The sequence below is a fragment of the Embiotoca jacksoni genome, unplaced genomic scaffold, assembly GCF_022577435.1.
Source record: "Embiotoca jacksoni isolate LCO1_2020_lvr unplaced genomic scaffold, fEmbJac1.0.p SCAF_53, whole genome shotgun sequence".
NCBI lineage: Eukaryota > Metazoa > Chordata > Actinopteri > Embiotocidae > Embiotoca > Embiotoca jacksoni.
This window is the reverse complement of record NW_027185407.1, coordinates 1,086,890-1,157,684: the sequence shown is the minus strand read 5'-3', so window position 1 is coordinate 1,157,684 and position 70,795 is coordinate 1,086,890. Positions and strand designations below refer to the sequence as shown.

The 70,795-nt window shown below is 43.5% G+C and overlaps 3 protein-coding genes across 4 annotated transcripts; all 3 read left to right on the top strand.

Annotated features, from left to right (window-relative positions):
- Nucleotides 1-34,253: 34,253 nt before the first annotated feature.
- LOC138212158 (GTPase IMAP family member 8-like) lies at nt 34,254-39,922 on the top strand. Its single transcript, XM_069172442.1, has 4 exons — nt 34,254-34,318; nt 36,766-37,724; nt 38,274-38,316; nt 38,736-39,922. Exons 1-4 carry the CDS (start codon nt 34,297-34,299, stop codon nt 39,497-39,499), a joined length of 1,788 nt encoding a protein of 595 aa, XP_069028543.1. The 5' UTR covers nt 34,254-34,296; the 3' UTR covers nt 39,500-39,922.
- A 4,459-nt stretch (nt 39,923-44,381) lies between these two features.
- galcb (galactosylceramidase b) lies at nt 44,382-53,968 on the top strand. Of its 2 annotated transcripts, none has more exons than XM_069172455.1 (17): nt 44,382-44,537; nt 44,620-44,688; nt 44,767-44,830; nt 45,126-45,239; nt 45,803-45,942; nt 47,182-47,220; nt 48,680-48,810; nt 49,592-49,747; nt 49,839-49,963; nt 50,665-50,792; nt 51,073-51,162; nt 51,245-51,334; nt 51,410-51,554; nt 51,656-51,836; nt 52,320-52,483; nt 52,605-52,681; nt 53,504-53,968. In XM_069172455.1, exons 1-17 carry the CDS (start codon nt 44,397-44,399, stop codon nt 53,645-53,647), a joined length of 1,998 nt encoding a protein of 665 aa, XP_069028556.1. In that variant the 5' UTR covers nt 44,382-44,396; the 3' UTR covers nt 53,648-53,968. The 2 variants fall into 2 exon arrangements, with proteins under 2 accessions (XP_069028556.1, XP_069028558.1); XM_069172457.1 differs by lacking the exon at nt 48,680-48,810 and adding an exon at nt 47,415-47,542.
- Nucleotides 53,969-54,274: 306 nt separating this feature from the next.
- ak7b (adenylate kinase 7b) lies at nt 54,275-66,042 on the top strand. The gene is made up of 17 exons (XM_069172453.1): nt 54,275-54,384; nt 54,452-54,589; nt 54,668-54,776; nt 60,491-60,585; nt 60,921-61,031; nt 61,117-61,200; nt 61,447-61,535; nt 61,626-61,716; nt 61,878-61,955; nt 62,450-62,599; nt 62,777-62,903; nt 63,333-63,455; nt 63,524-63,568; nt 63,722-63,919; nt 64,006-64,226; nt 64,453-64,611; nt 64,695-66,042. Exons 1-17 carry the CDS (start codon nt 54,301-54,303, stop codon nt 64,737-64,739), a joined length of 1,947 nt encoding a protein of 648 aa, XP_069028554.1. The 5' UTR covers nt 54,275-54,300; the 3' UTR covers nt 64,740-66,042.
- Nucleotides 66,043-70,795: the final 4,753 nt, after the last annotated feature.

The window sequence follows — 70,795 nt, the reverse complement described above, 5'->3', positions numbered from 1 at the left end:
CTGCCCCTCCATCAGGCGCTATTGATTGTGTTGTGACTGAAGCAGAATCAATGTGCGGAGACCTTCAGCGGGACTCTGTGTTCATAAATGTGGCGGAGCGGTGGGCGACCGAGGTTCAACCGCGTCACGTCGCTCGCGTTCCTTTGTGCTCCTGCTTTTCATTCCACTTAACCTTCTGCTGCCGTCGGTCCGTGTCTGAGAGCGTGTAGGCAGCGCTAGAAAAGAAAGGCCGTGGGTGTTCGCAGTGTCACGGTGTGGGTGGTTTCTTTTTAACCCGCGGTGAAAGAAATACAAAAAGATAAACACAATCAGGAGACCTGCAGGATCAACAGTCTTTGGAGTAACTGGTCTGTCGAAGACACATCCGATGTGTTCTTATAGTTATAGGATTACTTTCCATAATGTTGGATTATTAGCAGGCTGTCAGGTACATTATGAACACATGACTGATAGAAAGTCTTTCTTCATACAGTTTCTGAGTTATTGCTTATTGATTGAAATGAAAGTGTTAGTTTATGTAAGCTGACGCACTCAGACTCAAACTCACTGAATTTATGGTCTCATACGCTTCATAGGAAATCGTTTGCAGTCGTTCTGTCCTACGGGGCGTAGACCTCGGGTTCATTTTAACCAATCAGCATGCGCCGAAACTGGCCGACACTGCAACTCCCGACAGCCTGTATCCACCAGAGTGTTTCTTTCCTGAGTATTTTTTAAATTGTTTTTATTGAACGTCAGCAGCTTGACGAGGTGCTGAGCGTTAATTCTGCTCATTCGGTATTTTTCTGAGCTGAAAATGTTTAAACTTTAGGTAAAAGGTGGCGCTCATTACTGCCACTTAGTTACCCAGCTGTCCAATCACATTGAAGGAGGGGCGGGACCACTGACACTGGCCGCTGATTGGTCAACGAACGCTGATACCAGCAGCAGATCCAGACTGTAATCACAGTGAAGGAAAGTGAAGCTGTGAGTGATAATCTGGTGGATAATCTACGTTCCTGTTCACCTTCAGGGTAAAAAAGCACATCCAGCCAAGTTGGATAAAGTATCGTCGTGTTTGCATGTTTAACACCTTTTTTTTACATTCGTAATTGCAATTCTAAAATCAAATGTCTGTGTCCGTACTTCAACGCTTTTCATTTAATCCACAGGATTTCTTCAATATTCAACATTATTTCGGGTCCCGAATCTAATCAGACCTCGTTTTCATATCATGAAACAGATTTTATAATTTATTACGGAATCAGTTTTAAGGCACAGACATTAAAAGGATTTCTGAATCTCACACAATTTTAAAGTCATAAAAAAACAGTATCACCATCAAGGATTTCTGAAAAACTCATGTGGCGTCGGGAACATTTGAATTCAGCAACACATACAGTGCTTAAAGGGAAAGTAAAACTTTTACCAGCAAAGTTTCAACTTGTTGTTGCCGCAACTCGTCCCCGTATGTCTGTTTCCTGTTTTATTTTGAAGCTCATGTTATAAAGTAAGCACAACAGGAATATATATATATATATTGATATATTTGGACAAGCAAACATTTGATCCCCTTTGAAACAGTTCCCACAGACAAATGTGATTCACTTGAACACAACCACAACAAAAATATCAATAGATCAAATATTGTAATGGAGAAAGATATGAATCCACCCTTGGCATCAGAGGATAATATTGATCTTCTTGTAAATGTTTTGCATAATTGTCTGTGACGTCAGCTCGCTGACAATTTTCATCACTTTCCCATGAAAGTTGCAATAAGTTTGAGTATGAAACCTTTATTATAGGCCTTGCATCAAAGAGGATCAAATGTTGGCTTTTCCAAATATGTCCATAAATCCAACAATCTCTGTGGGATTTACAGACTTTTCATATCACTGTATTTTATATTTTCTCAGATGAAAATCCATAAAAAGTCTCCATATGTGCTTTTGTTTCTCCAGTCAAAAAATAAAAAATCCCTCGACAAAAAGAAAATGAGTTTAAAAAAACCCGATTCTGATGCCATGATCAACTCGACTCTCCTCAGATCTTCCTCTCCATTGTTTCTTGTTCCAATTTATTTCACAGCATCCGCTTGAGAGCATGAGAGGAAAACAAAGAGCAGTTAAAGCCAAACTTAAATCTCTCATTTGTCTTTATTGAAGAAGACCGACCTCACCAGGAACTGCAGGGAATCAGGAGGTCAGAGGAAAGTATCTTTTAACAGCTGTGTGTGTTCGGGAGCAGACGTGGACTCTGATCGTATGAATCTTCCTGGAGTCTCACTTTGATTCAGTGAAACAGAACTGATGCGTTCGTTCATGTACTGTAAGAAAACAACGTCTAACTTCCCTGAAAAGATTTCAGCAGACAGACATCTTTGCGACGCGCTGTGTCTGTCAGGGCATTATCCCGAAGAGCTGACGCAACAGTATTGTTCCCTGATGGTGTCTTGAGACTGAGTTTTTGCATGTTTTAACATTAATGAGATCAGTGGAAGGGTACAGATCCTCAAAAGTGTCACTTCAGGCCAAAAAAAGCGGATTTGCTCCCGTTGGCTCATAATGCTTCCTTTTTTCTTTTTTTTTTCATGGAAGAAGTTCACCTTCAAATCTGATCTGCTGCTGCAGCACATTCGACAAATGAGAGAATGGGATCTGGAGTACAAAAGGCAGCATCAGACAAAGGCGGGTGATTAAAGAACATATTTCCCCCCATTGCTGTGAAATGAAGAACGCAGGCAGGTATTCTCAGCCAAACACAAAAGGGTTTTAGCTGCTGTCAGATTTCTGTAATGCTTTCAGCCATTCAGGCCTTCTTCTCGCAGGGACTTTGTTCCAATCAGCCTGCATTTACATTCATGAACGTGTCCACATCATCCGAGCACCATGAACACTTTATGACCCTAATAAAACATGTATTTACTGTAGCAGAGGTGGAGGGACCGCGGCCCCGCTACAATCCTGGGTGCTCAGTCTTGTGTGCCCTCTAATTTGGGCCTCATTAAACACAGAGCTCGGTGTCATGGCTGCGAGCCACGATATTCCCGGGGACCGACGCTGACATTTGATTTTACACCGGGAGTCGAGGTTCAGTCTGAGATGCACAGAGAAGAAGGATTCTGTGGGCCTTTTCAGAATTAAATTAGTCAAGAAGGGAGCGACTAAACATGCAAATGACTGTGTTCATTTTCCTGTGAAAGAATTGTGCAGTAAGTGAGGCATAAACTAGTTTTCTTGACCACTGAGTCTGAATCTTTTCAGGGGAAGGTTCCACAAAGAGATGTGGCAGATCGGAATCAGCAAAAGCTTTGATTCACTCAAACAGATTCAAAGTCCCTGGAAAGATTCTGGAAAATGTTCAATGCAAACCTCAATCAGAAATGGACAAAAAGTGGACGTGGCTTCTGGGTATGAAAAATAATCCTGTTGTTAATTAGAAAATAATCTATTTGATTGACAGGCCTGTGGTACAATGAAGTCATGGCTATCGGTGGTTGGGACATAGTATCATCAGGTTTACAATCAGATCGACCCATTAACTGGATATAAAAGAGTTCGTAGCTTCAGGTCTGTAAAATGGTTCTGATCCAGAAGTGTCTTCAGCTGCAATACCAGCGAGTGCCACTAGAGGTCGGCTCCAAAAAGCCTCCGGCTCCATAGACTCCCATTCAACTTCTCTCATCAAATCCAAAGTGAATAAAATGTGTCCATCAGTTATCTCGGTGTTGTTAGCTAAAGTCACTCCTTCTTATTAGTTTTCTGGAGGTCCATCTGAAAATAATCCCTCATTCATTAGAAAAGAAGATTCAAGAAGACCTGTTTTGGGGGGCGTGTCTGTTTGATTGACAGGCCTGCGGTGCAGTCAGGTTACAGCTATCGGTGGGCGGGACGTAGTATCGTCAGGTTTCCGATCAGATCAGTCAGATCCACCGCTGGCTCCTCCCCCAGCTCGTCCAAATATGGTCACTTCCTGCTCCAAACCGCTCCGAACTAGCAAAGATGGTGACGGACAGAATCTGAACTGGAGGATTCATAACGTTCACAAACCAACGATGACATCACTGATTGTTGATGACATCACTGATGTTTGATGACATCACTGATGGTTTGCTGCTGACGTGTCACACATGACACACATGCACTGCAACTGCTGTGCATTTTAGCCACCCGTGTTATGGTTGTTTTGCCCTGCGATGCAATGGAGTTTCACTGCAAAGAAATCCATGGTGTTGCAAACATAAACAGTGATGAAAGAAGTTCTGTTTAGAAAGAAAACAGGAGCTTGAACAAACTGAGAGAAGCTAAAATCCTGCACATTTCCTGCCTGCTTGAAGTCAGTGTGCTCGTCAGATTGTCGGTTTAGGAAAGTTCCTAAAATTCTCAGGAGCACCTCGTCGGATAACAACATCTTAACTGTGTGGCGGCAGAAGGAGTTCAGACCTGTTTAATAATCCAATAAGCACTTTGAGGGAAACTGATGCGTTGAGCTGTGTCTCCACAAAAAGTCGCGTTTTTCAGGTGTCCTCTCACGTGCGTCTGACAGAACAGATACAGTCCTGGTTTCATCAATCCAGCTTTCCACACGTTTACTCTTCAAATCTCTTTTTCTGAATGTACACACAAACATAGAGCGAGTATGTTTTGGGGTTTGGCTGCTTCCTAAATGCAGGTAACGTACAGCTGAGTACAACATGTGGAGAGTTGCACACCTCCAGTGTTATCTTCTTTGTTTTGCTCTCTCTCTCTCTCTCTCTCAGGTGCTCTCCCACCTTTTTACCTGTTCAGGCAGAACAACGGAAATCAGTCGTCCCTGAGCTGCAGGAGGACTGAAAGAGAGGAGCAGAGGCACACACCCACATATGACTACTGCGCAACAGCAAACATATTGAAGGAAATGTAATGTTTTGATCACACAGTGATTTTCTGTCCGTCCTGAAGTTCCTGGTGGATCCATCTTCCCCGTACCGGACTGACAGAACTTTCATCTGTCTTATTAAAACACACCTGCTGTCAGCATCAGTAACCACATGACACCAAAGTGTAATCATAATAAGGAATAATAATAAAAAAAATACCTTTAGGAGTGCACACAGGGGAAACGTGCATATTCATGTCAACATGCTGTCCAGATGTCCAAGTCAGAGACATCCGTGCTTTTCTTTGGTCCTGAACTTCCTGAGATATCAGAGAAACTGTATTCAGTTCAATATGACAATAAAATACAATCTGGAAAGGGAAGAAATATTGGTTTTGTCACATTATTTTGATTTTTGCAGCCACAAACTGTCTGAAACTCTTGTTAGTTTTATGAGAAACCTTATCAAATACTATTTCTTCTCTCTTGTATCTCATTCACGTTGTTCTTTTTACCACATGCATCAAAGTGAACTGTCTTCATGGAAGATATTTTTCTTATAGGATTGTTTAACTCATAATGTTACATCGTGTACCCAACTCCCGCTCTGCAGACGTATTACTGCTCCCACTGAAATTAAATGGATTATATTCACATATTGTGTTGCTATAAAAACAAAGCCATCAAAAGCATTGGTGCAGAAATTAAGCAGAGGATTAAACACAAGAGGCTTCTTTTAATGACACTGAATGAAAAAAAAGGAACTAAATTCAGCCAGGAAGGTTTGAGACGTCTGGGATGTGAGATGCACTCGAACTCTGTTCCTTCATGCCTTGGTGAGGAACACCTCTCACGCAGAGAAGGAAATGGCAGACAACATGAGATAATAAAGAAGCTTGAGGCCTCCAGGTTTGGGGACAAAGAAAGTTTGGTGAAAGTTGTTCATAATGGAACAAAATAAAAAGCCAGAGAACTACATGTCTCTTTAGTTACATGTCTTCTCAGCGTTAGTCGCATATTTCCATGGAAACAATAAACACAACCTAATACAAAAACAGTTTTATTTATGTTTGTATTATCAGCACGTGTCTCATTAATCAGTGTGCTATAATTACAGTTGTGTGTTGTGTGTATGTTAAATGTAAACCGTGTTTGACTGGCAGGCATTATTACAGCTTCTGATGACTATTAACTAACAAGCTCTCAGGTGGTAAATATGTCCTCGGAGGTTTTGAACTTAAAACATATTCTATTAATATGCGTGTAGTTCTGCCAGAGTGCAAATATGCATTATTGACAACTGTATGTAAACTTGCCACAATACAAACAGTTGGTACAACTGAGCCGTGAACAGGGGAGCTCCAGCACTTCAACAAACAGCACTACACCTCTGTCCAATCAGGTTGACGGTCCAGACTCTACCAGTCAGAGTATCACACAGCTCAAGTGTGTTTGGTATTGGAAAAGGCATCTGACTGATCTGAGCATTTACAGAAAAAAAAAACCTGCTTCAAATATTAATGTATGATAGAAAGGACACTGAGCTGGATGAAAAAAAAAAAAAAAAACAGGGGCTAAGGATTCAGTTTGAGCTCTGAGGGACGTCATGTTAAAATACCTGTGAAGTCATTTCACACTTTGTTCTGTAAAAAACAGCTCTCAAGTACAACAAATTAAAAATAATACGTTCTATTCAGTATACGTTGCAGTTGTCCAAAACAATTAAAAACACATCTGTGAGCCGACCCGTTGCCCCGGGAGACGTGTTCCTTCATTACTACAAACACACCCACAATAATAGTTCAATAAGACACGAAAAGTTACCCCAACAGATGCATTATTTCCTCCAGTTTGGTAAAAACTACCCTGGCCAGATGTGTTTGTAAATTACTGAGATGTAATTATATATTAGTGAGCTGTTTTTAAAGAGTTACTGTCAGGAGTCCGGTTTTTCCCTCTGTTTTGCCCCTGATCACCTCTCCTCCTGTGTCCCCTGTCTGCTTGTCTGTGGCCACGCCCCTCACCTCCCGTGGCCACGCCCCTCACCGGTCCCAGCAGATGCAGCCACTCACCCCTGATCACCACCTGCAGGTGTGCTGCATCTCCCTGATCACCTCCCCAGACTATATGTACCCTGCCCCTGCACTACTCTGGTTGTCAGTTCATTTTTGTGAGTCACCCCTCCGTCCGCTGTCCATCAGCTCTCCGTCCTGTTCCCGTTCCTCCGGCTCCTGTTCCTCCTGCGGAGCTCCCTGTCAAAGTCACCAGTCGGTGGAGTTGCCCTCCCGACTCGGAGGATTGTTGACGCCGTCCCTTCCGCTGGTCTGCCGGCTGTCCTGCCAGCCGTGTCCCCCTGGATCTGTTGGTCGAGTTGACCTCCCGACTGGAAACAAGTGGACACGATAGGTGCCACCTTTTGGTTTGTTTGTTTTTTGTTTATTACAATAAAGACCGTACTTTGGAACTTATACCTCGAGTCTGTGAGCTTGCATTTGGGTCCTTGTAAACACCCCCACATAACAGTTATATCATCAGTAGGAACCAGTGGGTTCAAGACTGAAGGCCACAGAAGTCAAAGTCTTGAGAGAAGGACAAACACATTGTTTTTGTTTACATTTTCATGGGCTTTATTGACAGTTCGAAAGATTGTATAATTCCATCTTCAAGCTACAAGTCATTGATCTTCTCTGGTTTAAAAATTGCATGAAAAATGCTTAATTTTGAAAAACACATTGCAGATTTCCTCTCAGTTTTCCGGGTGGACGTCCAACGAGAATTTAACATTTCTTCACAGTGAAGTACGAGCGACTTACTCACATTACAAACTGTCTTTGCATGTGTAGAAAATGTAATTCTGCCCGTTCTGTCTGAGAATAATATTTGCATTTTAAGATGTTGCTCTGATTTCATGAAATTTCATGAGACAGCTGATTGCTTTCAACTTCATGGTAATTTGCTTTTTGGGAGTCGTTTTACTTCCCAGGACATCAGAAGTTGAACGCTCTCTGTGCTCAGATACAAACACTTTGTACACAGTTTTTTTATCAATTCAACATCTACTGTCAGATTACATTTTAATTATTCAGCAGCTGGAGTGATTCAAACAGCATGCTATAAAAATCAGCTTCTACTGTATACTCCCATGTTGTTTCCTTTCATGTGCTCGGGCTCATTTGCACTTACGATATATTGCGTTCATCGGAGCAGTCGGGGGCCGCACCAGAGAGATTAATAGGATGCTTTATTTTAAATGAAAATGCTTATTAGTGCTGATACTTCCCAGGGTGCCACGCGGGAGCAATTCTTCAGCAGACGAACCCCCGCTAAACTCCCTGCTGCTGGAAACTCGCCGTCTTAAAGTGCAAGCCACCGCAGCCGTTTGTAAAATCAGACTTTACAATGAAACCATAAACTGAAGCTCAGTCAATGTCTTTCATTCATTGTGAGCTGATGTACCACTCAGCCCGGAAGGAGGTATCATCACAGTATGAGATTGGATGTGTTGACCTTTTATACACTTCGTGGCATTTTGAATGTGGTTCATTTTTTTTTTAACTGTCTTAGGTCGATGCTTCACGGGGTTGTGACAGTTCTTCACCTTTTACTACAGAGGAATTGATTCTGGGGAAGTGACCTGACACCCATTACTGCAGCAGAATGTAATGGCTGTCAAAACATACTCGTAGCTCACATCATAGCTCATATTGGAGAGACAAGCACTATGTTTTAAACTCAGCAATAAGAGAAGGGATTCTGAGAGGAAGACGAGGATGTTAAAACAGAAAAACAAAGATGATTCAGCTTTTCGAAAAGTTTTTTTCAGATTTTAAGAAATTGAATTCATTCTGCTTTGTTTTGTAAACTGTTTAAGCAACGTTCATACTTTTCTTGATTTGCTCAGTCTAAGAGCTGAGCTAACTACACTGATCAGTTTCTCTGCTTTAAATTGTGCTCTGTTTTTAACTGCTATACTGGCCATTAAAAGATGAAATGTCCTTTCAAAACCAGCCTTTCAAGTGTTAAACTCCTTCCTTTTGTTCTTTTTGTGTCTTAATACTGCAGCTCAACAGGGAAACACAAAACGTGAGTCTTACAAAGAGGAGAAGAACAGCTCACGTATGTTTTAATAGCTACTAACCTTGTTTCCCAGTGTGTTCTTTTCCCTGCAGTCTTTTTCTCTTTACTTTCAGTATGCACTGAAGCTGTCCTTACAAAGGATATACAGCAGTGGTTGGAGGTGTAGCAAGAGCCAAAGCAATGATAAAAGGTGCAATGATATGTCCTCAAAACCAAACAACAACAAAAAGACACCTCACAGACTTTACTATCTTGCACTGAAAAACAGACAATAGGTGACTGTGGTTTGGTGCAAAGATTAACTCTTCAAATTGATGTTTCACTCAGTATGAAGGACACAGCTTGAAATCAGCCTCAACAGATGCTGCTGCTCACAAAAAGGCACAAAACTACAAAATAAACATTTACCAGAAAAATGTCAGTCAAATGTTTTTGGTCAAATGAAACCAAATCCAATTTATAAGTTAGTTATGATTGTAGTCGTGAAATGGGGCTGCATGAGTGTAAAAGGTGTCGGGGGGTGACATGTAAAGATGCTCTGCGAACGCACCCGAACACTGAAAAGTTGACTGTCAGTCAGAACAGATGTGAACTGAGCCAATAACGTGATGTCAGCAATTTCAGCTGTCAAAGTAAATCTCCAACCTCAGGAGAAAAGTGTTCTATTAAATTCATGAAAAAAATAAGAATAAACAACAACAAAAAGATGTAAGAGTTTTGTTGTTATTTAATCCTGAATCTGCTCTGTACATTTCAATTATACCCCAAAATACACAACAAAAACAATGATGAACAACGAAACAGCCCAAAATGAAGTAAATACCTATAATCACATTACAGGAAGCGTGTGTGAATAATGAGGCGACAGGGAGAAAAAAGGTAAGTGCCTTTTTTTTTTCCCTGCTCATTGAGCAGGTAATCATTCAGATGCATGCTGGGAGCTGAATACACAACATGTAGCGGTGTTGCGCTGCTATACAGGATGACCAATGGAGCGTGTTCACTGCTTTGTGAGTCTGCATGTATGCCTGGCTGCGTGTCTACGACAGTGTGGGTCGAACACACATAATTACAGAGGTGCGATTATGTTCCGGTCTGGTTGGAAGATGTCTCTGCTTGTTTGATCAAGAAAGACTCTGTTTGCTCAGTATCTGGAGAATATAATCTAATCTCTTAATCCCTATACTGTGGTCAGTGTGAATGCTTTACATTTCTAGCGGCTGAAAATGTATTTCTTTGAGTGCATGTTTTAAATCTGCATTATGTAATTACAAAGTGGGCCTGCAACAGAGAGGAGAGCCCCGTGGGCAAATTAAAAGGAACATGAGCAATTTATTTTGACTCCTTTAAAAAAATTATACAAGATCTCAAATTACCTTCAGTCATACAATCAGCAACCAGCAGTGGCGTCGCCTGTTGGTTTGTGAACGTTGTGAATCCTCCAGTTCAGATTCTGTCCGTCACCATCTTTACTGGTTTGGAGCAGTTTGGAGCAGGAAGTGACCATATTTGGACGAGCTGGGGGAGGAGCCAGCGGTGGATCTGACGAGCTGATTGGAAACCTGACGATACTACTTCCCGCCCACCGGCGGCTGTAACCTGACTGCACCACAGGCATGTCAATCAAACAGACACGCCCCCAAAAGTGGAGCCGGAGGCTTTTTGGAGCCGACCTCTAGTGGCACTCGGTGGTATTGCAGCTTAAGGATCTTCTGCATCGGAACCATTTTTCAGACTCAGAAGCTATGTCCATTTTGACATGCTGTCTGTGGTCCTGTAACATGATGTTCATCACCAGAGAGAGTTTGTTCCATTTAAAAGAACTGAACTTAAGGTCATGAGATGAACCTTCTTAACTAACTTCATGAAAACTGAGCAGAAATGAAATTTACAAAATTAGCTTTCACACTCAAATTCCACATTATGTTGTGAGTGATGCACCTCAGCTGGTGTTTGCTCATCATCGGTGTTCACTGCACTTTGCATTGCCTCTTGGAGACGATAAGGAATTGCTTTGACTGTTCCCTGGAGCCCTGATGCATGTGTGATGTCCATGATGAGACGTATTGGTGGCATATCTTGATGCATCAACCTATATACTGTCTACAAAAGGGAACAATGTCTCCTGGGAGACATTGATAGTGAAAGAAAGTATAGAGACAGATCCCCCCCATAGCCAATGTTTTTCCATCTTTAATTGACAGCTGCAGTACAGACAGATTAGACTACAGATAGAGGGTGACATAAAATGTATAGGAAACGTTGAACACTTGCAAAATAACCATCATTTTTTATTTAGAGTCTAAAATATTTGATACCAGAACAATATTCAAAGCCAGACTGTCAAATTTAATGAAGACAAAAACCCCATTATTGATTTTGAACACGTACCAAAGGAAGAAACCATCGAGATCTGTTTGAGAAACAGAAACATGTGGAACAGAAAACAGGAGGAGAGACTTCAGCTGTCTTCGGCTTTCCTCGTCAGCTCCGTCTCAAACAGTCTAAAATGTCGAGAAAGACTTCAGTCAATTAAACAAAGGCCTCTTCTTCTGTGGTTTCTACCGTCGTGCCCCCGGACTGGTCTCCAAGTCGAAGTCAGTGAAATGAACTCCGTCGTTCAAGGCCCGTCTTTGTTGTTGAAGGTGAGCCGTCGGAGCCAGGACCAGCTGTCGGAAGCTGAGCCCGGTTGGTTCTGGTCTGATGTGTCTTTACTTTGATTTCCTGACTCACTGCCAGCACACGACAGCCTGAGAGGAGTTTATGGGACCAGATGGTTGATGAGAATCAGCTCTTTGTCTTTCAGAAATACAGACTTCCTCCCTGAATAGTTGGATATTTGAATTGTTCTGACACGGCGGCATTCTGAAGTTTAACTCTTGATGCAGAGGATTTAGAGAGTACTGAGTTAAATTAAAGAGTAAATACATTAATCATCAGACTGTCTGATCATTAAATGTTTAACATGAGTGGGTAAACAAAACTCCACTAATTGTACAGTAAAGGTCACTCAGCTTGTGACAACAGTGTCGTCGAGTTTCCTGCGACTCTGGAGGAAACCTTTCTGCAGTCTGACAAGTAAACAGAGTTCACAACACAATGTGGGCACATGGAGATATGTTGGCATTTAGATAACGGCGTAAACATGCCTGTGTTCTAGATGTTGCATTTTTTAAGATTGAAAGGATTATTATTAGGACTACAGTATCTGAGCCTGTGCAGCACAGATGTTATTTTTTATCTTTTCAGCATTAAATAATATTAACACTAAATCACTGATATACTCAGAATATTTACTGATGGAAAAGAATGAACTTAAAGTGGAAGACGTACTGAGTTTAACAGAAACTGATGCAGTCAAACACAAGTCTTCTGTAAAGCCTCCCATTAGGAAACTTATAATATTCATAATGTTTGCTGAAACAGGCAGTGATTGAACTGTATGATTATTTTACTGTTTAATTGTGTTGTGCTTATACTAACAGGTGTTTCTATTATTTTATGCTCTTTCACTGTTTGGATCTATTGCAATAGATACACTTTGCAATAGATCCTTTGTCTGAGAATACATTAGATTTATTTGAGTAAATTTTGTTTTTATCAGAACTTTGAACATTTTGACATCATGATGCGAAACACTTTGAAAGAAAACCCGGCCGGTTGCACTCCTGACCCGGCGGACTCAGAACACGTCAACCCGCTCGTTTCTTAATTGCCATCGGCTTTATGAAACATTTCAACAGTCTCTGCTGCAGAATTTCACTCAAAATATGAAGCACACTCTCTGCTCAAGTTTTAGGTTATGGTATAAATGCAAATGCACCGGTGGTGATTAATCAACATGTAATACCTACTGCTAAAAGATGTTGCTTCCCCCTGCTGCATGGCGTTACCGCGCTGCATGGCATTACGGTGATGCATGGTGTTACTGCGCTGCATGGCGTTATGGTGCTGCATGGTGTTACTGCACTGCATGGTGTTATGGTGCTGCATGGCGTTTCCTGACACTACAGGAAGAGTCTCTAAACGTTTGGTTTAAGTCTCAGAGAACAGGTGGAAATGCATATACATCATTTTAGACACTTTAATTTACTTTTGAAACTGGAAAATATGATCATAATGTTAATTATTCTGACATTATTTTCAGGACTTGATGAAGATGGTGAATGAATAATCTATTCTTTCATCCAGGACTGATAGGTCTATGAAAGAATAAATGCTCTATGCCTCTTTTTGAGTGTATTTTAAACTTTTTGATCATTTTGAATGTCACACCTTCAAACTAATCCCAGATAGAGGATTATACGTGACAACAGACTGAAACACAGACAGGAAACCATTTTTTTCAAAAGACAGAGACATAACTAAACAACAAAGATAAACTGGGACAAGAGGCTCATCATTCCTCAGTCCGCTCTAATAACCCCTAAAAAGAAACTTAAATTTTATCTTTGTTAAAATACAAATTCCCTCCTCGAAGGAGAACTTGTTTCCACACAGCTGCCTCCCATTGATTCCCGGCCCGATGCGGCTCACAGGTACCAAACAAAGAATCCATCGGTGACCCCGTTGGTTGTTCAGCTGTGTCCTGTGGGCGCACAGACTCACACTCTACCACAGCCAATAATGAACAGCAGCTCGTCACCACAGTCTGCTCTAAGCCTCTTAGACAACTCGATTGAGAAGATGGCAGCTGCGATCCAGAGTGTCACCAGATTGTGTCTGAGCTTTCGCTCGTCTTCACGGTGGAAAAAAAAAAAACAGAAAAACTTTGAGGTGTTTCCTGTCTGCGATCAATAACAGTGAGAGGATGCTTCAAGCTCTCATCGATCCGAAGACCAATTTATGGCAAAGAAGCTGTTATGGTTTGACTCTGTCAGAGTCACTTTTATTCCTGTCTGTTAGACAGAACAAATGAAGGACTCTTCTGTGTATGTGCAGGCTTTTTTTAGTTTTTGAGGACACAATCAGCTCTTTCCTCAATCAATAATACAACACTCAAACCAGTTAAGGCCAGAAAAAAAATATTTTATTTGTTGATAATCTGTCATTTTCTCCAGCTTCCTTCCTCTCTCCCGCCATCCAACAGCAAGAAACAGAACCCCTCCAGTTTAGTAGAAAAGCACAAAGCGCTGTAACTGTGCAGCCCTGGAGTAACAGAGCGGTGTGCTGTCGAGTTGGAGGACTGTGGGTGGTACAATTCGAACTGTGGGCAGCGAGTTTTATCTCCTGAACCCAATCGTGTGCTGCCTGCGTTCGTATTCCAGCAGCAGAGGAGGCTAAAGATAGTTTCCAGCCCGAGGCGGCCTGCTGTGCAGCGCTCGTCTCCCTCCAGCGGATCAGACAGCAGCCCGACTGCTTTCTGTGACTGCAGGGGACAGACGCTTCCAGTCCTCCCACACATCCAGCACCGTCCATCCTGAGCCTGTCAGAGACGGAGAATCACAGTTATCACCTCGGCTTTGGTTTGGACTGTCGTTCTGTCTGTCAGTGCAACAAATACTGGAAAGATTTCCATCAGATGTGCTGTGAGTTTCTTTGGTCACCACAGGATCGACCCTGAAGGTTCGGATCACCTCCTGAGTCTCTGACAAACTAATGGTGGAATTAAATAAGGTTTGTAAATGTATATGTCTCAGCCCTCATGTGAAGGTTAGCATTTCCTCCATACAGACATCTCTGCTCTCCATTCACCCCAACTGAGCAAAGCAAGTTTATCTGTATAGCACAATAATTCAAAGTGCTTCACATAAAACCATTAAAACCATCAAAACACAAGACAAAAGAAAAGGACATTTAAAAAGAATTAAGAACAGTGATTAAAACATTAAGAACAGTGATTAAAACATTAAGAACAGTGATTAAAAAATTAAGAACAGTGATTAAAACATTAAAAACAGTGATTAAAACATTAAAAACAGTGATTAAAACATTAAAAACAGTCATTACAAAATTAAACAAGATAAAAACAGGATAAAAGTTACAGCGCAGTTTAAGAAATAAAATACAGTATTAAAATTCAGAAATCCAAGAACTTAATCAACATCTTTACATCTGGTTCAATGAAAGGCAGCAAAAATAAAAGTCTTCAATCTTGATTTAAAGGATCTGAGTGTCTCAGCAGACCTAAAGCTTTCTGGGAGTTTGTTCCAGATATAAAAACTGAACGCTGCTTCTCCATGTTTAGTTCTGACTCTGGAAACAGAAAGGAGAGCAGCAGATGACCTGAGGGATCGGGATGGTTCGTAAAGGAGGAGCAGATCAGAAATAAACCGTTCAGAGCTTTATAGACCATTCAGCAGGATTTTGAAGTCAATTCTTCGTTGGACAGGAAGCCGGTGTAAAGACCTCAGAACTGGAGGGATGTGATCCACTTTCTTGGTCTTAGTGAGGACTCGAGCTGCAGCTGTCTGATGTCTGAGCAAGGCAGATGGCCGCCCAGTTTTTCCATCCCTGTGTTGGAGGTTTTTCTCCCTTAAAGAGGAGTTTTTTCCTCCGAGCTTATGTAGGAATTGTTGTGTTCCTCTGTATAATGGTATAAAGTTCTGTTATGAGGACTTTACTGTGTTAAGTGCCTTGAAATAACCTGTTTTGTGATTTGGCGCAAAATAAATTGAATTGAAATGAATTGAATTGAATTGAATTGAATTGAATTGAATTGAATTGAATTGAATTGAATTGAATTGAATTGAATTGAATTGAATTGAATTGAATTGAATGAGCATGATGTCAATCTTCTCATCCCTCTCTTCCAACTCTCAGCAAAAATGCAAATATGCACATTTAAACCTTTAAATCCATCCTGAAAGCCGTCATGTTCACTGCAGATTTGTCTTTATTTTACATTTTTAATATGCATGTCTTCTGATTTCTGTCAGTAAATCCTGCTGCAGGTCTCCTTCTGTCCTGCAGGAGTGATTTTTTTTCTCCGTGCCTGATGGATCTGAACTAAACTGTTCCTCATCCAGCTGTATGTACACAATCAGACCTTCACCAGTAAATTTAAGTGCAGCTTTCACAAAGCTGCTGCATCTCCTTCCCATCTATCATCTGAGCCGGCTGGTACGACATGCAATCATCTGAGCATCCTTTATGTTTTTATGTGGCTGGTCTCCTTCAGCCTTGTTCTCCCGTAGAGGCTGGGATGTTACGGCCACAGCGCAGCGGTCATATTGTCATATTTATTCCCATGGCGGGCAGCCGAGCGAGGCGGGGAGTGTAATGAGAGCGATCACTGGGTATGATGTACGTCGGCCTTTTCCTCAGGCGCTGGAGACTCCAGCTTTTGACCTCCACAGCAATTGATATCTCTGGAGTCTCTCAGTTTGGACTTTCAGCAGCAGACTCATCCGTCCTTCCTGTTTCTCTGCTGCACATCATGCTGGTTTTCTCATGAACTCGTCTAATTCTTGAAGTTACTTTTTTAATGAAGATCATAATAAGTGTTGAAGCTGTGTTAGAAACACTGCTGACTGAATGAACCATTTAATTTGTGTTCTGTAAATGTTGGAAGGATGAAAACACAAAATATGTATTTTAATTGATACGCATAGCTTTGTCCAAGTTTCCAACTGATTACAATCATATATTTGAAATACTAAATACAATCTTTTCTATAAGACGCCCCCCAAACGCCCTGCAACCCGCTTTCAGGTCGCAAATGGCATTTTTCTGGGTCTGTTGAGGTAACTGGAGGCTTTTGGTTCAGCTTCAGGAAAGATAGTCTTGATTATACTCAGACAGTTATTGCAGAGTACAAATATGTGACAACATGTGAGAAATTATCTCTCAAAACCTTTATTAAAGTGTTGAAGTAGCCCAACCAGATTCTGTTTTCCTCGTCCATGTGGACACAGCTACCCGTTGGCCTTTTTATTGAAGCCACTTTGACATTTGGTGGCAGAAAAAGCACATTTTTAAAGAACGATAGTAATTAACAAGGGCTGAATTTGATTTACCGTTGCCACTTCACCCACTGGGTCCTGGTATTGTGCGTAAAACCTCACCGACACACTGTCTTCAACATCACAGTGGGTTGACACTGGAGTCACTTTTTATATGCTGACTATGGTTTTACTGAGAGACAAGTCGTCTGTAATATTAATAACGAGAAGTAAGACCTGTCTTACACGTCCAAATATCTGCTTTGAACTGTGATTCTCTTTGGAGAAAACCAAACATGCATTTCCAAACCATTATTTACTGGTGCACTCCTGCAGTATTCTAAGACAATTAGAGAGGATCGTCTGTTTCTTCTCCCAGGCCTGTGCATTACCCACAATCCACCTGGATCAACAACAAATGTGTGGTCAGAGTGTGTTACGCCATCAGCAGCTAATGCAGCCTGCAGCAGAGATGAGCAGCTACAGAGGTCTGGTGAACTCACTTCTCTCTTTCTTGATTTTTTTTTTTTTTTTAACTTGTGGTCTTCAGCACTAACTGACACTGACAAGCAACATCACTCGAGGACATTTGTCACATTTCACACAGCTCGTTGTCTCATTGCATTGCAGCGTCATCCAGGAAAGGTGCTGTGGTGACCACTTAGATACTGACAGAACAAACATAGACTACATTATAAAACTGTATTTTTACTGTTTACCTAACGATCATCACAACGAGGTTTAGTTTTTAAGGACATTAACCAATATTATTAATTTTAAGATTATATAATAGTAAGAGTACGACAACGCCACTTTAGGAATTTCACCTAAAGAATAAGTTTTGCTCCACACAGTGTCAAGAACTCAGGAGGCGCTCAGGTTTGTTATGCTGATGAGCAGAAGATGCGGTTCCATTACAAACAAATATTCTTTATTATCACAAAATTAATATTCAACACAGTGGTTTGATAACAAATTATTTTAAGCACCAACTACTAATAGAAGAGCCTTGACCTGTACAATTATTTAAAGAGATGTTCAGGGCTGCGGCTTACCGGTGGAGAGATGGACCATTAAAGGTGAGGATCCCAAAAAGAGGTCACCCCGATCACACGTGAGGGTTCAGAACCAGGGGTGCACCAAACCACACAGCACACGAAGGGAAGCACCAACATTGGGAGGCACCAACCCATCACCTGAGGCCCTGCAGCTCCTACAGAGACAGGAAACAGAGTTAACAAGGCTCCACTTCACAGAGACAAATAAGAAAAGGAAAAGAGAAACTAAGCAGACCATCCAGCACACGGCCGGCTGTTAAAGGGTGAACAAAATGAACTACACAAAGCAATATTAAATCAATTAAACAAAATATTCTTTGAAAGGAAATTGTTAAATTAATCAGCCAAATAAACTTCCGAACAGAACAAAGATCAAACTGGAAGGAAATAAGCTTGTGGCTATAAAACAGAAACAAAAGAGAAAACAAAGCAATCTAAATAATTCACATTCGCTGATCATCCAGGTGAGGCGATCAGATACCCAATTTATTTTAACAAAATGACCACGGTGGGCCTAAACCTCTCTTCCCGAATACACGCACAGTTAAAATGGCTCAAGCTAAAAGGAGTTTTCTCCATTAAGTCAACAGCGTGACGCAGATATGAAACAACACGAAGCAGCAGTGCTGTGGAGAGCAAGCAAAGCCCGGCAGACGAGCAGCGTCAGGCACTGGAGGCAAAGCAGCGCAGGGTAAAGCAAAGCAGTGTGAGCCAACACACAATGAGAGTGAGCAGATTAGCTGGAGACACTTTCTGGCAAAAGTTCCTGCCAAAAGTCCCCTGTGATACAGGATGAACAGTAAGTTACCAGAATAATAAGAATTACCACCAACGTATATAAAACTAACATATTAAAATCACATACCGATCATGAAACGTAACACGATGATTTAATAAAACCAGGAGTAACAGAGAGCTGCGACAGATCCGCAGGGAGTCCAAGAGATCGTCTACAAAATCGCAGAAAGCCAAAATAGCAAAAGCAAAGCACGACTGATAGAAACGATCCGGCAGCATCGTGCGTTCCTGCAACACGTCAGGCAGACCGGAAACAGGACATGCGTCTGACGTCAGGGGAGATCGAAGGATATCCCACCGGTTTTGATATGATGCCCCCCACAGGGATTAACTCCTGATAGCCTTGTGATTAAGGGATGAAACAAAGTTCCAGAGAGGGACAGAAGCTCCATTATGCTGCACACTGTTTATGGTCCAGTTTTGTCTCATAGTTTGTGTTTTTCCTGGAGTTTTTTTTAATTTTTTAATTTTACCTTATTTTATATTTATATGTATATGGACGAAGTAATCCACAATTTATTTTTATTTTTTTGTTTTTTTACACCTGACATTCCTACATTTGAAATTTTTCATTTTATTGCTGTTTTCCTGCTCTCGGCTGTATCCTCTTATTACTAAATTGTTACGTAAATTTTATCTAAGAAGGCAAGAAAAGACAGGAAGGAAACAAAGAAAGAAGGATGAAATGCCCAGAGGAGGAGAAGTTAAAAAAAAAAAAAAGAATAGCAGCAGAAAAACAAGAGATGAAACTTGAACCAGTCATTTCTAACTAATGCATGAAATAAGTTCAGAAGCCTCCACGCTGATGTCGGGTGGCACTACGATTGAACTGATATGTTTTCATCCCAAATAAAGGAACTAACTCTCGTCTTCTGTTTGTCATGAAGCACTGAAAGCTTCGAGCATGTCGACTGCCAAGAATTCAAATGAGCTTTTTTTTATTGTAGAAGTTCATCGAGCTGAAATAGAAAACTTTCCCTGCTCTTCATAAAACCTCCGACTCCTTGAAGTTGAATGGAAGAAGCATGTCCACATGTTTCCAGCTTTAAGAGAACTGAAGATGGAAATACAACAGTGATTGTTGAGTGAATCAATTATAAAATGTTGAAAATCTGTTATAATAAAGGTCATGTAATACTCGTCCTCGTTATGTTTTTGTTATTTTCTCATTCATGTTCATTTCCTGTTTTATTTTGTTTCAGGCATCTTCTCATGTCTTCTCATCTTTGTCGTTGTGCTCCTTCCTTCCTGTGCCAGTTCCTTGTTGCTCACGTGATCTATGTGCTCTTCGTGCTCTTTGAACTCTTCATGCTCTTCATGTTTTTTGTGATTTCCGTGCTCTTCGAGCTCTTCGTGCTCTTCTTTATCTTCGAGTTCTTCCGTGATCTTCGTGCTCTTCATGCTCTTCGAGCTCTTCGAGCTCTTCGAGCTCTTCGTGCTCTACGAGCTCTTCGTGCTCTTCTTTATCTTCGAGTTCTTCCGTGATCTTCGTGCTCTTCATGCTCTTCGAGCTCTTCGAGCTCTTCGTGCTCTTCGTGCTCTACGAGCTCTTCGTGCTCTTTATGCTCTTCGAGCTCTTCGTGCTCTTCGTGCTCTACGAGCTCTTCGTGCTCTTTATGCTCTTCGTGCTCTTCGAGCTCTTTGAGCTCTTCGTGCTCTTCGTGATCTTCATGTTTTTCGAGCTCTTCGAGCTCTTCGTGATCTTTGTGCTCTTTGAGCTCTTTGTTCTGTTTGAGCTCTTCGGTGTGATCTGTGAGTTTTCTTCTCTACTGAACTGTGATTGTTTTCTGGAGTTATTGGACACGTCCTCCTCATCTGTCTCCTCGTCTCTGCCTGCCTGGTTTTTTTCTGGACTTTTTTGTTTCTCGATCATCATCTAGTGTTTTTGTACAATTTAAGATTGCCAACTTTTACTGCTTATTGCTTCCATCGTGATGTTTTTTACATATCATGTTTTTATTTTTAATTACAACATTTGTGAAATTATAGTTATACGACAGCAGTCCTGGTGTTGAAAAAAAGTCACGCTTCACTTGGCTCTTGTTTGGCACTCAGATTACTTAAATGTATTATTAAATGTTACAGCCACAAGGAAATAAAGTCTTTCTTTAATCGCGGAGGTTCAGGCAAATTTCATGAGTTGTGCTTTTGACATATTAAATAATGAACATTAAGGATGTCATACAGCCAATTTCATGCTACATCAAAAAGAAGCCCTCGGTTAATTAGTGAAGTGAAACAAACCGCTACCTTCCTCTAATAAAAACCTAATGGTCTATCACGCTGTTATTCAGGACTACAAAACAACCCTCCTTCATTTACACTGATCAGGGACTGACTGCATACAGTGAGAGGGAATAGTTTATATAACTGCTCTGGAAAACTTGAACTAACTGATTCTAGCTCTGCTCAGCGGCCGTGAAAATATGTGTTGCAGCTCGGACAGACCAACATCGATCAACAATCACATGCAGTTTGTGGCAGGAAAGATTTCTGCTTGGAGCATTTGCTTTTTTGTTCCTGTTTGTGTTACATGGTGTCAGATATTTTCAGATCTCACAGAAGTAACAAATGGATGAATGCATGAGAAGAGGTTTCACTGAGTCTCAGAAAAGCTGACCTCAGGTCTGATTCCTTGTGTCCAGACTACATCCAGATGAAGATCCGTTTGAACTTCTGGCTGAGATGTTTACTCCCGTTATAATCTTCTTGTTTGTTAACCAATCAACCAGCTTCTGACTTCCTCCCACTCAGCTCGTCATCCAGTGAACGACTGTGCATTTAGTTGTCTTCAAGAGTCGCTCATTGTTCTGCAGACATTCATGGTGCCTCTGATTCCTTCACTCTTTGCTGATCTGGTGTTTCATCTCGCCCCACCAGCAGCTGAATGTTTTCCCGTCTTCGGCCCACGGTTACGTGCAGACATTCAGGTGCCCACATGATCAATTCAGAGTTTTCCTCGGAGGTCAACATACATAAACACTCACAGTCGTTCAGCAGTCTGCGTCTCTGTAGGTCACGTGCTGTAAATGTCAAATAACTGCAAAAAAAAACTCAATATGCTGACACACTTCCTACAAGACACCCAGACTCTTCAGTGTTTTCACTAGTTTTACCTCATTGACCCGTCATTTAATCCAAAATGTTCATTCATCTGACAGTTCAGTGTGTTGTACTTCAACTAAAACAGACTGCTGAGTTACACAATCTTAAAAATATCCAAGCACTAAAAAAATATGATCTGAACAAGCCACAACTGACCTTCTTCCTAAATTTACATCTGCTTAAAATAATTCCCATGAAATCTAATCCTGTTTTAAGCATTTTAAGTATTTAAATCCAGTAAATACTATTTCTTACCAATATTCTGTCATAGTGTTTAATGAAAGTAAGAATAGTCTAAATCGCAGCATAATTTCATCATATTGTTCTCGGCATCACTGTTTATTGTTCACTTCCTGCTCTGATGTGTTTCAACAAGGTATCTGCTCAAAGAGTGTTTGATAGATTTCCACTAAACCGTCACTGTGACCACAGAAATCATGGATGTCATCAGCACTGAAATCTTAACGCAACTCTCATCCTCGTGCTCAGAGATACTATTCAAAGTTACAGTAGATTTATCTCATTCACTGCAGTGACAGATTCACTTTACTTCAACTAAATTTCCCCTCGGGGATTAATAAAGTGTATAAAATAAATAAATAAATAAAAAATGTCAGTCACATACTTAACTTTTATTTTTATTGTGAAAATGTGAAAACTTCTGAAGTTGTTCATAAGTGCAAGAAAAAAACAAATATTTAACCATGGATTAAGTTCACAGTTATGAAATAAACAAACCACAAAAAAAAAGCACATGACACATGTCTCACATTTTGCATACATTTCACCAACAGACATGTTATCACATATTTAACAGTAAATGCTCAACAAGTGTAGAAACATGAATTCCACTTGTAAAATGTGATGTGCAACAGTGGGAACATGAATTTCTCCCGGTGTTTACGGCCCTGAAGGAGGAACAGAACGATCGCACAGCATGATGATCTGCAGTCGCCTGCAATAACTTAGAGATCCTCTAAAGTCAATGAGAGATCATCTTTATTGTAGCAGTGCTCTTAAGTTCCTCACCAGAAAATATTGTCTTTAAAAAAAACTCCGTTTTCCAATCTGCTGTGTGTAGAGTAACATCAGCTCTTTTAAAAGCTGCCGTGTCTTCTCGGTCTGCGGTGGACAGTGGCGAACATGCACCGACACTGACTCCAGACATTATGAGTGATGTTGAGTAACTTTCCCTTCACCTTGAAGCGACACAGCACTTAACACATGCAATCAATAAAGCTGAAAGCCTTGGAAATACTTGCCAATTACTGCAGATGCAGGCGTGAGGCAAAGTCTAACTGCTCCACAGCATTACACCACTGTGTTATTTGTTGTGAAAACTGCCCGGGCTGCAAAATGTGTTGCTCTCAGTCTGAAAGCTCCTGGCTGAGATGTCAGACTCTGAAACTCTGAACGAATCTCAGAAGTCACGTGTTTATCTTCTTCATCTGCAGGAGCTGCTTCCTGTCTGACTCACACAACAAAGCAACTAATTAGTTTGCATTTCAAATAAAGTCGAGTGTAAGAAACATAAAGCCTGTGACGAAGGTCATCAAAGTCTTCCTCTCCTAGTTGAGTCTTACAATACCTGTCGAGTTCTTTCCATCAGATCAATATCATTCATTTTCTACAGGTTAAAGTCATTTTATAATTTATTTATTTATTGTTAATAAAATTGAAAAACCTTTTTGTTTTTGGCTTTTGCAGTTTGAACTTGGAGAGTTTCTTGCAGATGGCTATAATACAGACATAATATTACATTTCAGAATATATATGAAGTGGTAAAGTCGGGCTCCGTGCTTGTGCCTTTGAAGCACTTATTCACCTGAATGGAGCACCTTTTTAAGGGGAAGCCAGTAAATGTCACTTTTGAAATATGTCATTTCCCGGGGCGAGTCAGTATCACTGCATATTCACCACCACACTTTGGTCACATTGATGTAAAGCTGCACAGAAAACCGGACGGAAATAATGAAACATCCAATTCTCTGTGATAAAGAATCATTTTCTGTTAGAAAATAAGAGATATAATAACAAGCTCATTTGAATGTATTGTGTTTCCTGAGTTCTGCCATTCATTGTGAGTAAAGAACGGTCTGTTCCTCTGCTTTGGGTTGTAGAACTAATAATTTAGGAAGTTAAATTACCTTTAAATGGAAATACTGCTAACCCTTAAACTAATATATTCAACACACCTGTTGTAATGAGATAGCATGAGGTATGATCTATCACAATGGTTTTGAAAGCTCCTTTTGAGAATGTAAATGTGTTTTTTGGCTCGTTCACAACAATTTTCTGAAATCGAAGAGTGGATGAAGAATGACGGACGCCCTGATGTTTGGTTTGGACCAATAACCTTGTTAACCTCCTGTCAGTCTTCCTCCTCCTTCTCCACTTGTGTTTTTCAGGTTGAGTCGAGCTTCAAGACTCTTTTTCGTGTCATCTGGGGAGGAGATCATGCTTCTTTCTCTCTAACGGTGTTGAACATCTCCTCTTCTCTCTGTCAGAAATCTGCTTCAGAAGGTTTCAGTCTTCGGTCAAATTAAATAAAAGATTCAAGACCAAAACTGCCGGGACATCAATAAATGATCACGTCAAACTTTTATCAAACTCTCCAGAAATCTTGACACCCGTCGCCCAAAGTGATTCAGAGAGTATTACCGTTACAGATGAGCTAATAATGTCTAAACAGTATGTTTCATGTGCGGTGTGTCCATGTGAAAGCTATAATTTAGTCAACATAAATTCAGCAATTCATGAGCCAGTTGTTTCTAAGTTTTGTTTTTGATAAACACTGATGTACAACTCATCATATGAATATTCTGTGATATTATTAGGGAGTTATCAAACCCAAAACTACATCTACATGATCCAGAACAGAGAAAAGTGCTTTTCACCACCTCCTCATCCACATGCACATCATCCATTTTCAACCTCTGTTCGCTCTCTTGGAGTTTGACACTCAATAACTTCAGCTGGATTTGTTGCAGCATTCATAGAATAAAATAAAGCTGGATCACATTAACATTCATGGCGGAGGCAGTAAAGAAACAGGAGAGCCAAACAAGAATTAGAGCCCCTCTGAGGATTTAAAGAGAGGGAAGATAGCTCCGAGCTGCAGCTCAACAAATGGATTCACTTCAAGCCGGTTCATTCACACAGACCTGCAGCCACGACTCCATCATCCATCTACCTGCTGCTGCATTTACATGCATGTGCTTCATTTTTAGGAGTGAAAATGTACTCTGCTCTCTTTCTGCTTGACTCATTTGTGTCTCTTAGTCACGTACACGTCTGAAATCACTTTATATTAAAGTACAGATCTGCTGCTGCACCGATGTACGACACATCACTAAGAGAACAAAAGCATTTAATATTTCTGTGATGCAAGTTTATTCCCTGCTGATGTAAATATCTGTTTTCTGACATATTCCACAAAATATCATTACATCTGAAAAGACAGAAAGTCCGAGCTCTTTGGATATACTGTAGTAGTGGTGAGAATATTCCAACAAAACCTGTGACTATTAACTTCTCACCTGTGTTTGAGATGTAACGCCTGCTGTAGGCTTTGTATACACGAAAGAGGAAGGAGGATGAGACACATGCATGTTTAAATGTGGTGATATTTCCAAACAGACAGTTATTGAAATGTTGATTTTAAACTGTATCCTAACTCATCTTCCCAGTTTGAATTAACAACAAAAGTCTATATTGTACAATTCCACACTAAACAAATCCATCTATACTGCAGAACAAGTACCAACACAGCAGTGAAGTACTTCAGTGTCAGGAGTCAGTCCTGCAACATAAACCCTACTGAGATAAAAGTATAACCGCTCCAGAAATTATTCAGAACTCTGCTTTTTGTGTTGTTTTTTTCCACCAATCGCAAAACACGTGAGAAGTTTGTAGTAGAAGAGTCTCTTTGGTGAAACTGCAAACTTCTCATCCATAACAAACTGGAGGCTGTTATATTGTGAGGACTCTCAACTATAAAAGGCTGAGAGCCATGAGTGTGATCTTTAGACCTGCTGGGTATTTCAAAAGATTATTACATCATTTTCTTTTGTGAAATCTTTAAAGCAACTATCTGTCAGACAAATAGATGACATAAGAAATATGTGGTCTCTGAAGTTTATTGAAGTGGAAGTATAAAGCAAAATAAAAGTAGTTCAAGTAGCTCAGAGTTACATTTTATGATTCATAGATAATAGATAGATAGATAGATAGATAGATAGATAGATAGATAGACAGACAGACAGACAGACAGACAGACAGACAGACAGACAGACAGACAGACAGACTTTATTTACCGTGAGGGGAAATTGTTTCACTACAGCAGGTTAGAAAGATATAGTAAGAGTAAATGCATAAAACTAACATTAAAAATAGAGTTAGTAAAATATAAAATGTAAAATATATATTTTTTTAAAAGAATTAATTAAGTTAAAATTGAATTCAATGATAACAAATGTATTCAAAATAAAAATGTATTAATTAAGAAAATTTTAATTTATAAAAATAAAAAGAATTACAACTGCTTTTTATTTACACACCCGCTGTGTTACCCCAACATTTGTTTGGGGGGTAAATACAATCATTCCTGAAAGAAATCCTTCCAGTTGTCCTGCACAGATATTATAGAACGTAAAGGTTTTGCAGAACAGTTTCATATTGACATTCTTATCAAGCAATAACGTTGCATCAACATAATGTAATCAGTATTGTGTCTATACACACATAAAGTTAGGGTCAAGATGTTGCTGTAATCCATCTATAGTCTGAATAAACTGTGATGGAGGTGAGCTGTGATACAGGAAGAGTGGAAATCCAAAGGGTTTAATAATGCACCTGATCAAAAGAGCATTCAGAGACTTACGTTTTTTTGGAGGATAGATTTAATTGCATGATTTCCAGATACTTCCCGTGAGCATGTTAGTTGGATACAGATGGGAATTATATTTAAAATTCAAAAATGGTAATGATTTAACATCTAAAAAGGTCTTCATGGCTGCTCTGTCTGTCCATCTGTCTTCTCATTAAGTGTTACCGATCTTGTTCACCTGAAGCCTTCAGGGTCCCATCAGGCCCTTCAGAGGCTCTTTTCACCCGGCGGCACAGGAGGCCTTCAGTGTATCTCATCATGTGTTCAACACAATGCTGCACAGAGGGACGTTCACTTTCCTTTACATCCTCCCAGAGCGAGCAGCAGATCAGTCTCCAGAGGACCTGCTCCTCCCCGGTGGACCTGCTCCTCCCGGGTGGACCTGCTCCTCCCCGGGGGGCCACGGCCCTCCTCGACCCCCACAGCAACGCAGAGCCGCTCATCTGTCATTCCTCTCTGCAGGCCTCCCGGCTTATTATAGGTTAGACTATTTCAAGAGTATAGTCATCACACACTGGGCTCACCTCGCAGGTGAAGTGACACATTCCCAGACAACAGTGTCAGTCACACACTGGGTCCCCATTTATCACTTAGATGAGGACGGTAGCGGACACACTCCTGTCAGACAGTAATAATCATCCAGAACTCAACAGCCCAACGGAGCTCATGATCTCGGTCAATTAAAAATATCCCCGGTGTTATCAGCTGGTTAATGAAGAGTTCAAACTTTCAATGACCTCATGCTTTGCTTTAATAAAACAGCCAAGGTTCATTATTCTATAGTATTTAAACACAAAACACTAAATTTAAGTCAATTATGTCCGACACCCAAAAGGGAAACATCTCACTGTTCAAAGTTTACAACAAGCTCTGAAAAATAGAAAGTGATTTGTTATTGATTTTATTTTCATTCATTTCAATACACCCATTTTTATATCCATATAATATAAACATGTCATATTCAAACAGTTTGGCACTGAAAACAAATGCTGTGATTTTATTATATCTTGAATTGTACTTTTGTGTGTGAATGACAGTTTTATCCATCTGATGAGGACTTTAGAGAGCTGTGCTGAACAAACTGAGAGGTCATAGTTTGAATCATATCACACTGATAATACATAACGGGGACATTCACGGGCCGTAACACCATGGCACACAACAGTTCATGACTCATAAACAATTTGTAACACTAATATTTGCACTTTGCAAAATGAAACCATTGAATGTCATGCTGGGAATCATCACAGTCTGTTTACAGTCTGTTTCTGAAGAACAGAGACGAGCAGGGAAACGAAGGACGAGAGACCGGAGAGGCATCAGATTGTTTCGAAGACGGTTGTAAAATAAATCTGTGACGTGCATCTTTGCCGTCACTGTGGGTTTTATTGGCACGAACGAACCACGACCGGTCAAAGTTCAGTTTCGAACACGTTTATTGACGAGCAAAATAGCTCAGATGATTGTGTGCTCTCCTGCCCAGCCAATGTCCAATGTCCTTTCTGCAGCCAACCTGCGGCCCGGTGTCCTCCAGGAGTCCTCCCTCCTCTGGTGTCCTCCAGGAGTCCTCTCCCCCCCTGGTGTCCTCCAGGAGTCCTCTCCCCCCCTGGTGTCCTCCAGGAGTCCTCCCTCCTCTGGTGTCCTCCAGGAGTCCTCCCTCCTCTGGTGTCCTCCCAGGTGTTTTTATGTGGAGAGCGATGATCAGTGATTCCCTGCAGCTGTTCTAATTAAGCCTCTCCCAGGCACCGTTCCCTGAGACACTCCCCCAATCAGTCCCACCTGCAGCTGAGCCCAAACCACGCCCCGCCACCACAACGTCTAAGACCAAAAGACTACAAATCGTAAACTTTGTCTCTAACAAAAACTAAACAGGTAGAAGTCTTCTGCAGAGATTGAAGAATCTGTTGGAAGAACAACTCAACAATCGGGCAGTTATCGGGTCGTGAAGCTGAACAGAAATCAATCTAATAAGTAAGTAAATCAAAAAGATTCTCCAATCTGATGAGTCAAGATCTGAAGTCAAACACTGTGTGTGTTAAACACGGATCAGTACACATCATCTGGCTGATCATCCCTGTAGTGAAGCACGGCGGAGGGAGCATCATGCTTTGATTGGAGGCAAAATGAATGGAGCCAAAAAGACAATGATAGATGTTTCTGGAAAATTCCTGACACTGATTACAAAAGGAATGATCTAAAATCACCATGTTTATATAGATATTCTATACATTTTCATGATCTTATAACTTGTGAATTGGATTCTTTGCTCCATTGTTACGATGCATGTATTACGTCAGTATTTCCAGCACCTTTCTTATGTGTTAATTCCCATCACTGGCTGTCATACCAAGGTAAGCTCGCTGTGGAAACTGACAGAAACAACAAAAGGAATAATGAAAATCCATGCTGCTCGCCTCCCGTCGGCTCTGTGAATAAAACTTCTGCCACTTACCTCATCAAACCTCTCACAGACTGTAAGTCAGAAATGAAATGTGTGAGATTTGACAACATCATAACCTGCTGAAAGAAGCATCTGTTAAAGTGAACAGGAATTAAAAAAAAAAACGATTTAAAAAAGGAGACAAAGGCACAACCTCGCTGGATATCTAAAAACACAACAAAAGGGAAAGAGAATCACAGAGAAGAGGCGACTTCAGCGAGCTCGTCTTCAGTCTGCTGACAGGCTGCAGCCCCGACACCATGCCAGCTCGGAAATGTCACAGTATGCAAATGTTTCATAATGTTAACTGACTGCTCTTACACCTTTCACCCGCTTTAAATATTCAACTAGGTCTTACAAAGGGGAGGGGGGAGGGAAGGGGAGGGGAGGGAGGGAGGGAGGGTCTTCTGTATGTTGTTGGGCCTTTAAAATGTATATCCTCAGCTTTTTACGATAATGGACCCAAGCGCTGCTCGTGAAAATTCTTTCAAGAGGCTGCCATTCTTTGAGTGTGCACAGACACAGAGTAAATAATTCAGCAATCAGTGACTCTAGAAATTAATTTGGGATCCAGCGGGCACGACTTGTTGAAACAGAGACCGTCTGGAGAGCCAATCAGTCTCACAGAAAGACAATTACAAAATGTAAATAGTGGACACTTGAAACTCGATTGGGCACTGTGTGTGTGTGTGTGTGTGTGTGTGTGTGTGTGTGTGTGTGTGTGTGTGTGTGTGTGTGTGTGTGTATGTGTGTGTGTGTGTGTGTGTGTGTGTGTATGTGTGTGTGTGTGTTTCTGTATTACTCATTTTGTGGACTCATACATGTGTTTACATTGTCACATTGTGGGTACACGCCTTCTTTAGCAAATCCTCATAACCTCAATCATGTTAGTTTAGAGACTTGGTTTGAGGTTACGGTGAGTTGAGCGTGAGGTAGTTGTGGTTCAGGTGAAGATCAGTCTCTGGGAAATGAATTCTACGTAAAGTCCCCTGAAGTGATGAAAGCATGACAGTGTGTGTGAGTGTTCAGATGAAAAGGTCATTTCAGTTATAATCCTTGAACAATACTGACACCATGTGACAGCTTGGAGGAACTGCACGAGCTGAACTTCTGCATGTCGTCATAAAAATGGCTCATTAGGAGCCACTGTGGGCTTTTTATAGCCCTCATTATCTTCAGCATGTTTCAGGAAGTAGTTGTGTTTGATGTCAGCTCCCTGAAGAGGTTTGCTAAGAGAAAAGTTGTTTTTGACTCCAGTTCATATCTGTCATCTGCAGTTTAATTAAGTGCTGACAGTGGAAACATATAAGTTATCCACATGTTGGCATTGGTATCGACCAGTATCAACAAATCATTAAGTATTACATCCTGGATGTCCACATTCACAGGAAATATTGCTCCTGTTCACAACACATATTACTTTCTCAGGGGAACATTTAGATTTTTAGAGTAACAAGACTTTCTCAAAACCGAAGATATGGCCGGACTGTGTGAAACGCTGGAGGGCTTTTAATTTAAGATGAAAACAGGAAGACGTAGTGATGACTTCAGTCGTTTTCTTACATGAAGATAAAAGGCTCTTTAGAAAGAGAGAGATTTGGTGGCTGCAGATTACAACCGACTCAACACGTTTCCACTTTCACATCTGTATATTGCATTTCTGCCAATATATCCCACAAAATCCTCCACAAAGAACCTTTAACATCACGTATGCTGGACTTCAAACAATGCATGCTTGTTAGAAATTTCGTGTGACTTTATCCGGTGCTGCAAAGTGTCCCTATTACACGTGACATGAACACCTTGCAGGAGGAAGGCGGCTGTGAACTGAGAACCACCTCTGTGATGAGAAAACTGTGCTCTGATTGGCTTAAAGATTCACACACGTGATGTTTGGTTCATTTTAATCCTAAGAATTTGATCTCCTGTGGTCATCGCTCTTGATTTATACGCTGACCTCCTTCTGGCAGCTCATTTTTTAACAAATGTAAAGAGTAGCCCGACCTCCTCAAAACCGAGAAGGATCCTCCGAGCAGCCGAACTCACCGCTGACCCCGGAGACTCCGGTTCCTCCATCTGAACCCTCTGCAGACCAGGCTGAAGGAGGTTGAAGTAGAGGACCTGGAGACTGAAGAGGCCCACGCTGAGAGGAGGACGGCCGGCTGCACCGACTCCCTGGTGAGGTCGGCTCCATCGAGGTGGAGGAGGCTGAAGGAGAAAAACAACTATTAACCGCCCTCGGGCAAATAACCGAGCGTGTTAACCACATTGCCAAAGGGCACAAAAATTAAATCAACTGCTTGAGAAAAATATTCAGCACAAATAAACCATTCAGAAAACTTGCGTGTGCCATCAGTTTTTCTTTCTCCTGGGATATTCTGCATTTTAACGTTAATCTTTGCAGAAACAGTGGTTTGTTAGTCACAGTCTGAACCGATATGTCGACACCTCTGCGACTCCTCTGAGACCTCCTGCTGATGTGGCCTGGTTTTTACCTCACAGTCTATCGGCTGCCATGTGGAGGAGCAACGGGAGTCGTGAGGAGAGGACCTGGCATTGAAAGAGGTCGTAAACCTCTGAACTAGTACAAAGTGATATTTTGCATGTTATGAAAAATGCCATCGTATCACTTTGTGGTTTGACTTCTGCCAGCTCATAAAAAAACTGTTGTTGATGTGTGCTCGTTATGAGGTTGTGTGTGTGTGTGTGTGTGTGTGTGTGTGTGTGTGTGTGTGTGTGTGTGTGTGTGTGTGTGTGTGTGTGTGTGTTAAATAGGGACACAAAACCAACGTAAAAGCTCAATTTATGTGGATTACTTTACATGCAATCAGACTGCAACACCTCTAAAAAGGTTGAACACAGACAGGTCAGGACACTAGATTTTAATAAAGCAGAACGAGAGGGACATCCAGGGTTGTAAAAACCGAGAGAAAAGGTTGTGAATAAATGTCCAGTAAACTCCTCATGCACTTCATCACCTCTTCTGTTAGAAAGTCTGAAATGAGTGTTTAACTCTGACGGATGACATCGTCCATGAATCAAAGGAGGAACAATCAGGAAAGCCGACCAGCCCCATAGTGGAAAACACTGCTCTGAGCAAACTCTCAGTTCTTTCATCAGTATGTCTGGTGTTTCACATGATGAAATATTTGTATGAATTTAACCTCAATACTGATTTAAAACTCCTTCAGTGGAGCTGCGAGACGTTTCTGTCTATTAAATTTACACTGAAATGAATGCAGCCAATATAATAAACTCTCCCTGTTCCTTTTCAGGATGAAGGATAAAGGCTGCTTGAATATGATTTACACCTGACACAGGTTGCAGGTTCAGTTAGCGCTGTAACCATGGCAACCTGCTTTCCTTCTTCAAATGTGTAAACCAACCTCTGATTCTCACATTTGTAAAGTAAAGAATTATGGAACATTTTGATTGATTATTTTATTGAGACCAGCACTGTAAGTCATTATGAAGTGAAACACTATAAAGAACATGATATTACCTATTTCTGCATTAAGAGTTCAACAACAGGCTGTTCACATTCAAGTCAGTCAAAGTCAACATCTAATGCAGTGAACGTCCAGAGAAACATGAAAAAAGTCCATTTTTTTGATCAATTTGATAATTGCATAAATTCATCAGGTACTGGACATTTTAGAAAGTCACCAAAAACACCGTTATTCATAACTAGTAAGATGCTCATACTTACTTGCAGGGATTGGCACTAACATTAGCTTGTTGCTCTCGTCCAGCATTGTATTGTTCTGGGAGGAATTTGAGTCTTGAAAATCTCTGCGTCATCGCGTGACTCTGTTCGTCTGGCGCTGGGCCAACATTACTGTTTATGTAACGTTAACCCAACGAGCCAGAAAGAACCAGAAACGGTGAGAAAAATCCCCACGTTCAACGTATTTACCATTCTCCATGTTGGAAAATGGACTTGACTCTGTGTATTGACAACAGTCTCTCCTTTCCCAGGTGAATGTGTCTCACTCCCATCCGAGTCTGTCTCTTTCCCACTTGGACATGTCCCTTCCTCATCCGAAGGAGACAGTCCACCCATCTGGAGGTGTTTTCGTCTGGTCGTGTCTCGTTCACGTGAAGATAAGCAGGAGTGAAGTTCTCGTGCGAGGAACCGAGGTATTAAAAGGGCGAGGAGAGGAGAGGTTGTTGTTCACTACTCAGCAGAGCTTTTGGAAGTGATGCTTGTGAACCTAAATGCATTTGTTCAAATAAACTGTTCCTTTTATTGGACCTGAGACCCCGGCTCTTGTGTCACAATAATGTACCTGACGGTGAGCATCATAAAGTGGCCCACAGTTCTGTTGTAGGACCTGTGATGGCCGTGTCCTTTTCATTTAATCTGTGCCATCTTAACAGAGCTCCGCTTGACTCACGTTAAACTGCTCCAAATCATAACGCTGCAGTCCACGATTCAGTTGTTTCGTTTATTCTCACATTAATCAAAAAAGTTTACAAAACATTCTTGTTGTAACGTGAGGTCAAAGACTACCGATGCCCCTTCCTCACGTTTCCTCCATGCTTGGTGAGGAAGAACCCAAAAACACTCAGTCCCCCTTCTCCCCTATCACAGCTGATAATCAGCTGGCAACCAGCTGCTAATCAGCTGACAGTCATCTTGTCAGTCACGACTAATACGTGCTAATTATTCAGCATATGCATTTCATCTTATTTCATACGTCAAAAGAAAGATTTACATTACCTCAGTAAATAAGCAAATTCTATTATAATTTGTTATCAGCACAAAATATGTCTCTAACAGGACCAGATGACATGTTCTGGAGAATAACTCCACGTGAGAAGTGCCAGCGGTCCCGTGTACCTCTGAGTCCAAACTTCATTCACCACCTCTGAAAGCTGCCAAACATTCAGCACAAACAAAACACTTCAGGGAACGCATCAGTTTGTGTGATGTGGATGTTGACATGGTGTTCGAGGCTCCACTCTGATGCACTTCAGCTCCAGCAGCCCGACAGACACAGAGACAGACAAGTTAAACAAGACTGTCTGCATAGTTTCCTCACATGTTCAGGACTTCCTTGTTTCTGTCTTTTCAAACTTCCTTGTTCTGCAAATCCTTGAAGAGAGCGAGAGAGGGAACGCCCATGTGGAGATAAAAAGGTGCAGCAAGTTCCCAGAAGAGAAAATCATACCGACACATGAGCAGGATCCTGTCAGCTTTTCATCATGAGCAGGGTGAAGAATCACGGTAAGAAACCAACCTGTCGGTGTGATCATTCCTTTTCAGTTTGTTAGAAAAAGATCTTCTCCATACTTTTAGATTCATTCATCTTTCAAGTGAACTTCTGTGATAAATCAATAAGTGCGTTCATGCTCAACCTGAAATTTTAGGTTCAGAAGGGTTCAAATGTTTCAAGAAATCCATTTCATTTTCTTTAACAGTGTTCAGCGCTTGCTTAGTAACACGGTGTGAAGGTTTGCAATTTGAAATTCAGACATTGCTTATCCCAGTAATAGGCCACGTCTGGATCTGACCATTTCAGCTGACAGGAAGCTCAATGGAAGTTTGATGGGTTTGGTTGTTTCTGTGTTAAAGGTGCAGCCCGGTCCAGGAGGGTGTTAGTTAGTTTAAACCTGTGCCTACAGATGCAGGTGATTCATCTGAACACAATCTGAGGAAAATGAGCTTTTTCTATCATTTACTCAAAAAGGAATTGAATGAAATCTTTGACCTCTTCAATGCAAAATCCCTTCAGTAAGACGTTTGAGAGTTTGCTCATGTCTCAGATTTACTCTGAAACATTCAAACACTGTTTCGTTCACCGGACCGTTTCATAACCCCCGGTTCTTCTTTTGGAGCCATTCGGTGGTGAAATATTATTTTCAAAGGTCCACTTCTAGTTCAACGTCAGCATTTGGTCAGACGGCCTAAAATTATCGTCAAAGATCCTCTGATATGATGCAGAATTCATAGTTGAATCAATAACTGCAAGCTGCTCGGTCCCTGAAGCAGTGAAGGAACCCAAAACCAAAACACGTCCACCTTCACAGTCGCATGAGCTTCTGCTCTTCTCTTGAAAAGTTGACTTCTGCTCCAAACATGTCGACTGTTACTGAGGCCAAACAACTCCATCTTTGATTTTAAATCCAGAGAACATTTCACTCTGATGGTCTTTTTGCACATTAAAAGTTTTGTTTTGTTTTGTTTTGTTTTGTTTTGTTTTGTTTTGTTTTGTTTTGTTTTGTTTTGTTTTGTTTTGTTTTGTTTTGTTTTGTTTTGTTTTGTTTTGTTTTGTTTTGTTTTGTTTTGTTTTGTTTCATGTTTCCTCCCATGCAGCTCTAATTTATGCAATTTCTTTCTTAATGTGGTTGCCCGCAGATCCTGTCGTGAAAGTTTGGGGTTATTGGCGAATTATGTTCTTAAAATATAATTCAAATCATTACATGATGCACTGTGACTGATGGAACATACATTAAATAAATCATGTTTGTGTGTGAGGATCTGTCACAGTCTTTGAACTGAGCTGATGTATGTCAGAAAGAAGAAAATGTGTTTTTCTTTGACTTTTTGCATCAACCAGTCTGTTGGAGGCTGAATTTGCTGAAACAGGTGATCATACGGTGGAATTATTTATTATTCAAATAGTTCTAATGTCATTGTAAAGTGTGATATATGCAGTGTTATGGACCATTTTTAAGAGGGCAATTTAGTGTTAAACTATTTCAATCATATGTTTTTATTCGTATTGTGAGCTAGTTTAAAAATCCTAAACAGTAACATCACATTAACTGTACATAGTAAAGCTACATTTTGTGCTGTGAAAACAATTTCAGTGAGTGGCTCACTAGTAAAATGAGTCCTTCAGGGGTTCATGTTTGCTGTTTGGTACCTAATGTAGAAGTTGTGATTCTTTTATGGATGTTTTTTTTCCCATGTAACAATAATAACAATAACAACAGCAAACAAACAAAACAGCGAGCACAAAGTCACAGTCATACAGAACAAACACTGTCTCTAAGTTTCTTTGTTTTTTCATATCACAAGCAGCAAATTGGCAGCACGTCATAAAAAACAGGAAGGAGGAGATCAAACACAACAACAACACGTTGATAACAGACGGAAATAACTCATAACTTTCACCAGCCTCAAAACAAACGAGTGTCACAACCCAAAACTGAAGCTACTAAATGACACGTTTCTCTGGAGGTTTTGCTTATTGTTTTTTTTTCTACGGGTCATAAATGGATTTCTTTCGTTCAGTTGGTGATAAATGGTTGAGGTGTTGGAGCATCAGGACGAGACCAGGGCTCACTTACATTTAATCATATCAACCTAATAGAAATATACGTGCAATTTCTTACCAAAACATCAAACAAATAACATACTGAAGTCAGTTTGACACTAAAATGCAACTTTTCCTAAAAGAGAGATTTCATTGATTTTTAGTTTCAGCTGAGAAACATGATGTTTGTCTTTCTAAACTTGTTGGATAGTTTTAAAAATGCACATTCATCATGCCAAATCAAAGGCTGTTTTATTTATCTCTTTATTTATTTCACCACTTTACCGTTAGTACAAAGAATTAATGAACAGATTAGTGAATCTGTGTCCTCATAAGAGACTCTGCTCTTTGATTTCCACCAGTGGCGGACGACGCAGCACTGTATGATGAAGAGTGTATTTGTGTCCGACAGGGTTCGGAGGAGCCGCAGATCCAAGCGAACGGAGGCTTGTTCTGGTTGGGAAGACGGGAGTGGGTAAGAGCGCAGCAGGAAACACCATCCTGGGGAGGGAGGCCTTCGAGTCGGAGCTGTCTCCCTCCTCCATGACGTCCGAATGCCAGAAAGCAAAGGGGGATGTGGACGGTCGGAAAGTCGCCGTCATCGACACTCCCGGGCTGTTTGACACCAACTTCACTCAGGAAGAAGTGTTGAACCGGATCAAGATGTGCGTCTCTCTGTCGGCTCCCGGTCCTCACGCCTTCCTGGTGGTCCTCCAGCTGGGCCGGTTCACCCAGGAGGAGAAGGAAACCGTCAGGATGATTCAGACCACGTTTGGCGAAGATGCAGCTAAATACACGATGGTGTTGTTCACACACGGCGACCAGCTGAAGAAGCAGACCATTGAGGGCTTCATCTCAGAGAGCCCGGACCTGAAGGCCATCATTCGAACGTGCTACGACAGATACCACGTCTTCAACAACGAAATCAAAGACCCCGAACAAAACAGCCAGCTCCTGGATAAAATAGACAAGATGACGATGGCCAACGGCAGAAGCTACTACACCAACGCCATGTTTCTGAGAGCAGAGGAGGCCATCGAGAAGGAGAAGGAGCGACTCCTGAAGGAGATGAAGGCTGAGAGGCAGCGAGAGCTGCAGCAGCTGAGAACCAAGTACGTAGGAACGGCCTGCCGCCGGGAGGAGAACCATCTGCACATCAGATACCAGAACGAAGCCAGAGCTCGAGCCGAGAGATCAAATGACTTCACCACCGCGCCGGCGGTCGCGATCGGAGCCGCCTGCGGCGCCGCCATCGGGGGGGTGTTCGGCATTATAGGAGGTCCAATTGGTTTGGTGGTCGGAGTTGCAGCCGGTGCAGCTGTTGGAGCGACGGTCGGGGCGATAGCAGTTCGAGTTTCAAATGGCTGCCATGTGCAATAAGGATGATATGGATATGGAGTTAGATCATCACCTGTCGTTATCCAGAACAGAACAACCTGCACCTGAAGCCTTCAAATCATTCACATTCTGTCAGAACCAAAACTTTTATCATCACTTTTCATCGCTAAGTGAAATTATTTGTACCTGCATTAGAGAGAGATAATCAACCTGCTGAATCTATATATTATTATTATTATTTGTATTATTATTATTGATGATAATAATAATAATACTAATAATTAAAATCATGTAGGATAGAAGAAACAAATGAACTTGCATTCCTTTTTATTCATTGTTTATCACAGTGTTGCACAAATACACACTCAGCCTATAAGACATCACCATATCCAGTTTTTACATTTATTCTACGCTGTATCTACTGTCTCCTTGTCCCGTACTGAATGAGTGATGGTGTTGCTCTGCACACAATAAGTAGGACTGAAAACACTGTTAAACAGACAAACTGGTCCACAGAAGTGATTCCACAGCGCTCCAGTTGAAAAAAGGTTTTGAGCCGTTATGAAATGTTTCTTCTGCCAGCCTCAAGCATCGGACCATAAAAACAGCTTGTTGTTGGTCAAAGGTGGAAATTCATGTCACCAAAAGTTCCCCAAAGCTGAAAACCTTTGTACAGATTTCCTTTGATCTTCTGAGCTGTAACGATTTATCACATTTTAAACAGCCTCAAATCAATTTTTACAAAAACGAATGTAATACTTTGCTTTTATTGTGAACCTTGTCAACATAAATGCATGTTCTACTTTATATATATTCAAATAAAGATGATTTGTTATGTTCTTATGAAGATCTCAGTCTAATAATTCTGCTTTAATGTTTGCTGCTTGACGTTCTGGAGAGACAGAAACCATCTTTCGCTGCGATGTTGATCAATAAACACAAATGCTTTCAAACCTGCATCGACGTTCAATATTTCATATTCTGCCAGCAGAAAAAGAACATAAAGCTGAAACCAAAGACGTTGCTTTGTTTTGATCTCTGCAGGATCTCGGAGGCAGAAGCCGAGCGATGAACTTCGGATTATTGTGGTGGGGAAGACGGGAGGAGGGAAGAGCGCGGCGGGAAACACCATCCTGGGACGGAGAGCGTTTGAGTCGGAGCTGTCTCCGTCCTCCTGGACGGCTCAGTGCCAGAGAGCCGAGGGAGAGGTCGGAGGTCGAAAGGTCACCGTCGTCGACACCCCGGGGCTGTTTGACACTAATGCCAATGAAGAAGAGGTGATGAAGAAGATTAAAGCGTGTATTTCTCTGTCTGCCCCCGGGCCACATGTGTTCCTGGTGGTCCTGAAGCTGGGCCGGTTCACGCCGGAGGAGGAGGAGACCCTCAGGATGATTGGCAGGACTTTTGGAGAGGAGGCAGCGAGATACTCGCTGGTGCTGTTCACACACGGAGACAGACTGAAGAAGCAAACCATCGAAAGCTTTATTTCAAAGAATGAAAGACTGAAAGAGATGATTCAGGTGTTCCACAACAGATATCACGTCTTCAACAACGAGGCGGACGACCGGGAACAGACGGTGCAGCTGCTGGAGAAAATGGACAGACTGACTGTGGACAACGGCGGAGGACACTACACGGCGAGGATGTACAGAAACGCCCAACGGGCCTCAAAGAAAGAGAAACGACGACTTTTAAAGGAGCTGAAGGCGGCAGAGCAGCAGATGAGGAGCGTCCTGGAGGCCGAAGTCCAGAGAGACATGAAGACAACAGGACGGACAGTTAAAAAGGACAGATGTCTCCTGCAGTAGGAAACAGAGGCAGTCTGACTCTTGAGAAGCAGGTGAACAGGTGGAGACTCCTGAATGCATCATCTACAGCCGGGATGCGTTTAGCTGGGCGGGGGGGCTGCAGGGGGCTTTAAAGGTTCTTTTGTTTGTTTTGCATTAAGTTCACAGCATCTACTTTATATTTAATCCCGTTCAGGTGACTTCTTGTAACCAGAATTTACTTATTTGCTTTAATATTTCAGCATCTTTAGTGTTTTTGCATCGTTTCGATCTTTAAACTGCGGATCACATCCTCAGCCAGTCGGCATTAATACCAACGCCTGGTTCAACACAACTGTTTTGGTCTCTGTGTTGTTTTGTAATACATCCAGCAGTTTAACATGGTCGTTAAAAGTGCACTTTGGATGTTTGTTTTTTTTAATAAATAAACAAAGTTCCTCTTTACATTTAGTGTTTCTCACAAAGCTGCCTTGTGTGTTATGGTGTCCTTCAGTTTGGTGAATAATACAGCTCTCTTAGATTTTTTTATTTCGGTGTCATTTGTACCTGCATTCGATCCTCTTTCCAAAAAAGTCGGGACATTGTGTAAAATGTAAATAAACACATAATATGAAGATTAGCATTATGTAAACATATTTAATAGACAATAGAACAAAGACAACATATCAAATGTTTAAACTGGGAATCTATGATTTTCATCCCAGCAACAGGTTTCAGAAATGACGGCAGCACTGGAACGCATCACGTTGGCTGGTGATGCGTTCATGCATGTTTTCCTTGGCTGCTCTTTTCTCGCGTGCCAAATTCAGCAGATTGAATTTTGGGTTGAGGGGAGGAAGTGCTTAGATTTTCACAATAAATGTTTTTAAAGTTTTCAATGCACTACTTTGGTACTCAGTGCACCGCATGGCCCCAAACCTGTCAGCGGGAACGTACTTATTTAAGCAACAGTACGTGTTAGTATGTAAGTAAGATCTGAGAAACAGACACGTCTTCAACGGAAATTTATTATTTTTTTAAAAAGGCTTTTAATTTGAAATGTATACCGGAAGTTTTAGCATCTGGCGTAACTTGGTGTACCTTTACTTGCTGCTCGCGTAAATGAGCAGCGACTCTCTGATTGGCTGACTTGATTAATTCTTACACAGGTGTGGCTGATTGAGCGCGCGCAGGGACGTTGATAAACTGGACAGAAACTTCACGCAGATGAAGACGTCCACGAGGCTCAGCGGCTGTCCTCCAGTTCTGTTGACGAGTTCAGCAGGAGACACGCGTCTCTTCCTGTCTGCAGGTGAGACACCTGTATTCACGCCAAGCCGTCCAGAGAGGCTGTTTCTGCACGGCGTCTCGCGCTCAGCCCGCCGGGCTGCACCTCCTCAGCAGGTGAGTCAACTGTCCACGTGTCTCGTAGTTTGATACAGGCGTATGTCGAGCAGGTCTGTTGGCGGGTTTGATGACGTGGCTGCGGCGCACAGGTGAGGACGACACGACGTTTCAATGAAGGTGATGTGTGTGAAATCTGTTTTATTCTGGTTGTTATGAAATCACCTTTTTATATTTAGCTGATCTGATGAAGGTTGTTTAAAGTCCAAACAGTCTCCAACATGAAACCTTCTGTTGGAGCGAAGCTTTGTTTTTATCACCGGTTACCACGTTGTTTCTGTCTCTACAGGTGTGAGGAGGAGGAGGAGGAGGAAGAGGAGGAGGAGGAAGAAGAAGAGGAGGAGGAGGAAGAGGAGGAGGAGGAGGAAGAGGAAGAGGAGGAGGAAGAAGAGGAGGAGGAGGAGGAGGATTCTTGGTAGGGAGATCGGGAGTTAAACCTGGCAGAGAGATGACTGATCGTTTAAATGATGCTGAAGAAGTGATTCAACACCAACTTTGGGTAAATTCACTGAATTGTCTTTTGGGTGATGATGAAAACTTCAACAGTTTCAGGTTGAAGAAGTTAACTACTCGCTGCTCACTTATTCTTTAATTTAAATGCTACAATTAGGACAAAATATGCTGCTTTCCCATTTTGAGTATTTGACATGCTTAAACTTTAAGAACTTAATTTTGGACCTTAAACATTTTGATTCGGACCACGATATTTAAGATTCTGTTGCTTTAACATTTTCTCTGTTTCTCTAAAGAACTGAGCTCCCTTGTTGTTGTTGTTGTTGTCCTAAATGTACTTAGTTTCTACTTTGTTTATGTATTCTTTCAGATGTAATTTTAGTTTCTTTAAATCATGTTTTTAATGTTTGATTGTCTAATGTTTCTTCATGCTGTTCCGTCTGCTAGTCAGATTTTATTTGAGTTTCTCTGCTTCTGTAAAGAACTTAAACTCATTTATTTATTTAAGATTACAGAAACTTGTAGATCGGTTTCTGCCTTGTTCATATATCCTAAGATGTAATTTTAGTCTCTGACCCGTCCTGTTTATTATACTAAGCGTAGTATTTAATATGCGTTAAGTGCAAGTTTTCTAAGTAAGAGCTGGTATCCAGGATACCGGCCATCATACTGATGTTCGATCGGAGTATTGATGAGCTGTACTTTAAACTACCCACCTCTGAGTGTAGTTTTGCTGTTGTCAAGTACATCACCCAAATTCAATTAATTAAACAAATGTGTTTATTGAACCTCATTTATTCCAGATTGATGTAAATGCTCTGCCAGGTTTATTCTGGTAGGAGCGACGTGTTCAGATTCAGCGTTTCATGTTGGGAGGCCTCCCAGCAGGAGATGGAATCTCATCCCTGCAGAGCGTTGCGACATCAGGATGTAGTAGTGTTAACAAAATCAACTTTACAGGAGATGGTTTGTCCGTTTTCTCACCTGAAGGGATGGTTTGGGGAGACGGGGGTGGGATGGGGTGGGGGTGGGGTGGGATGGGATGGGGTGGGGTGGGATGGTGGTTCTTGGGGAGTAAACCTGGCAGACGACTCGGACAGCTCAAATTACGCTGGAGAAGCGATTTGATACCAACTTTGGGTAAATTGATGTGATTTTCCTTTCTGTGGTGATGACGATGAAAACAGAATTAATAAGTATAAAGTTGACATCATTCAACACTTTGCTACTCGCTTACATGATTTTAATATCGCCATGAATCACCGGACATGTTACAGGTTGAAACTGTTTAACAACTTGCTGCTCATTTATCTGCTGTTTGAAATACTACAATTAGTAAAATATGCTGCTCTGGTGATTTAAGTATTTAACACAAAGTCCTGATGTGAATGCTGAAAGTCTAAAATATTGGTGTTTTTTTGGCTTGTAAAACTAAATTTATTGCTGAATTTATTGATTTGAATGCTGACAGCTGATGTTTTCTAAGGATTAAGAGTAAAACTGAATGTGATTGAATGTCTGATTTTAATATTCTGATAAATTCATATTTTAATGCTTTTCTGTGCTTCTGTAAACAACTTTTAGCTAACTTGTTTGTCATAAATATAGTTCCAGCTTCTGTTTTTAATGTTGTATTGTTTCTCTATTCTGTTCCCGCTCCACTGAACCAGTTCGTGTTATTTATATTTAAAAAAAAACATTTTCTCACCTTTCCTGTCAATCATGCACTAATTGTTGTTCCTCTGTTATGTAGTGAAACACCGTTGTGAAGATCTCGCTATGACCAGGGACCTGAGATGTGTTTTGATTTGTTGCCATTTAAACAATTGATTTGAAACAGAATAAATTAATTATTGTCTTAAAAAGAAAAAAGTTGCCTTTTAATGTCTGCCGTCATCAATACTTTACACAAATACAATGATCATTGTTTATATATCAATCCTTGTCGACTCATATTTTTTTTCAGTCTTTGTTTGTATTTTGATGACTTGAAAGAATAGGTTGCCACAAAATCTATCGTTTAGTTCCTCATCTGTTCCTGCCTGTTTTTAGTTTAAAGGCCGTTTCTAAAACTGGTGTTTTTTCTCAAATCACATTTAAATCTGTGAACTGGTCTGTGCCTCGATTCCATATTAATTAATGGGACGATAAAATACCAGTCTGGATTAAAACACTGGCTTTTTTTTTCTCTTTTTTTTAAAAGATTTTATTGCAGCTGGGGTGACATACCTGCACCATCACAACAGTCATCATTGTGCTGCTGCCACTGCGTACATTTAAGAAAAGCTGACCCTTTACCGCCCTCTAGTGGAGGCTGCTGAGATGAGCACGCTTTAAACAAACGCTTTATTTTCTACAATAGAAACTGATTTGAAAGATACTTTGATCACATGAGATTGTTAAGAGCGCCTTTTAATTGAAGAAAAAAACATTTGTCTAACAGCATGTTGCAAACTAGCTCAGTTTAAAACGCTGCAGTCAATCGTGGTCTTGTGTACAAACAACTGGGCCTCAAACATCCTTCTCAGCCCGTTTCTTTGATTTCTGGAGCTCATGGGTGGTTTTCCACGTCGTTTAATTCCTTATTATTTTGATGCTCCTCATTAGTATGCAACAGTTAAATGTACCACTATCCACAAAGTCCTCCTTTCTATAGCAAAACGGTGACAGATAGTTGAAACTGAAAAATGTAAGATTGACATTTAAACCTGTGAAACTGATGAAATACTGAGGAGGAAAAAAAAAACCTCAGTGAAATACAAAGTTGAAGAAAAAATCTGAATGTTGACATTAAAAAGCACTTTGTAATGAAAAAACCATCAAAATAACTGACGTTGTACGATTATACGTTTTTAATGATATTTTAGAGTTCAAGGATTTTTTATTTTTTATTTTTTAAATATCAATTCTTTTTTCAGTCACAATAAACGTGTTTAAATTGCGATGATTCCTTTTTCAGTTTCAGGTTCATGTTTTAAACTTTCAACTTTCAACTTGAATGTCTCGGTTGGAGTTGACAGCACGTGACCGCAAAGCAGCGCGTGTCACGTGACACGCCGCGTCCTGTCCTCGCGCTCCCAGGATGGACAGCAGCGTGGCGGCGCTGCTCTTCTCACTCGTCGTTTTGTTTTCGGACTCCGGCTCCTCTCAGACTTACGTCCTGAGCGATGAAGGAGGACTGGGCCGAGTTTTGGACGGAATTGGAGGTCTGAGCGGCGGAGGGGTGAGTTCAGGCGGTTCGGCTCCACTTCCTGGTACGAGGACGCTTGTTGTGAAGTTCAGTTTCCATCTGCTGCTTTCTGCAGGCCACGTCTCGGCTGCTGGTGAACTACGCCGAGCCCTTCCGCAGCCAGATACTAGACTACCTGTTCAAGGTACGAGTCGGTGCAGCTCGGTGCAGCTTCGGGCTGAACTCGGTGGGAACTCACCGGTGTGTTTTATTCTGCTTCCAGCCGAACTTCGGAGCCTCTTTGCACATCCTGAAGGTGGAGATCGGAGGAGACGCTCAGACTACAGGCGAGTTGGACTTCTTCCCTGAAAACAGGAATCAGAAAATGCTCCATCCACGGAGACTCCTTCTGATAACAGCTTCATGCACACTAAAACGAGACGAAAGATAAGATATTAATCACAGAAATAAGAGATGTTTATCATTTCTTGCAGCTCTTAAACTCAGACTGAATGAATCACTGCTCAGCAGGTGTTTGTGGTATTTGTTTTGCATCAGGGCTGAATGGACACCTGGTGACTTAATGAAAGAACAACATCTCTGGTTTGTTTTTAATGCACACTGACCTGTTGACTGGATCAGATGGAACCGAGCCGTCCCACATGCACTACGAGAACGACCAGAATTACTTCAGAGGCTACGAGTGGTGGCTGATGAAGGAGGCCAAGAAGAGGAACCCGAACATCACGCTCATCGGTGAGGAAGCTGCGGGAGGTCCGGCCGTCAACACAGTCACGAAACTCTGATCAGTTGTTGGCGATTACAAAAAAAAAAACATTTTTCTGGCAAAAACAACAACAGAATTAAGGATCCTAAAGTTCAACAGAAGTCCGCTGCAAGTTTTCCATAATTGCACCACAAGATGAAGTTTAGTTTTAGAGCACATTTCAACAACAAGGTGATTTAAAAAGTGATTCACATAAAACCATTAACGGCATTAAAACATCAGGTAAAAGAATAAAAACTCAACGCTGCTTAATTTGAATCATTTTCACCTCATTTGCGTGTGAACATACGACCTCGCTGCAGATGTTAACCACATCTGTTTGGCAGAAATGTAATAATTCTGTAAGAGGACTTCACTTCTTCTCTCATTGGAAGTCAAAACTCCTGATTAGTGTTTCAACCGTTTCAACTTCTGACAAACAAACTAATCTGATTTTATTTTGACCGAACATGCAACACGTCCTCATACGTGTGTGTGTGTGTGTGTGTGTGTGTGTGTGTGTGTGTGTGTGTGTGTGTGTGTGTGTGTGTAGGTCTGCCGTGGGCGTTTCCTGGCTGGGTGGGTCACGGGAAGAACTGGCCCTACGACTTCCCCGACATCACGGCGACCTACGTGGTGAACTGGATCCTGGGAGCCAAACAGTACCACGACCTGGACATCCAGTACGTCGGGGTGCGTACGTCCTCTCAGGAGATACAACTCATCTGCTTAAACCTCCAGTAGTGGAGAGATTATATAATATAATATATATATATATATATATATATCTATATATATATATATATACAACAAATATATGCAAACAAAACAAAAAGGTTGCACAATTACAGCTGGCCGAGTTCAACACATGTTTATGTTTTCAGGTGTTATAGAAGTCTAGATTGGAGTTTGCTTTCAAATGAATGGTTAACTAACAGAAACACACAGATGTTGATGATGTCATCAACTCCTGACATCGATCAATCAAACTGAACAGGACTGATTAGAAATGTAGCTTCTTGTTTGGAACAGAAAAGTCAAACTCTGCAAAACTGTCGGTTGGAAACTTCACGTCCAACAGAGCAGCTTCCTGGTTCAACTCGACAGTTTAAAAACAATATAACGTGTGCGGTTACTTTTGGTTTAACTACAAAAAACTGGCAAAACTCGTTGCCTTGTTTTCAAGCTGTCTGACTGCTGCTGTTTCTTCACCTGAGGACGACCTCATAATGACCAACAACAACAACAGGAGACAAATCTGTAAATACAGCAGAAGTATACAAAATCAATGTGTGTCTTTATTTAGTGACAGGATTTGAGTTATTTTGGGCCTCATCGTTCACCGGGTACAAAGGTGTCGTTGCTGTCAGACGTGGTTGACCCACGTTGTTTAAAGAGGAAACACACTCGGTCCCATCTGAGCTTCTTAAACTGAAGAGCGTTGAGGAATGCTGTCGGTGCTTCGTGACCTTCAGGCTGAACTACAAACACCTGATCTGACGTCAGCGCTGCAGTATTTTACTGTCATTACACAATACTTGTTACTCACACACACGCAGCAGCACAAACATGCAAAAGATTACAAATAGGAAGATCACACTGTTAAAGGTGATTATTGTTGATTATTATTGATCCGTTTCCTCTGCAGAGAAAAGTTCTTTCTCTCTTTCTGCTGCTGTTATAATAGAAAAGTACCGAGGTTGCAGGTTCACCGGGCTTTAAAAGGGAACGAGACACTCTGGTTTAGTTTATTTAAAGTTTCTCCCAGAAGTACAAACTGCTCTAAACCGTGCTCTTCACGTTGAACCCTGAATGCACCTCCACCACGGTGCTTCAGACCTGAAAGATACAAACCTGTAAGTTACCATGAAATTAAAAATGAACCTGAACAAGTTTATTATGGGACTAAAATTCCTCTTTTAATCTGTTTAGATTTGGAACGAGCGAAGCTACGACGTCAAGTACATCAAGGTAAACCCCGAACTTACTCTCGCTGCACCTTTCCGTTGATTTGACTGTTGCATTGTGGGTAGGCTACACTGTGAACTGCAGGAGAAAAACAGCCACTAACATTGAGCCGAGTCCCACGGGGAGATGCAGCGGGACTCCCAGCATGAGGTGATATCTGAAGGTGGTTCCTCTGAGAGCATGTCTTTGTTGCCAAGGTGCTCCGGGACATGCTGGATAAAGTTGGTCTGAGAGGTGTCGGCGTCATCGCGGCAGACGGCGATTGGAGCGTCGCTAAGTCTCTGATCGTTGACCCGAACCTCAACGACTGTGTTGAGGTGATTGGGTAAGTACGGGCCGCTCAAAGTGCCACGAAATCACACTTAAAAAGTCTCCGTGCGTCGTCGCTCCTTTGACCAGACGACACTGAAGGTGTTGAGAGTTCACTGAAGGACAGTTGGATCGCCGACGACTGATCGATCGATCGATTGATTGACTGATCATGTGACGCGTGTCTGCGTAAAGAAATCGCATGACTTTAGTGACGTCTCCTCTGGAAATCCGCTGCTGAGCTGAATGTTTGTGGCTGTTGTTCTGCTGCATAGCGACGGTTCAATCAGAAACTTGATGAGCTGTGTGTGAGCGTGCTTTAGTGCAGCAGCAGTAGTGTTGAGCACGACAACCACTAAACTGAGCTCGCTCAGTTTAATGAAATAAACGGTTCATTGCTGCCATCATGTAAAAAAAAAAACACATTTCAGAACGTCTATATAATCTGAGGTGGTTTAAAAGCTGCAGGAATCAACATCTTTATATTAATATTCAATCAAACATGCAGACAGTCATCACCTCGGCTGGAGAAGATATTTATCAGATCAAATCTACACATTCATTTTTTTGCATTTCCGTTTTCTCAGTGAAATGATGTGTGTACGTGTTAAAAGGCTGAAGTGACTTGTTATCAATAGTGTAAAACTGAAAATCCAATTATTGTGATATCATCACGTTTTAAAACGTGAGATAAACCGTCGGAGTTCATAAACACAGCGTCTGTTTCAGCTCTTCGTTCATCATTCAGCAGCGCTGCTGTTTATGCGTTCAGACACCGAGATCAGTTCTGAGTCGTGCTTCCTGCGAGGCTGGTTTTCATCTACGGTCGATTATTAATCAAACCTTGTGAATTAATATCGAGTCAAATCAAAAGATGCATCAGAATCCGGCCTCGGTAATCACCCGCATTTTAAGTTCCCCAAAACTCACAAAGTGTTTCCGACTCTTTAAAATCTCAGTTGTGGTTTGGCTGTGATAAACTCTCCGCATGCTGCCGACACATTTCAAACCCGGCGGGCCTTCAGCAGCTGAACAACCACATCCGTGTTGTTCAGCTGGTTTCATTCCAAACTGAAGTTTTGTTTACACGATGGCAGCAGTTAGCAGCCGGACCAGGCCTGATGCGCTGTGAACCGTCTCCTCTCTGCACCAGCTGCTGCGCTACACGCTGGATAAGAGCGGTCTGGAGGCGGTCGGGATCGTAGCCAGCGACAACCTGTGGGAGCCCATCGCCCTGTCGGTGCTGCTCGACGCCGAGCTGGGCGGGGCCGTGGACGTGATAGGGTAGGAGCCGCCTGCAGCTGCAGCCGGCTGCGTGACGGTCTGTCTGCAACTTACAGTACTGAATCTCTAATGACCTCTAATGGCTTCATGACGTCATGTTCACGTTACTAACCGTCGTTACAACGGCTCGTCTACGTTCGAAGGAGGATTTTCTTCTTTCGTGTGCTTCTCGGCTTTGAGGAAGCAGCAGACGTGTTTTTATTTTGTTCTGTGTTTTCAGTTGCTCTGCTGTGTGCATGAAGACTTTTGAACACAATACTGGAAAAGGTTTACTGTAAAGTCAAAGTATATTTATTTGTGTTTCTTGTACAATGTGAAGAAATGTTGAAAGACACCAATTAGCTGAATAAAAGGGACCTGCTAGTTATTTAAAATATGTAAATACTCGTGCAACATAATTCACATCATTACAACTAAACAACGCTTTAAAATGACCTTAATATCAGATGATATATTGAAGTTCTGTGAACTATGAACCGTGATCACAAAGCTTATTATTTTGAGCCCATCTTTTAGCCAAAGCTGAGACATGTTATTGTAGATGAAGAGCTGTTAGTGTCTGTTTTTAGGACTCATGTCGGTTCTGTGGTTTGGATTTCATTTGGAAACTAATCGACCTAAAAAGGTATAAAATCAGACATTACAACTTTTCCTTCACCGAACAGCTCAACTAACTGCTTTTGTCGCTGCTGGTCACCTCCTGTAGAAATGAAAACCTACGTAATGATGTCATCGTCTTATCGTACTAACGCCGACCTTGTGTTGCGTGTGCGGCGGACAGCGCTCACTACCCGGGAACCACCACGGTGACGGACGCCCTGAAGACGCACAAGAAGCTGTGGTCCTCGGAGGACTACAGCACCTTCAACGACGAGGTGGGCGGAGGCTGCTGGGCGCGCATCCTCAACCAGAACTACGTCAACGGACACATGACGGCGTGAGCGACACACGTGAAGTCTTTCATTATACATCCATTCGGCGCTTCAAGGCACATTTCTAAAACGCTCCATCGCTGATTCCTCCTCCAGCACCATCTCCTGGAACCTGGTGGCCAGTTACTACGAGGACCTGCCGTTCAGCAGAGACGGGCTGATGACGGCCAACGAGCCCTGGAGCGGCAACTACGTGGTGGAGTCTCCCATCTGGGTCACAGGTCAGATCACCTGTCAGCAGGAGACACATTCATTTAACAAGTTACAACCAGACACATCTTCAAAGAAACAAAGAGGACCGCTATGAAAGAGGCTGAAGAGAACTACGGCGCTCGAGAAGTGTGATGACGTTAAATTAAAGTGTTTCTAAATGTAGAAAAGGACCTAGAGTCAGAGCAGAGCCTCAAATTTAAACAAACAAAGTTCTCCGCTCTTCTACTTGATTCCTACTTACATCAATACCAGGTCTCCACGGCGATACATGTGGTTAGTCATACATGTGGTTAGTCATACATGTGGTTAGTCATACATGAGCTATGGAACATGTCATCATGTCAACATACAGCGAACACCAACCGAAGTGTCTCAGAGCTGCAGAGTGAAAGTACACAACTCTGAACTCTTAATGAAACCGAATGAAACAACCAACGATGAGGAGACACCTGCTGGTGTCTTTGGGTATTACAGGAGAGCAACACAAACCAACACTGTTGCAACATGTATGTTGAGAAAATGTCCTGCAGAGACGTGAAGCTTTTAATTGTTTTAGGATTGATTCAGAGTCTCTGAAATATGTCATAAATTACTTTGCAGCTTTGAGAAGAATATCTGTGAACCAAGAGCCGTTTGTGTTTCGGAAAATGTTTTAATAAATAATTACTTCTTACCGTTATAATCCCGCGCTGTGTTGTTTCCCCTGCAGCTCACACCTCACAGTTCACTCAGCCAGGCTGGACGTACCTGCAGACCGTTGGACATCTGGTGCAAGGTGGGAGTTATGTCGCCCTGACTGACGGCAAAGGAAACCTCACGGTTGTCATAGAAACCATGGCAAGTTCAGCTTTACTTTATTTTTTTTTTTTTCATATTTTTACTTGTTGCCACAAATGTTTGTGACTTCCAGGCTGCAGCTGGCCGTCACCTCACTGTTGCACAAACATCCTTATCTGCTCTTCAGATACACGAGTTCAACTTCCACTTTTTATTGTTGTTTCTACACGTATGACATTAAAAAAACAACAAAGTAAATGTTCCTCAGGGCAGATTTATTACAGAATAAATGTAGACTGAAAATACACCCAGTTAACTGATGGTTTTGTTTCCTTTATAGACTCACGATCATTCAGTCTGCATCAGACCTCCGCTCCCTGCCTTCAATGTCACTTCCCAGAATGCAACGTTCCAGCTGCAGGGATCCTTTGTAAGTTAAGAGGTCTTCATGACTCTGGTAGAAGTTAATGAGCGGCGCTGTCATCTCACACCTATTTTCTTTTCTCTCTCAGGCCTCCATCAAAGAGCTCCAAGTTTGGCGCTCACAGTTTAACTTCAAGACCAACAAGCCGTCCTTCTTTGAGAAGTTAACTCCGCTGAAGGTAAAGAGACCGTTTAAAGAAACGTCCTCTACGATGTTCTTAACGTTAACAGTGTTTGAATGTTTGGACTTTTAGCTGTTAGATGGATCGTTCACCTTGAATCTGGCTGCCGACGAGGTTTACACATTCACCACGGTGACCTCAGGGAGGAAGGGCAGCTTCCCCGACCCGCCTCCCTCCGCTCGCTTCCCCAAAGTCTACAAGGACGACTTCGATGTTCGTAAGTAGAACACACGGAACCGTTTTACTCGATTTCACCTTCCAGATATATTTAAATACGTCTTCGTGTGTTTCCTCCACCTGTGCATCGCCCTCCTGCAGGAAACCCCGAGTTCTCCGAGGCGCCGGACTTCGCCGACCAGACGGGCGTGTTCGAGTACTACGTCAACCTCACGGACGCCGGACCGCACGTCTTCACCTTTCGACAGGTTCTGACCCAGAGACCCGTCACGTGGGCGACGGACGCCGACCAGACCGTCAGCGTCATCGGGGACTATCAGTGGTGGGAGGATGTTTTTAGTCCTGGTTGCCTAGTGACCAACTTAACGGTCCTCTGCGCGGCTTCATCTCCTACCGGGAACGTTTTCTCTTCCCGTTTATTTTACTTCCCGGTTCGGTCGTGTTTCCTTCATTTCTCTTCGTCTGTTTTGGCGAAACGTGAAACGGCTTCTTCTTTTGTCCGTCGTGCTCGTTGTTGTTATTAATGCTCATTATTATTTCATAACCGTTTCACATGCCGTGTCCGAAGCGAGGTGGAAACGCATTTCTTGTCCAAACTGAAAGGCCGCGGGGGTCGACGGTGATGTCGTGATGTGGTCGACATGTGGGTGTTTTATTTTGAAAATTTGACCAGACTTCCTGCCCGGCCGATCTTCTCGGTTCAGCTTCTGTCAAACGAGGACTTGCAGGCTGCGTTTAGTGCTGCAGAAACATTTCGCCTTAAAGTCCAGAACCGTGACGGACGTCTGCGTGCGTGTTGTTGCAGGAGGAACCTGACGGTGACGTGTGACGTCTTCATGGAGGACGTTAAGACCGGCGGCGTGTTCGTAGCGGCCCGGGTGGATAAAGGAGGCCAGTCGGTGCGCGGTGCTAAAGGAGTCTTCTTCTGGGTGTTCGCTGACGGCTCCTACAAAGTGACCAGCGATCTCGGTCCGTATGAGCAGCACCAACAAACACAGGAAATACAGATTTACAACTGTTGTCCAGGAAGAAGCAGGTCGAAGTGCTTGTGTTGCTGCTGTTCCTCTCATCCGTCTTCTTCTGTTCACAGCTGGACAGACGGTCCTTGCGGAGGGAAAGTCCGGCACCCGAGCGTACGTCTGGTTCACGTTATCGCTCTCCGTCACAGTAAGAGCGCACCAAGTCATGTTCGGAGGCGTTTTGACACTAAAACTTGCTTCATTTTTATTCCATCCACGAGCTTTCCCCCCAAACTTTCCTTTGATAACAAGTCTGGAGGACTGAAGAGAACAATTTAAAGTCCAACGAATACTCGATGGTTTCAAAATGCTAAATTAGAGAGTTTTTTATTTCCTCCACAATCACTTCGGTTCTTAAATCCTGAACACGGTGATGCAAACCTCACTGAGTACAGTTAGTTATCACCAGCTTTGTTCTGGCTTATTGAGACTGTGGGAAAACCTGAAGTTGCATCACTCCTCTGGTCCGCTGCAGACTTTTTAAATGAGGGAAATCTGAGAGTTTCCATCAGAGCTACTTTTTGATAACTCTTAAATGTTTTATTTATTCTGAATTAAACTGGTAATCTGCCGATTACAAGTTTCTCAAATGTGATGACAGTAAACTGGGTTTTGGACTTCCAGTCAGACGTTTGAGTAGAGAGAGAGATGTTAGTTTTATTGTCATTTTTCAATCATTACTAACATTTTCTGCACTAAACAACTCATCGAAACAACAAAGTGACAGAAATCATCAGACGTTCATGAGAGTAATTATTTGCTTTTCGGTGTGTGGTTTGAGCAGAAAGTCCAGTTCGGGGGTCTCCAACCTTTTTTTTTTCTTCCTGAGAGCTACTTTAAATACGATACGTGTCTGAGAGCGCCTCGTGTTTTCGTAACATTTATTCACATAGCTGAGCTCCACCCAAACCAGCTGAGTCCTCTTCGTAGTGACGCTGTACCTAATAAAGTGCTCCCGTCTCCCCGGCAGGGCCAGTCTGCCGCCGGGCTTCTGAACGGACACCCGCTGTGGAGCACCGCCGTGGTCCTGACACCGAAGAGCGGCTGGGCTGCGATAGGAACGCGCTCCTTTCAGCTGGCCCAGTTCGATAACTTCGCCGTGGCGGCGCAGTGACGATGTCACTGACATAATGATTGACACGATGCTGTGGATGTTCTGATTAACTTATTGACTTGATTAATGCCTTTGTTAACACTGTCGATTTGATCTGTTATTTTCTGTAAAGATTTAAAAAGGGATAAATTAAACTTCATGCACCCATGAACTTTGCTGTTTGACATAATTATAAATGATTTTCTGTTGGATTTTTTTTTATATACGGTTTTAACTGCTTTTCGAAGGTTTTAACTCCATGTGTGTTTTAAAGGAACAACATGTGCTTCCCTCAGTGGAGGGGAAATTGTCATAATAAATAAAATGTCTATTTTGACTTAAGTTTGTCACATAAGTGTGTTTCCATCTGCCAGACACCTTCAGGACTTATGATCACCCTAAAACGTGAAAGAAAGCATAAATAAAACACAAATAAAACATAAAGCAGCTGAACTGGTTGGGATGAAGTTGATCTCAATAATTGAGGATCTCAGTCTCAGTTGAACTCAGGTCAACAAAGGTCGCTTTAAACCTGAGCGATCACGTGTCTGATAAAACCTCCGTTGACGTCGGCAGCATGGAGCAGCTGTTCACGGGCGGATATCCGCCAACAGGTACTTCCGCGTCGCGTCTCCATAGCAACGGGACACCAACGGCAAACCGCTGAAAGCAAGATGGAGACGGAGAAAGTCAAACGTTCACCGAAACGAGTCTTTGTCAACGACGTGGACTCGTACGCGTCTAAATACATCGCGAAGGTAACTCGGTGAGGTTGTTCTGTTGTAGTTGGGACGAGATGATCTGACGCTGTCGTCGTGTTTACAGCTCCTGTGTGAATGTACCGACGCTGATGGTGATGACGAAGAGGTGACGTCAGACCACAGCGGAGCAGCTTTCCAGGTGGTCGGGACAGTTGGTGAGGGACGGGCCGCGGACGGGCCGGAGGTCCTGGAGGAATACTCGGTGAGTCACCACGACTGGTGAGCGACTTCAGGGTCCATTTAAACCCCGAATTTAAGATGTTTTTCGTTTGTACGTCAGCAACCAGACAGGAGGGAGCTGCTTTCTAAACTGATGGACTGTGATGTTGTGATCTACAACATTACCCAGCATGCCGTGCATGTGGAGGAGGCCCTGTGGGCTGTTTCAGGTGAGTGAGGCCTTGTGGGCTGTTTCAGGTGAGTGAGGCCTTGTGGGCTGTTTCAGGTGAGTGAGGCCTTGTGGGCTGTTTCAGGTGAGTTGAGGCCTTGTGGGCTGTTTCAGGTGAGTGAGGCCTTGTGGGCTGTTTCAGGTGAGTGAGGCCTTGTGGGCTGTTTCAGGTGAATTGAGGCCTTGTGGGCTGTTTCAGGTGAGTGAGGCCCTGTGGGCTGTTTCAGGTGAGTTGAGGCCTTGTGGGCTGTTTCAGGTGAGTTGAGGCCTTGTGGGCTGTTTCAGGTGAGTCTGTGGGCTGTTTCAGGTGAGTGAGGCCTTGTGGGCTGTTTCAGGTGAGTGAGGCCTTGTGGGCTGTTTCAGGTGAGTTGAGGCCTTGTGGGCTGTTTCAGGTGAGTGAGGCCTTGTGGACTGTTTCAGGTGAGTTGAGGCCCTGTGGGCTGTTTCAGGTGAGTGAGGCCTTGTGGACTGTTTCAGGTGAGTGAGGCCTTGTGGGCTGTTTCAGGTGAGTCTGTGGGCTGTTTCAGGTGAGTTGAGGCCTTGTGGGCTGTTTCAGGTGAGTGAGGCCCTGTGGGCTGTTTCAGGTGAGTGAGGCCTTGTGGGCTGTTTCAGGTGAGTGAGGCCTTGTGGGCTGTTTCAGGTGAGTGAGGCCCTGTGGGCTGTTTCAGGTGAGTGAGGCCTTGTGGGCTGTTTCAGGTGAGTCTGTGGGCTGTTTCAGGTGAGTTGAGGCCTTGTGGGCTGTTTCAGGTGAGTGAGGCCTTGTGGGCTGTTTCAGGTGAGTCTGTGGGCTGTTTCAGGTGAGTGAGGCCTTGTGGGCTGTTTCAGGTGAGTGAGGCCTTGTGGGCTGTTTCAGGTGAGTTGAGGCCTTGTGGGCTGTTTCAGGTGAGTGAGGCCTTGTGGGCTGTTTCAGGTGAGTCTGTGGGCTGTTTCAGGTGAGTGAGGCCTTGTGGGCTGTTTCAGGTGAGTTGAGGCCTTGTGGGCTGTTTCAGGTGAGTTGAGGCCTTGTGGGCTGTTTCAGGTGAGTGAGGCCTTGTGGGCTGTTTCAGGTGAGTGAGGCCCTGTGGGCTGTTTCAGGTGAGTGAGGCCTTGTGGGCTGTTTCAGGTGAATTGAGGCCTTGTGGGTTGTTTCAGGTGAGTGAGGCCCTGTGGGCTGTTTCAGGTGAGTTGAGGCCTTGTGGGCTGTTTCAGGTGAGTGAGGCCTTGTGGGCTGTTTCAGGTGAATGAGGCCTTGTGGGCTATTTCAGGTGAGTGAGGCCCTGTGGGCTGTTTCAGGTGAGTGAGGCCTTGTGGGCTGTTTCAGGTGAGTTGAGGCCTTGTGGGCTGTTTCAGGTGAGTGAGGCCTTGTGGGCTGTTTCAGGTGAGTGAGGCCTTGTGGGCTGTTTCAGGTGAATTGAGGCCTTGTGGGCTGTTTCAGGTGAGTGAGGCCCTGTGGGCTGTTTCAGGTGAATGAGGCCTTGTGGGCTGTTTCAGGTGAGTGAGGCCCTGTGGGCTGTTTCAGGTGAGTGAGGCCTTGTGGGCTGTTTCAGGTGAGTTGAGGCCTTGTGGGCTGTTTCAAGTGAGTGAGGCCCTGTGGGCTGTTTCAGGTGAGTTGAGGCCTTGTGGGCTGTTTCAGGTGAGTCTGTGGGCTGTTTCAGGTGAGTGAGGCCTTGTGGGCTGTTTCAGGTGAGTCTGTGGGCTGTTTCAGGTGAGTTGAGGCCTTGTGGGCTGTTTCAGGTGAGTGAGGCCCTGTGGGCTGTTTCAGGTGAGTGAGGCCTTGTGGGCTGTTTCAGGTGAGTTGAGGCCTTGTGGGCTGTTTCAGGTGAGTCTGTGGGCTGTTTCAGGTGAGTGAGGCCTTGTGGGCTGTTTCAGGTGAGTTGAGGCCTTGTGGGCTGTTTCAGGTGAGTTGAGGCCTTGTGGGCTGTTTCAGGTGAGTTGAGGCCTTGTGGGCTGTTTCAGGTGAGTGAGGCCTTGTGGGCTGTTTCAGGTGAGTGAGACCTTGTGGGCTGTTTCAGGTGAGTCTGTGGGCTGTTTCAGGTGAGTGAGGCCTTGTGGGCTGTTTCAGGTGAGTTGAGGCCTTGTGGGCTGTTTCAGGTGAGTGAGGCCTTGTGGGCTGTTTCAGGTGAGTTGAGGCCTTGTGGGCTGTTTCAGGTGAGTTGAGGCCTTGTGGGCTGTTTCAGGTGAGTCTGTGGGCTGTTTCAGGTGAGTGAGGCCTTGTGGGCTGTTTCAGGTGAGTGAGGCCTTGTGGGCTGTTTCAGGTGAGTTGAGGCCTTGTGGGCTGTTTCAGGTGAGTGAGGCCTTGTGGGCTGTTTCAGGTGAGTTGAGGCCTTGTGGGCTGTTTCAGGTGAGTGAGGCCCTGTGGGCTGTTTCAGGTGAGTTGAGGCCTTGTGGGCTGTTTCAGGTGAGTGAGGCCTTGTGGGCTGTTTCAGGTGAGTTGAGGCCTTGTGGGCTGTTTCAGGTGAGTTGAGGCCTTGTGGGCTGTTTCAGGTGAGTTAGGCCTTGTGGGCTGTTTCAGGTGAGTGAGGCCTTGTGGGCTGTTTCAGGTGAGTGAGGCCCTGTGGGCTGTTTCAGGTGAGTTGAGGCCTTGTGGGCTGTTTCAGGTGAGTGAGGCCTTGTGGGCTGTTTCAGGTGAGTTGAGGCCTTGTGGGCTGTTTCAGGTGAGTTGAGGCCTTGTGGGCTGTTTCAGGTGAGTTAGGCCTTGTGGGCTGTTTCAGGTGAGTTGAGGCCTTGTGGGCTGTTTCAGGTGAGTTGAGGCCTTGTGGGCTGTTTCAGGTGAGTGAGGCCTTGTGGGCTGTTTCAGGTGAGTGAGGCCCTGTGGGCTGTTTCAGGTGAGTGAGGCCTTGTGGGCTGTTTCAGGTGAATTGAGGCCTTGTGGGCTGTTTCAGGTGAGTGAGGCCCTGTGGGCTGTTTCAGGTGAATGAGGCCTTGTGGGCTATTTCAGGTGAGTGAGGCCCTGTGGGCTGTTTCAGGTGAGTGAGGCCTTGTGGGCTGTTTCAGGTGAGTTGAGGCCTTGTGGGCTGTTTCAGGTGAGTGAGGCCTTGTGGGCTGTTTCAGGTGAGTGAGGCCTTGTGGGCTGTTTCAGGTGAATTGAGGCCTTGTGGGCTGTTTCAGGTGAGTGAGGCCCTGTGGGCTGTTTCAGGTGAATGAGGCCTTGTGGGCTGTTTCAGGTGAGTGAGGCCTTGTGGGCTGTTTCAGGTGAGTTGAGGCCTTGTGGGCTGTTTCAGGTGAGTGAGGCCCTGTGGGCTGTTTCAGGTGAGTTGAGGCCTTGTGGGCTGTTTCAGGTGAGTCTGTGGGCTGTTTCAGGTGAGTGAGGCCTTGTGGGCTGTTTCAGGTGAGTGAGGCCTTGTGGGCTGTTTCAGGTGAGTTGAGGCCTTGTGGGCTGTTTCAGGTGAGTGAGGCCCTGTGGGCTGTTTCAGGTGAGTGAGGCCTTGTGGGCTGTTTCAGGTGAGTTGAGGCCTTGTGGGCTGTTTCAGGTGAGTCTGTGGGCTGTTTCAGGTGAGTGAGGCCTTGTGGGCTGTTTCAGGTGAGTTGAGGCCTTGTGGGCTGTTTCAGGTGAGTTGAGGCCTTGTGGGCTGTTTCAGGTGAGTGAGGCCTTGTGGGCTGTTTCAGGTGAGTTGAGGCCTTGTGGGCTGTTTCAGGTGAGTTGAGGCCTTGTGGGCTGTTTCAGGTGAGTGAGGCCTTGTGGGCTGTTTCAGGTGAGTTGAGGCCTTGTGGGCTGTTTCAGGTGAGTGAGGCCTTGTGGGCTGTTTCAGGTGAGTGAGGCCTTGTGGGCTGTTTCAGGTGAATTGAGGCCTTGTGGGCTGTTTCAGGTGAGTGAGGCCCTGTGGGCTGTTTCAGGTGAATGAGGCCTTGTGGGCTGTTTCAGGTGAGTGAGGCCCTGTGGGCTGTTTCAGGTGAGTGAGGCCTTGTGGGCTGTTTCAGGTGAGTTGAGGCCTTGTGGGCTGTTTCAGGTGAGTGAGGCCCTGTGGGCTGTTTCAGGTGAGTTGAGGCCTTGTGGGCTGTTTCAGGTGAGTCTGTGGGCTGTTTCAGGTGAGTGAGGCCTTGTGGGCTGTTTCAGGTGAGTCTGTGGGCTGTTTCAGGTGAGTTGAGGCCTTGTGGGCTGTTTCAGGTGAGTGAGGCCCTGTGGGCTGTTTCAGGTGAGTGAGGCCTTGTGGGCTGTTTCAGGTGAGTTGAGGCCTTGTGGGCTGTTTCAGGTGAGTCTGTGGGCTGTTTCAGGTGAGTGAGGCCTTGTGGGCTGTTTCAGGTGAGTTGAGGCCTTGTGGGCTGTTTCAGGTGAGTTGAGGCCTTGTGGGCTGTTTCAGGTGAGTGAGGCCTTGTGGGCTGTTTCAGGTGAGTTGAGGCCTTGTGGGCTGTTTCAGGTGAGTTGAGGCCTTGTGGGCTGTTTCAGGTGAGTGAGGCCTTGTGGGCTGTTTCAGGTGAGTTGAGGCCTTGTGGGCTGTTTCAGGTGAGTTGAGGCCTTGTGGGCTGTTTCAGGTGAGTCTGTGGGCTGTTTCAGGTGAGTTGAGGCCTTGTGGGCTGTTTCAGGTGAGTGAGGCCCTGTGGGCTGTTTCAGGTGAGTGAGGCCTTGTGGGCTGTTTCAGGTGAGTTGAGGCCTTGTGGGCTGTTTCAGGTGAGTCTGTGGGCTGTTTCAGGTGAGTGAGGCCTTGTGGGCTGTTTCAGGTGAGTTGAGGCCTTGTGGGCTGTTTCAGGTGAGTGAGGCCTTGTGGGCTGTTTCAGGTGAGTTGAGGCCTTGTGGGCTGTTTCAGGTGAGTTGAGGCCTTGTGGGCTGTTTCAGGTGAGTTGAGGCCTTGTGGGCTGTTTCAGGTGAGTGAGACCTTGTGGGCTGTTTCAGGTGAGTCTGTGGGCTGTTTCAGGTGAGTGAGGCCTTGTGGGCTGTTTCAGGTGAGTTGAGGCCTTGTGGGCTGTTTCAGGTGAGTGAGGCCTTGTGGGCTGTTTCAGGTGAGTGAGGCCCTGTGGGCTGTTTCAGGTGAGTTGAGGCCTTGTGGGCTGTTTCAGGTGAGTTGAGGCCTTGTGGGCTGTTTCAGGTGAGTTGAGGCCTTGTGGGCTGTTTCAGGTGAGTGAGGCCTTGTGGGCTGTTTCAGGTGAATGAGGCCTTGTGGGCTGTTTCAGGTGAGTGAGGCCCTGTGGGCTGTTTCAGGTGAGTTGAGGCCTTGTGGGCTGTTTCAGGTGAGTGAGGCCTTGTGGGCTGTTTCAGGTGAGTTGAGGCCTTGTGGGCTGTTTCAGGTGAGTTGAGGCCTTGTGGGCTGTTTCAGGTGAGTTAGGCCTTGTGGGCTGTTTCAGGTGAGTTGAGGCCTTGTGGGCTGTTTCAGGTGAGTTGAGGCCTTGTGGGCTGTTTCAGGTGAGTGAGGCCTTGTGGGCTGTTTCAGGTGAGTTGAGGCCTTGTGGGCTGTTTCAGGTGAGTCTTGTTTTGGACACCAGCCTGTTGTCTGCCTGTTTTCTCAGGTGCTGCTCACAGATGCAGTTTGTCTGGAAGTGTTGATGAGTTGCTGGCAGGGTTTCTTCATTTCGTTTGTGCCCTCGAGCCCATTTTATGTCCCCAAACTGTCGTGGCCTCGGCATCTAAACCGGCCTCATGTTGTCGTGTTTAATTTGATATTCAGTTACCAGAAACAAACACTTTAACTATTGCTGTCAAATCCCCTTCAACCTCATCTGTATCTGATATTCTGCCATGTTGTTTTTATTCCTTCAATGTCCCGTGTTGCTTCGACGTCTCCTCCTCCTGTCTTTCACTTTTAGCCCTCCACGGTGAGATCGGCCGTTTTTCTCGACCGAAGATGTTCATCCTCGTCTCCACGGTGATGACCTGGGCCTGCAGCAACCCCATTGACCCGGTAACACGGATTATTCTTAATTTCAGGTGACATGGATGTATCTTTAAAATCAGGGCTGGGATTCAAACCAAAGGTTAAACTACGAATACCGACCCGGAAAAGATGGAAGAAACATGTTGTATTTGACATTTGTAATACATTGACATCACTTTGATTGATTTTTTTTTCTTTGACATCAAAGTTATTGTTGTTCAGTAGAGAACATACAAACTTAAAGTCTTTTTAGTGTCTGTTGTCGGCCATTTTAGTGGATTATTATTCATTTTTACGATGTGACAGGTCTTCGCTCATCAACAAATCCGTCCAATCAGATTTAAGTTTGTTTTTCGTATCAGGAATCTGTGGAGCTTCCTTTCACCGATGAGATCTTCTGGCGCAGAAAAGCTCATCCCAACTTCCAGCAGCACATCGCGTTGGAGAGGAGGGTCGTCAAACTGGGAAAAACCGTGAGACACGTTGTTCGATTTCTGTGATTGTGTCAGATCTTTGTGATTTAGAGGAATCTCAGTGTTACATGGTGGTTGATTTCAGAACAGAAAGCTGTTCTCCACGTATGTGGTGGCTTCAGGACTGCAGTACGGGATGGAGGAGCAGGTCTTCCACTACGCTTTCAAGGTGAGGTTTGTCGATAAATAAGATCTCTTTTTATCTGAAAGTTGAAACTTAAAGTCTGATCTGGACGTCCACTTTTATTCCAAGTGGACATTTAGACCTCTCAGTGTTGAAAAAGATATAAGACGGTTTCTTGAGTTGTCGAGACGTCCGTCTTTGACTGAAATGACCAAAACAAACAGCACAAATTTACATTTTCCTTCAAGCGTCTGAATAATTAAAATAATCCGTATTTTTGTTTGTTTTCAGAAATCCTGGCTGGGACAAGAGAAGAGAGTACCGGTGTTTGGAGATGGCAAGAACATCGTCCCCATGATTCACGTCAAAGACCTGGCGAGGTTGGACGAGTTTATTCTGCACGACCACTACAGACCTCCGTTGGCTTTTTAATATCGTTTTATGAAGGCTGTGATGTCTTTGTGTTCCAGCGTGGTTCAGAACGTGATCCAACAGCGGCCCAAACCGTTCTACCTGCTGGCTGTGGACTCGTCCAGTAACACCATGCTGGACGTAGTGAAGGTGTGAGGAGCAGATGAACACATCAAAGATGTATCATGTACAAACAAACACCGGAGGGAACCAAGGAGAGTTCGTTGTGTTACGCAAACAAAACACTCGTCTTTCATTACATCTGTGACGGTTTATGTTCACAGTTGAAGTTTGTGTTGTTTGTCCACCAGGCGATCTCCTCAGCTCTCGGACGGGGACACATCCAGAAGACAATCTTTCAGGAGGCTTTCTTCATGCAGGACCTGAGTGTTGGTTTACATCACACAGCTCACCGTCGTGCTCACGGCTGTTTGTTTTAGATGCTGCTGATTATTCACGATCCTTCCTGTCGCTACAACTGGAAATGACAACAGACGTTTTTCCGCTCGTAATGATTATTATTTTGAGAAATACTCTTTATTTCTTTGAGACACAGATGAGAAGATTGATATCAAACTCGTGTGTGTGTTAAGAACAGCTGAAATGACATGGTTAGCTTAGCTTAGCATAAAGAAATCAGCGAGTTTCTGTCCAAAGATCAAAAATACACTGCAGCTCTAAAGTTTGAATTTACATAAACATAATGGAAACGACTCTGATTTAATCAGTCAATCAGATGTTCACCTTCTTGTCACGCTCAGTAAACAAACATCATCATTATGAATGAACATTGAGGACGGGATTTAAGAAATAGAAATAAGATTCTCCAAAATGTTCATGTTTTCCTTTGAGATCTGCTGACTCGTTCTTTTCTACTCAACAGGTGATGGAAATTGATTCCTTGCAGGTCAACCTGCGCATGGAGGGCATTTACATCAGGAAACTGTTCTCGCTCAGCTGGCTGTGTGAGACCGGTCTGGTGGAGAACATGGAGGCGGTGGTGGAGGAGTACCGGCAGACCCGCGGGCTGCTGGTGGGAACCCACGCACACGTCAGAGTCCAAACATACACGAGAGCTGGAAACATGAACGGTTCAGAACTGAGACGAGTCCACGCGTCCATAGTGCTGCTGATGTCATGATGTTCATCTGATGTCGTGTTCGTGTTGTGTGTTGTGTGTGTTGTGTGTTGTGTTGTGTGTTGTGTGCAGCCCATCCGTGTGTGTGTTCTGGGTCCTCCTGCAGTGGGGAAGACCACCATGTCCAAAAAGATCTGTGAACACTACCAGCTGCATCACATCTTCCTGAAGGACGCCGACGTGTCGTTTCAGAGCGGAGGTAGTTCTCCTCGGAAAGTAAAATCACTTTCAAACAGATCAGCTTCCTACAAACTGCTCCGTACGCATGTTCACAATGAAGCTCATATGTTCATTTATTGTTATAAATGAGACAAATTCTGATGAATTTATCAAAACAACTTGTTTACCGCTACAGTAAAGTTCAAATGTTATATTTTAAAATGCACAAAACGATCAGGATCTTTACAAGAACAGACCTTTTATTTTCAACAGGAACACAACAAACAATTCAAAGACCCAGTAAATAGAAATAATCCTGGCAAGGAGCTGATTAAAAACAACAACTATGATTCTATATGGTGCTACTAGGTGCATTGTGGGAAATATAAGACGCACTTCATCCGTCCCTTGAAGTACAGAAGCACACTGGATGTTCCCGGAAGGTCAAACGAGCTCTTCTGTGTCTCAGGTCCTCCGGAAGAACCGCTGGAGGTGTTGAAGAGGAAGATGATGTCCAACCCCTGCAAGAACCAGGGATTTGTTCTGGACGACTTCCCGAGGACGTTCGAACAAGCGGAGGAGCTCTTCTACGGTGAGACGACGGCAGGAAGCTCAGAGAGACGTGTCTGAACGGATGAACATCTGTTGTTTCTTCTCCAGTTGAGGAACAGGATGGAGTCCCACAGACCAGGAAGATGCTGCCAGGTCTGTCGTCATCATGCTGTCATTTCCTCCAGAAACACGTCAGCCAACAAAACTGCATCCAGTTGTTTCTTTACAACTCCAGCAGCAACACAGGTTGATGGTCGGAGAGATGGATGCGCTGCATCAGTCACGGTTTCCTTGTGCGGCCCACAGAGTTGGTGTTGAACCTGGACGCGTCCGACAGCTTCCTGATCGACCGAGTCATCAACCTGCCGGAGAGTTTGGTGACGGAGCATCACTACGAGCAGGAGCACTTCCTCAGGAGGCTGGCCCGGTACAGGGAGGGCAACATGGAGGAGGAACCCGTGGTCCACTACTTTATTGAGCAGGACATCTCCCCTGTGTTACTGGGTAACCCGTGAAGCAGGATCGCGTCCTGAGAGGAGGTGAAGGAGGGAGGAGTCCGTCTCTAAACCTTTCTGTGTTTCCTCCTCCAGAGATCACCAGCAACGACCAATCCGACTGGTGGCTGCTGATGCAGAAGATCTTCACCGCTGTCGGCCCGACCAGGAACTACGGTGCCAGCATCACGGAGGTGGAGGAGGAGGAGCGGAAGGAGACGGAGGAGAGGATGAAGAGAGAGGCCCAGGAGAGGGCAGAGGAGGAGCAGCAGGAGGAAGAGGAGGCCAGGAGCCGGGCTGCATCCTGGGAGGAGTCGGTAGGTGGAGAAAAGGAGCTTCACAGTCACAGTGTGACAGAAGAGACTCCGACCATCACTGGAGGAGAACTCGTCTCTGATTGGACCTTCAGATAAACACGACTTCTTCTTCACGTGTTGTCATAACGCAGCTTTTCACTTCATCAGCAGTGTTTGTAGATGAACTGCTCTGAGTGTCTCTAATGTTTGGTGGAGAACCCTGTTTGTGTTACTGTGTGTGTGTCAGACTCGGCGTTTGGAGGAGGTGAGGCAGCAGGAGGCGGAGCTCCTGGAGGCGGAGTCGGGCCCCAGCAGGAAGTACCTGATGGAGCACGTGATGCCGACGCTGACCCAGGGTCTGATCGAGTGCTGCACAGTTCGACCTGACAACCCCGTGGACTTCCTGGTACTGAACTCTGTATGTCATCACCATCAGGACTTCTCTTGACTTTAATCACGATCATGTGTTTTGTTTTTATTTTGTTCCAGGCGGAGTTTCTGTTTAAGAACAACTTCACTGATAACCAACAGTAGAGGGTTCCTCCTGGACACAAACACCTGCGATGTACAGAAAATACACAACTGGAAAAACAACAACAACATTTTTTCACTTTTGAGTGCTTTTTGGTATATTAGACTGCAGCCAATCACATGCAGCTGTTCAGTTGGAGGAAACCCTCCTGGAGTCTTTGAGACTTCACTCATTATGTTGCATGTGTCCCTCAGTTCATGCTGGGATTTTGATTGGGTGTGATTTGTTAGCGGACCATTCTCCTGCCCCTGTTGTATTTACTCAGCTCTGTTTGGGCTCCTGTGTGCCGGCCGTTACTTAAAAGCACCTCAAAAAGCGGATGAAAGTGTGCACGAAGCCAAAAGCTAATTAGGAAGTTAATTTGCTTAATGAACTTGGTAAAATGGAAAGTAGACACGCTCGGGTCATAATTGCTTTGATTTGGCTTCAGATATCCAGGAAGGATAAATGTTACAAATGGCAGCTAATTTGTGTCTCTCTCATGTTGCCACTCGCAACTCCAAAGTGAACATAATTGGTTGCGACAGAACACCGAATTATTTCGTTGTACATACTTAATCACCGCACGGGGAAATTAGTGGAGTTTATTTGGGAAACATTGTGACGGAAGCTGCTGCAAGACAATCTGACAGCAGCATCTGAGGCCCGGCCAACATGGAGGCCAAATAGATCCGGTCTTACAGTCGTGTCGTGGTCTCATTTGATGTTCTGCCCTGACGTGGATCCGTCAGCTGGTTGGAAGAGAACTTATTACCAGACTGGAATTTACACCGCAAAGAAGTTCTGCAGGAACATACGTGTTATTAAATCAGCAGGAACGTGTTTCACTCTCATCGTTCAGTTACTATCGTAGAGGACAGTTAATATACAACGGACTCCTTCTAGTTCTGCTGCAGGAGCGACCTTCATCTTCATCTTCATCAATCATATTGAATCTGCCATGAGTGCTGTTGAGCTTTGACAGCCAGATGCAGCATGTTTGTGTTGGCACGCAGTAAGTTATGAAGTAACTTCCGTCAGCCTGAATGGGCTTGTTTTGATCCGTGTGTCCAGCAGGGGGCGCTCAAAGCCCCTTCGAGTCTACTGGATCAGAGGATCACTCGTTTTATCTGCATCAGTTGCAGGAAGTAACTCGTACATTGAGTACTTTAACCGTTTCTACCATTCGATGGTCTATTTAAAATGTTTACTGCTTCACCTACATTTCAAGATTAAGATTGAGGGAAAAGAAAACTAAAAAAACAAACTTTGTTCCAATAAAGAGACATTTCCCTCAAATCAGTTTGTTTTTTTTTCCTCTATTTTCAACCTCATTGATGACCTCACAACCTCCCCAGATGTATTCAGTGACCCTTTGGAGGGGCCTGACCCTTATATTGGAAACCACTGCACAAAACTGTCAGTGAAAAGTGCAGCACAGATGTGTGCCACTGAGGAGTCTGGGTAATATACAGTGTTGTTGGCCTCAGTGTGAATACACACACACACACACACACACACACACACACACACACACACACACACACACTCAAGAGATACACCAGCAGCTCTGTTAGTCCTATTTAGGTTTTATTCTTTTCTGTTATGTACCAACATAACACTGTAGTCTGTCTACCGTGCAGCTTTCATCTTTTGTTCACGTTCTGAAAATCTCTGCAGACGTGAATAACTTTTCTAAATCACATCCAGCCGACCTGAGTCGTAACAGGATGTTAGCAGGCTTTGGGATCACACGTGACCTTTGACCTCTACAGGAGAGTTCTGCCAAGCTACTATCAAGGTTGCATGTTTGAATTGGTCTGGTTTGATTTCATTTACTGAGCTGAAACACGCTTCGGTCTCTCGGCTGTTTCACTTGCCGTGTTTGGCCACTAGGTGTCAGTCTTGGATCACTCGTCGCTCTCACTGGACAGGTGAAGGAATTTATTTGTGTTTTGACTCTTTGAAAATACTCATGATGAAATGTTTTGATTTCTTTTTTTATTAAATGTACACCAACCATCCTCACTGAATGTTGGCGTGTGGAACGATGGTAATATGAATGAAATTTATCCCAACATGATTCTACAGAACACAAACTGAAGAGTCACTTCTGCATCTTTACTCACCGAGTGTTTAACATGAAATCAGCTGCTGACAACGAAGCAGACAAACATGTATTTTTCTACGATGATGTGAGTCTGTTTTTGGAGCTCGGCTCCTTCTGTGGACGACAAAGACATCTGAGCGAATGCTCCATCAGCTCTGACCGTTATTTTATTTGTTTTATTTGTCACAACCCTCCAACTTTATGGAAGTGCAAAATGAAATGTTTAAATACTCTAAATAATCAATAATTAAATATTAGACTTCACACATCTGTCGAGGTTCAAGGTCAAATTCATCATCTGCTCACGTCCACCTGGATCCACATGGACATTCATACATGTGGAAGGGAAACACGGACCAGACACGCCAGCTCCATGTGCAGAAGACCTTTAAACATGCTTATTGTGCTGATTCAGGAGCTTCACTCCTCAGAACTTCAGTTGGATGTTGGATCGTCTGTTGTTGTTATCTGTGTCTGAACTGACATGTCGCCATGAAGATAACACGACGTGATATCACAGCATCACACGGCTCCGACGACCTCTGACACGTGGCTTCAGCTGATGTATGTCCCTCCATCATCTCGAATACAAACCATCAGCTGCTGGAAGCCAGGTCTGTCTGAGTGTGGCAGAATCCACTCGCACTGATGCTGGTCACTGTTCCCTAACACCCCTTAATCCTGAGTGGGATCACTCACACACACACACACACACACACACACACACACTCACACACACACACACACATGCTCACACATACAGAACTGACAGACAAACACTGACAACCAGGCTGATGGACAAACACACAGACATAATACAAACTCATATCCAAATAGACAAAGGCACACATATCACACACACACACACACACACACACACACACACACACACACACACACACACACACACACACACACATATATCCCCAAAAAGCCCGCCACCAGCCTCGTTGTGAGCACTCGGAGAGGGAAAATGTGTTTTGTTGCTTAGGAACAGTTTGCCTTGCGTCTCAGCAGGGGGTCTCTTTCTGAATATCATTATGTCCCCCTCAATCGGGGAGGACGACACATTTTTCTTTTCTGCCAATATTTATCTTCGGCTCCACTGGCTCTCCGGAGCCCCACAAAAACGTTTCCATTGATTAAAGGCGGTGGAAGGCAGACACACACACACACACACACACACACACACACACACACACACACACACACACCTCTCTTTTTTTAATGTAAATTTATCAGAGCGGCTGCATGAAGCTGTGGCAGGTGTCAGGGTTCGCAGCGGTAGCGTTTTGCTTTTCTTTAAGGAGAAGCCTGAGGAGGGAAAAAGGTGGTTATTAGGATAAAATCAATAGCTGGTTGTTTGAGAGCCTTCAGCTGAAAACACACTGCTGCTACAAAACTCATATATACCTACTCATACATACATACATGTGATCAGAGCTGGATCAACCAGCTCGGAGGCCCGGAGCCAGAATGAGCCGAGGGCCCCTCTCAGCTTCCCCCCGACACCACCGTCTCTGGAGATTCCTGTTAAAGATGGGATTTTTTTAAACTGGGACTTTTTCTGAGCGTTTGATCTTCAGTGCTCAGCGGTTCAGGCATTGAAGAACAATTTGCTGAAATAAAAAGCCATGTTATTGTTCATGTTGCACCACAAAATGGAGTTTTTTGAGTGTTTCCATCGTTGAACTTTAGTGAGTGACATTGAATTTTAAACGCTGGAAATAGAGATGTTTATTCTGATGTTACAACTTTAAAGTTCAAGAGACGTTCATGAAGGTTTACAACAGTTGTTTATTAATGAATGTTTGTGTGGAAGAGTAAAAGTTGAGCAAACCTAAAAAAAAAAAAAAAAAAAAGAACAATTTGTACGTCTGTGGCTCAGATAGAAGAGTGAGACGCTCACTAATCAATAAGGTTGGTGGTTCAATCCCCGGTTCTCCCGTCCACATGCTGAAGTGTCCTCAGGCAGACACTGAACCCAAAGAAGCTCCTGATGGGGAACCGTTAGTGTGTGAATGGGAAACAGTGTGAAGTGTTTTGAGACCGTTTGTGAAGCTGATAAAGCTCTATAATATAAGTGCAGACCGTTTACCCTTTTTAAACGATTTTGTTGTCTTTAATAAACATTTTTTTTATACCTTTATCCTCCAGTGTTTGTGTAAAAGTTGAGAAAACCCCCAAAATAAAAATACAGCAATCAGCTGCGAAGCTTTTTAAAGTTTGCTGAATTAACGGTTGAAGTTGAAGTAACAAGAAAGTTCAAGTTAAAATGAAAAGTTCTCTGTTAATGCTGTTAATGTACTTTTTCAATCTATTACAAAACAAAGTTTCTAATATATAACATTTATTAATTTAAGTATGTATAATTTAAGTTGATATTAATTTGGATAAACTTGAGATGAAACTTTGTTTAAACTTTTCTCAACACAAGTTAAAACATTAATTCATATTTGAATAAACTCAAAAAATGATTTTGTTTCCTCATTTTTCTTAATAAACAAAGTGCACCACCTTTTATAGCTGTTTCTGAAGGTCATATTTCCAGTTGTGTATTTCCTTCCTCCGCGTCACTTCCTGTCAGGACTTCGCTGCTTCGTCCTGAAACGAACAGACCTGCCGCCTCGACGCCTCGACGCTCAGCGGCTCCACAGCCTTTGTGAACGAGACAAATTTGGATTTCTCCGGGAGCTTTTTACTCGCCTGCTTCCACTCCTGTCGTCTGTTTCCCCAAAAGCTGGCACGGCCACGCGAGCTCTGCAGACCCCCCCCCCTCCCTATTTCCTCCGTAATGAATGGGCATGTGTCATTCCAACAAACAGGCCAAGTTGAGGGAGGAAGAGGAGCAGTCTGCTTCCTCTTCTCCACTAATGAGAAGCAGCAGCTTCTTGTTGGCTTTTATCTGAGAAGGTTTGGAGCAGCCGGTCAGCGCCGTGCGTTCATCTGTGTGTGATGTCAGAGTTCGTCATTCCTCTGCATACGTATCTCACATCACCGTCGGGTTCAACTTTAAACTCTTTCCAGTACTTTGGTTTGTCGGCCTCGCTGGACTTTCTGTTCAGAGTTCAGCTTTCACGGCATCCCGACCCTCGAACCGATAAGAAGTGGCTGCAGTCTGAAAGTGAAACACCTGCAGCGTCTGCAGTCCTGCTTCAGAGTCAACAGTTCATCCACATCCAGGCGGGAACTGAAAGAGCCCATATAGTATGAATTCAGATTTCTGTTTCTTTTGTTGTTGATCATAAAGCAGGTCTACGTGCTGCATACATATTGTGAAACAACACACTGACGATATTATACGCTCGTGTCGTCTGTCCGATCTCAGCACGGCCCACTGGCCACATTTATATCTGGAAATACATTCAAAAACCCTCCATCACAGAGTGAGCTGAGTTGGCACTAATATTTCACATGTGCCTGAAACAGTGGACTGAAAACCACAGCTGGAATACCGCTGGACGTGTGGTGCAGACGGGATGAGGAGATAAAGTGGAGAATTATTTCTGTCTCTCAGGGCTCTGGAAGTAAAAGTGGTGGTGGACATGAATCTGTGAATCCTCAGTAGAACCTGAGCAGAAGGTAACTACGACTCCCAGGGTGCCTTTCAGTCTGAACATTTCATCACTGAGTCTAAAATCTGGATGAATCGTGAGCATCCTGGATGGAAGCTGCAGAGTTTAGAGGTCTCCAGCACAGCGGGGGGTGGGGGGGGAGGTCGGGTCGGACCACACAGGATCCTCTTTTGATTAATGACTTCATGTCGACAGGAGATGTGTGTTGGTCATGTTTAACACGCTCCTGAATATATCATATAAATAACCACTGAAGTTTCTCAGACTGCTGACGGGACTTCAGGGTTTTAGTCTCGTTGTACTTCTCATGTTTTGATGCTGCATTTACTGCAGACTATGATGCACCAGGTGAGATTCACTGCTTCATGTCACCTTCACAAACTTAAGTTTTGTA

What these genes read in the sequence shown, in the direction of transcription:
- LOC138212158 (XM_069172442.1), top strand. Translation starts at nt 34,297, where the DNA reads ATGAGCAGGGTGAAGAATCACG. An exon ending in GAGCAGGGTGAAGAATCACG is followed by an intron (nt 34,319 to 36,765) that starts GTAAGAAACCAA and finishes TGTGTCCGACAG; the next exon opens with GGTTCGGAGGAGCCGCAGAT. An exon ending in GAGTTTCAAATGGCTGCCAT is followed by an intron (nt 37,725 to 38,273) that starts GTGCAATAAGGA and finishes TTCTTCTGCCAG; the next exon opens with CCTCAAGCATCGGACCATAA.
- ak7b (XM_069172453.1), top strand. Translation starts at nt 54,301, where the DNA reads ATGGAGACGGAGAAAGTCAAACGTTCACCGAAACGAGTCTTTGTCAAC. An exon ending in CACGTCAAAGACCTGGCGAG is followed by an intron (nt 61,536 to 61,625) that starts GTTGGACGAGTT and finishes TTTGTGTTCCAG; the next exon opens with CGTGGTTCAGAACGTGATCC. An exon ending in CCATGCTGGACGTAGTGAAG is followed by an intron (nt 61,717 to 61,877) that starts GTGTGAGGAGCA and finishes TTTGTCCACCAG; the next exon opens with GCGATCTCCTCAGCTCTCGG.
- galcb (XM_069172455.1), top strand. Translation starts at nt 44,397, where the DNA reads ATGGACAGCAGCGTGGCGGCGCTGCTCTTCTCACTCGTCGTTTTGTTT. An exon ending in TGGACATCCAGTACGTCGGG is followed by an intron (nt 45,943 to 47,181) that starts GTGCGTACGTCC and finishes TAATCTGTTTAG; the next exon opens with ATTTGGAACGAGCGAAGCTA. An exon ending in ACGACGTCAAGTACATCAAG is followed by an intron (nt 47,221 to 48,679) that starts GTAAACCCCGAA and finishes TCTCTGCACCAG; the next exon opens with CTGCTGCGCTACACGCTGGA.